This window comes from Haliotis cracherodii, unplaced genomic scaffold (assembly GCF_022045235.1).
Source record: "Haliotis cracherodii isolate W230 unplaced genomic scaffold, xgHalCrac1.p SCAF_3, whole genome shotgun sequence".
NCBI classification, from domain to species: domain Eukaryota; kingdom Metazoa; phylum Mollusca; class Gastropoda; order Lepetellida; family Haliotidae; genus Haliotis; species Haliotis cracherodii.
Window position 1 is genome coordinate 66,246,401 of NW_027266286.1, and position 72,089 is coordinate 66,318,489.

A 72,089-nucleotide genomic window follows, 5' to 3' on the forward strand; every position below is an offset into this window, starting at 1 on the left:
GGGGAGAATGATGATGTAGTATCTGCAACAAAGTTGAATACCGCTGAATGGCCAGACCTCACGAAGGGACCCCCGGGCCAACCATGTACAGTACAATCATTGAAGATTACAGAAGCAGAAACACTCCGAGATTAAATAATTTTGTCTGGGGCTGTGAAGGACGGCAGAAACAACCCCTCAGGTTTAGAGCGATACTGCCATTGAAATTCTGGCACTTGAAACTCAAGCCAATTGAAACAAGTAAACTATAAGCACATGTCAAGGATATGACCGAAGCTTTGTGAAAAAAAGTGCTATTTAATAGCTCGTAACATAGATAGGCATATGTGAAAGCTATCAACTTTCAATCTTCAACGCAATAGGAAAAAGCTTAGCATATAATTGATGTATCTTTTTCCCTGCTATAACCGTAGCGGCGCATGGGCACTGATGCCATACCAAAATACGGTTAATTCTTCTCTGCCGAGTTTGTGTAGAAATAAGCGCATTCCTACCGTATGTTTGAACACAGGTTGTTCACAAGGAACAGGGGTGTTTTATTACAAGACGTTTTAACCCAACCCCATTTAGAATTCCTCGAGTCGGAGGAATCCGGTTTTTGCAACATTTTGGCACCTCAGCAGATTGAAAATTTTTCAAAAAGTGAATAGTTGGGATATAGTTACACAACTTAAGCTATGTTTCATTGACTAGTGAAGGAATATAACTTGGCGCACTCGTTACAGTTACCTAAAACCTGTCGTAAAATCGATAAATTACTGTCCCCGTATTGCCGCTAATCCCATATATCGACTCATTTAGCCCGATTGCCCACATTATACATATCCACCGATAAGATATTGTTTAAATCTATTGATTTATCTATGTAATTATCAGGAAACAGAAAGTCTATTCGATATCCCATAAAAATATGCCTACAAAAAGTGATCAAGTTAGCTTTTGTCGAATTGGACCTTGCGTCCCACGCTAACATGACCATCCTGTCACCCTTGACTTGGGCGTGATCCACCCACGTGACTAACTGAAAATTTGAATCCGTTTCCATGACCTGTTTAGTTTTAATAAATTGCCGGGCAAACGAAATTTCAAGGTATACACTTGACAATTGGATTTGACAAAAATTTACAAATGTTACACGGCTGAAAACATTCGCCAAAACGATGCAAACTTATGGTCCAAAACAAAATTATGATACCTAAATCAGATACAATACTATCGAATAACCAATTCTTGTTTGTTTCGTTTTTAGCCACCATCAAATATGGGTGTATACTTTCGAAATGTAATTATCACATAGGATAACATTTTAGGATAAACTATTTAAAAAATAAATAAGTTGAATTTAACTAAATTTAGGTTACCATATGATAAAATAGTGAACACCTTATGTCATCAAAGTTTATGACAAAATTCTCAAAGGCATTTCACATAGAACATACTTGTTATTTTCTCCGCACCAAATATTTCAATCTTATTCAGGTCTGTTCTTGGTTCTCTCTCCCGCTACACCTAGCGGAAACTAAGATCTGATTTGAATCAGAATGCGACTATTTTAATTTTCCCTGGACCAAGGACATTTACTCGTCACACTACATCATGGAGTGCCTATGAATGCTACTTCCATGTCCTGTCCGTTATGATACGTTATATCCTATTTTGATTATTTCTCTTAAGACGTTCCCCTGAAACTGTTCCTAAAAAACCCTCCTGATTGATGGGCAGCAGCCTCAGAAGCAACCCTGCTTGCAGCATCAGCCAATCTTAATTATATTTTTTTCAGTTGGACATCCTCCTGGTGTGAGCTCTCAATTACGCCGTGTCTTCCGTCACTGTTGAGAGCTGACTTGCTTTTCGTGCATCTGAAAGGTCATAAATGCTGACTTCTTTCCGGAAAGATATATTTACGTCATCACATATGGGGCTTACATCTAGCAGAATCAGTAATATCAAAGGATTGTGCGAATTTCACTCTTACATCGAAGTATGTTTATCTGATGTGCTGATAGGTAGAGAAATGCCTACCTCTGCGTGCATTGTAGATAACGTTAAATATGACATTGGCGGGTCAATGTATACAACTCAAAAGAAGTTAAAGAACAGATAACTATGGTAATATGATAGTAATACTAATTTTGAGTAATATAACAAGCACAGTGAAACATATAGCATGTTGGCTAACAACAAACAAATCATATTTCATGAGACTGCATACAAACCAAATGGTAACCTTCAACCCTAGTTTCCTTGTCATAGCAAGACACCCTAAATATCCTGTATCACCATTTAGCCATTTTTTATTGATTCATAGAACATTTTTGCATTTAATCATAAAACCACAGTGCTTATCGACACCACAAATTATTATCATTAAACACAAAACAAAACAAACAACCATCTTGTCAAAGATGCATAAGAATAAAAACATTAATTTCATGTGACCTATGATCTTAATATTATCCCCCCGAGCTTGTTTCCCACAATGCATCTACTCGACAATCATCTTAACCTCACCATTGCATTCTTTTTTTCAGAACCATAATAATATATTATTTAGTAAAATAACAAACAAAAAACAAAGGCTCATTAAGGGACATGTGTTTCTTAATCAGAATAGTCTGTGAGAACAGAACTGCCAAGCATTATTGCGTTGATGTATTGTTGCTTCACATTCTGGGCCATCCAGCTCGCCTACAGCAGGTAACGTTCTGTGACAGCTCCACACATGCACCGTCTCGTGCAGTCTATGTGACTCTGTGTAATCACCCCCGTTCCCTGCTGCGTGATATATATGTGTTATTCAATACGGTTGTTCACAATAAATGCTTCCGTCAACTGACCCTGTTGTGTGATAAAATCACAGACTGAGATATTGTGAACACTTTCACATACTGATTCTCCTCGCTGTCCCAGTGCTTCCATATATATGCATGTGGACGTACCGGAACTAACAAATGGGTTAATTCAGACTAATGGCTAGATGATTATTATGTACAAGTCACGCACGAACCACATTTGTTTTATTACTCTTTAAATCCGGGTTCACAGCTAACGGTAAACGGACAGTTTTGAAACTATCTATATACTTGTTGAGTCTCGTACAGATATATGTAGGCCTAAGACAAATGTGTCGGACTATTTTGTGTGATAGGTGCACGACAAGGCTAATTGTCTGTGTATATTTACACGCTAAAACAATATGTGACATTCCCCTGCTTTCGGTAAACGCCGCTCCCCGCGCATCCATCAATCATCCAGAGACCCAGTTGATGGGGATGTTACACTACCGTATTCTCTCTAATAGGGTCAATAATGTTTAAGTTGGTTTGTTGTTTACGCCGCGCTCAGAAATATTACAGCTGTATGACGGCGGCCTGTAAATAATCTAAACGGGAGTAGCCAATCCAATGATTCATATTGTGAGCAACGCCCCAAGCTGTCGTGGTGCGATGACACGCAATCAACCAAGTCTCCGATTCTCTCCCCACACTCCGATCCATTATAATAAGTCGCCTAAGGTTTATGATTTTTGTTGTTCAACGCCGCACTCAGCAGTATGCCAGCTATATGACGGCGGCCTGGGTAAATAATAGAGTCTGGAACAGACAATCCAGCGATTAACATCATGAGCATCGATCTACGCAATTGGGATGGAATGACATGAATGAACCAAGTCAACGAGCATGAGTGAGTGAGTATGGTTTAACGCCGCTTTTAGCAATATTCCAGCAATATCACGGCGGGGGACACCAGAAATGGGCTTCACACATTGTACCCATGTCGGGAATCGACCCCGGGTCTTCGGCGTGACGATCGAACGCTCTAACCACTAGGCTACCCGACCGCCCCTCGACGAGCATGACCACCCGATCCCGTTAGGCACCTCTTATTACAAGCATAGTCGCTTTTTACGGTAATCATGGGTTGCTGATGACCTATTCTATCTACCCCGGATCTTCACGGGGTCCTACGGTGTATGACACAGATCAGAAATTCGATATTATCATATGATCTGTGTCCTAAGGTTTCTGACAGATAATATGATAATATCGAATTTGAGAATTTAAAATTACCAGGTGTAATTATTTTATAAAATCGCTGTGACTTTAAATTGAGAACACGTTTGAATATGAAAATGCCCCTATGCTGGGTTAGCGTGAAACTATATTGCATGCAGACAAGGCAGACTGTAAATAATGGCTGTCTGGGCTAAACAAGCCACTAGCCGGTGACATGAGCAACGATCAATGTGGACGCCCGATCCTCGTCTAAGTCAGCTGATAAACAACAAATATAAGTTGTACACTGGGGACCTATATTCTACCTCGGGCGCAGAGTCGAACCCAATACTAGCGATTCCTATCCCGGCTAAGGGACATAACTCGGCACAACGAATTGCGTCGTACATCGTAATCTCATAATAAGAGAAAACAAGAACAACAGCGCCAGTCTGTTTCGTGGAATTGCAGTTTTCAGCCGTGTCCAGTTTGTTTTGAAATGATTGTTGGGCATAAAAAACACAACCATGCCATGTAATTCATGTATGTAGAACCTGCCATAAATAAGGCGATATGAGTATGCGTGGAACGTGACAGAAACAAAAAAAAGACATGCCGAAGCCTACAAGCTGCGGTCAAAAGGTCAAGTATTTAAAGGGCACTGTGCTCCATGATCTGGAGACTCAGTATTGGCCTGAGTGAGTGAGTGAGTTAAGATTTATAGTCACATGGGCAATATGTCAGCCATATCGTGACTAAATCAAGTTGTACATTAATAATACATAAATATAGACATTAAAATCTGTCGACAAAGGACAGTAAAAACACTAGACTATCACAGATGTAGATTTAAAACTAGCATGTCATAATAAAATTCATAACAACTCATAACAGTACACAATAAAAATGGGCTATAGATCACCAATAACCAGAGGTAGGTCACCATACTAGGTACCATGGAGACTTACGATACTTCTGCTACCTACATGGTAACCCAGCAGGATTGACATCATCGCTCTGGCTACTGGTCAGTATTGGTCTAAACTATGTGGACATTGTGAGGCGTGTGACACGTAGACGGCATCTCTGGGTACAGTTGAGATGTAGATGTTGTCACGTGTGTTTCTCAGGCGTCACCTCTGGTTATAATTGAGATGTGCACATTGTGACGTGTCTCTCTTAATAAGGCGTCATCTCTGGGTATAGCTGAGATGTGGACGTTGTCACGTGTGTCTCTTAAGCGTCATCTTTTGGTATTGTTGAGATGTAGATGTGGACGTTGTCACGTGTGTCTCTTAAGCGTCATCTCTCGGTATTGTTGAGATGTAGATGTTGTGACGTGTGTTTCTCAGGCGTCACCTCTGGGTATAGCTGAGATGTGGACGTTGTCACGTGTGTCTCTTAATTAGGCGTCATCTCTGGGTATAGTTGTCATGTGGATGTTGTCACGTGTGTCTCTTAATTAGACGTCATCTCTGGGTATAGCTGAGATGTGGACGTTGTCACGTGTGTCTCTTAATTAGGCGTCATCTCTGGGTATAGTTGAGATGTGGACGTTGTCACGTGTGTCTCTTAATTAGGCGTCATCTCTGGGTATAGCTGAGATGTGGACGTTGTCACGTGTGTCTCTTAATTAGACGTCATATCTGGGTATTGTTGAGATGTTGACGTTGTCACGTGTGTCTCTTAATAAGGCGTCATCTCTGGGTATAGCTGAGATGTAGATGTGGACGTTGTCACGTGTGTCTCTTAATAAGGCGTCATCTCTGGGTATAGCTGAGATGTAGATGTGGACGTTGTCACGTGTGTCTCTTAATTAGGCGTCATCTCTGGGTATAGTTGAGATGTAGATGTGGACGTTGTCACGTGTGTCTCTTGATAAGGCGTCATCTTTGGGTGAAGCTGAGATGTGGACGTTGACGTTGTCACGTGTGTCTCTTAATTAGGCGTCATCTCTGGGTATAGTTGAGATGTAGATGTGGACGTTGTCACGTGTGTCTCTTGATAAGGCGTCATCTCTGGTTGAAGCTGAGATGTGGACGTTGTGACATGTCTCTCTTAATTAGGCGTCATCTCTGGGTATAGCTGAGATGTAGATGTCGACGTTGTCACGTGTGTCTCTTGATAAGGCGTCATCTTTGGGTGAAGCTGAGATGTGGACGTTGTCACGTGTGTCTCTTAATAAGGCGTCATCTCTGGGTATAGCTGAGATGTAGATGTGGACGTTGTCACGTGTGTCTCTTAATAAGGCGTCATCTCTGGGTGAAGCTGAGATGTGGACGTTGTGACATGTCTCTCTTAATTAGGCGTCATCTCTGGGTATAGCTGAGATGTGGACGTTGTCACGTGTCTCTCTTAATCAGGCGTCATCTCAGGGTATAGCTGAGTGTGGACGTTGTCACGTGTGTCTCTTAATAAGGCGTCATCTCTGGGTATAGCTGAGATGTAGATGTGGACGTTGTCACGTGTGTCTCTTAATTAGACGTCATCTCTGGGTGAAGCTGAGATGTGGACGTTGTGACATGTCTCTCTTAATAAGGCGTCATCTCTGGGTATAGTTGAGATGTGGACGTTGTCACGTGTGTCTCTTAATAAGGCGTCATCTCTGGGTATAGTTGAGATGTGGAAGTTGTCACGTGTGCCTCTTAATAAGGCGTCATCTCTGGGTATAGCTGAGATGTGGACGTTGTGACGTGTGTCTCTTATTTAGACGTCATCTCTGGGTATAGCTGAGATGTGGATGTTGTGACGTGTGTCTCTTAATTAGACGTCATCTCTGGGTATAGTTGAGATGTGGACGTTGTGACATGTCTCTCTTAATAAGGCGTCATCTCTTGGTATAGTTGAGATGTTGACATTTTGGGACGTTGTGACGTGTCTCTTAGACGTCATCTCTGGGTATAGATGAGGTGTGGATGTGGACGTTGTCACGTGTGTCTCTTAGACGTCATCTCTGGGTATAGTTGAGATGTAGATGTGGACGTTGACACGTGTGTCTCTTAATAAGGCGTCATCTCTGGGTATAGCTGAGATGTAGATGTAGATGTTGTGACGTATCTCTCTCAAACGTCATCTCTGGGTACAGTTGAGATGTTGATGTGGACGTTGTCACGTGTGTCTCTTAGACGTCATCTCTGGGTAAAGTTGAGATGTAGATGTGGACGTTGACACGTGTGTCTCTTAATAAGGCGTCATCTCTGGGTATAGCTGAGATGTAGATGTGCACGTTGTCGCGTGTGTCTCTTAATAAGGCGTCATCTCTGGGTATTGTTGAGATGTGGACGTTGTGAAATGTATTTTTAATAAGGCGTCATCTCTGGGTATAGCTGAGATGTAGATGTGGACGTTGTGACGTGTCTCTCTTAATAAGGCGTCATCTGTGGGTATAGCTGAGATGTGGATGTAGATGTTGTGACGTATCTCTCTTAAACGTCATCTCTGGGTACAGTTGAGATGTTGATGTGGACGTTGTCACGTGTGTCTCTTAGGCGTCATCTCTAGATATAGTAGAGATGTGGACGTTGTAACTTGTCTCTCTTAGACGTCATCTCTGGGTATAGTTGAGATGTGGATGTTGTCACGTGTGTCTCTTAGACGTCATCTCTGGGTATAGTTGAGATGTGGTTGCGGACGTTGTCACGTGTGTCCCTTAGGCGTCATCTCTGGGTACAGTTGATATGTTGATGTTGTGACAACAAGGTTTTTCCTCTGGGTATAGTTGGGATGATAGTAAACAGTTCGATTGAACAACATCATATAGCAGAGAAAGTGGTGTTGACACACTGGAACCAAATTTGATAGGCGTGCCAATTTGCCCGAGCGTAGTCCCCCTTTAATTAGACGTGTCCTTATCTTTTGTTTTTAATCATACACGATCCGTTCGTGTCTTGGTCTGGTGACGAATTTAGAAGACTAGTTTTCAGAAGGATTAAGGTTATTTTTTACACATCAAACACCACGAACATGTTAGAGCTGTCAAGCCTTTGAGCAAAATATCCAGGGTTCACGAAGAGGCTCAAAGAGACAGCTTAGGTTTGGGGAATGTTCTACCGGCAAAAAATCTTACAACAAACAAGTGGACGTCAAAGTACAAGTCAATGGGGTATTGTAGACACTCAGAAGCTGAAATAATGACTCGCTTAGCCAGAACGAGGTTGACAAAACACGTTCCCGATTTAGAACCCACTTAGAAAGTCAATTCGCTATCAACGCAGAGTTGATAATGACTTGCAAATACATGTCACTTTTTGTGACTCTTCTATAGCATTTTCTGTGATAACGTCGCGCTGAGCTCTATGTCGCTGTATGCGTTATACGAGGGTACGTTATATCACTAAGGTACGTCGCAAGGGACCAATAATTTTCATAGTATCGTGGTTGCTGTATATTACGATGAGGTGCCAATCGGTCCGTTCTATCATTTCGCACACGGTTTCTCCGAAGTTAATATAATCAATAAAATTGTATTTTTTTAAATTAATGAAATGAAGACTTTATGATACTTTATAGTATAGATTTTATGCTGTGTCCGATGCCATCTGCAGGCGCTAATGTCTCCAGCGAGGGAATACAAAACACCTCGTCGCTTTTGAGTGAATGGAGTGAGTTAATTTGGTTATCGCCGCTTTGAACAGTATTCGGTAATATCACGGCATGTCAGTCTGAGGTAGTCTTAGACGTTTACCACTTTGGTGAAAAACACGAGCTCAGTTATGGTGTTTAGAGCCCCAAGAACGCAAGACTAACACTTCGTCCCAGAAATAAAGTCATATATGTACTATATATACTAAATACAAAATAAAATCCAAATGGAGCCCAGGACATTACTTAATATCAGAGCTGATGCAATCTAGACTTGCCAAATCATTCGAGACTTGATTTGCATTCATTGTTAATTTATTCTCTTGTCCGTGAAGATTCGGGTTTGCTGTAAAAGCAACTATGCTTGTCGTAAGACATCTTCCCGAGGCAAGCGTGTCCACTAGCCTATATCAAAGCCTAGTTTCTACAACTGAACAAGACTTTGATAAAAAGGCTAGTTGACGTTGTTGCCTCGGGAAGATAGTCTTAAGAGGCGACTAACGGGATCGGGTGGTCAGGCTCGCTGACTTGGTTGATGCATGTCATCGTATCCCAATTGTGTGAATCGATGCTCATGATGTCAATCATTGGATTGTCTGGTCCAGACTCGATTATTTACAGACCGCCGTCATATAGCTTGAATATTGCTGATTGCGGCATTAAACAACAGACAAACATACAAACAAATCATAGGTTTATGCTAGCCTAAGGAGTGAGTGAGTTTGGTTTAACGCCGCTTTTAACAGTATTCCAGTTATATCACGGCGTGTCAGCTTAATGTGGGAGGAAAGCCCGAAGTGATGCAGGTCTCAGACGTTTACCACTTCGGTGAAATCCAGGAGCACGGGTATGGTGCTGACAAACCTAGAAACATAATCGGGGCGAAACCGGGATTCGAACCCACAATCATAGGTTTCTGGCATGCCCAAAGGACGCAACTCTGCACAGCGAATCGCGGCGCCTTAGACAACTGGGAAACCCCGCTAGCCTAAGGAAAGAAATTCTGCACAGAGAATTGCTGCGCCTGAGACGACTGAGACACTAGTGTCTTGTGCGTTTTGAATTCGTGCAGTAAGAGGTGGAAGGTAGTAATTCGTCTTGGGTTGTATGAATTAACATTTTAATATTCATAATCTTGCCTCATATATGACCATTTGAACTAAACAAAACCAGGGTGAAGGTTTTGTTTTGACAAGAAATGTGTTCATGTGCTACTGGAAACGCCAGGTCTTCATAAATTAAACATGTTCGATGTTTGTTTGAATTAACCTTTTAGTATTAATCAACTTGCCTAATATAACAACTGAGGTAAGCAAAGGTAAAATTTTTGTTTAGAAAGTAATAATCTAATCCAGAAGAACTGAATAAAATAAGTTGGCGTCAGGTCTTCAAATATAAAACTGTTTGATGGACGCCCTGAAAACAGTTAGGTCGTGAAATAAAAACATGCTCAGCACCTCCCTTCGGAGAAAACATGTTTGTCTAGAAGCAGTGTTCGAAAAGAAATGTCTCTCACAAAACTTCTATAGCTTCTAAATGTGTCATTAAACTATTTAATAAACTTCACACGGGACTGAATACGATTTAGCAGGAGTTGACTTTTAATTTATTTAATTTGAATTATTTGATCAATATATTTAATTTCTCATATTAATTCAAAAGTGATTACTGTAAGAATTTCTAAAGTTCTAAAGGGGGTTGGCCAGTTGTGGTTACATAGTCACTGTATCTATTTTGGCTCAGACAGTACGCATTTATAATAAACTGAGCTCTTTTCTGGCGGTTTGTGAATAAAATTTTAAGTTTAGGTAATAAAATGTTTAATGACAGTTTAATACTGGAGAAATGAATTAATTATTGTTTTAATTAAAAACTAGCAACACGGTGTAATTCCACTTGAAGGTTTACATAACTGATTCAAGTGAACATAAAATAATATATCTAAAATAAAAGGTTTTTTTACAATTTCAAGAACAAACGGCAAGGTATAATTAAACAAAAAGTACTCCACTTGTGTACTTCAATCATTGCGACAGATCGAACATATACGGGTCAGCTATAAATGTTATGTACGACTATTCAAAATAATCAGAGCTTAGAGCGACCGTTATGGTCAATCGGATCACCCCAATCCCTTACATGCCAGTGTGGGTATTGATCTGTTAGCGGAATAACATAGCCCGATTAGACCCGAGTGCCGTTATGTTTATATTCAGAGTGAACTCCCTTTGGAAACTCTTGCGCGCACCTGCTTGTTGACAATTCCCGTTGCTAGCGACGAAACGTGTATGTTGCTAGGGAAGCAACTTGAGAAAGTTTGGCAGGGTTCTCAGACTGAAATCACTGTAGACGAAGATGTATGCGAGTGGAAGTCTCTCTAGCGCCATTCAGACGGCAAAGAAAGACATCGGTGAAATTTTACAGAGCGGAAAATATTACTGCAATGAGGAGATCGCACGGGAACTGACAGCTGTCACGAATGGCCTCAATCACATGAAGTTAGATGACAGGATCCTCTCAACCTCCCAAGAGTGGCGGGGGAGGAAGGGAACCATGGCCTCAACTACGGTTCCTGGTAAGTCCTTGCTTCTCCGGTGCTCGTATTACAGTTTTCAGAATATCTTATATGTCATCAATTATTTCTGATATTTTTTCACAAATGTTGTTAAATGACAGTTGTTTTTGTTGGGGTGACGATCACTTACATGGTGACGTGTGTGTACGTGTGTGTGTGTGTGTGTGTTTGTGTTTGTGTGTGTTTGTGTGTGTGCGCTCGTGTCTGTACTAGTCCTGACAACCGCCGTCATATAGCTGGACTATTGCTGTGTGCGGACTTAAATAACAAACAAACTAGCTAGTCCTTAACTGAGGCTGAGTTTATACTAGTGCTAGGCCACTGAGATACCATATCCCATTTTTAACATGAATATCCAACTCAGACACAGTATACTTACTCGGAGCTGGCCAAATGCCAAACACCAGGCAGGGTAACAACAAGTACCATCTTCTGATGCATTTTGGCTAGGGCCCTGTTCCACAAAGCGATCTTAGTGCTAAGACTGCCGTAAGTCTATGTTAAAGTATGGGAGTTACGATCGTCTTAGTGCTACGATCGCTTTGTGGAACAGGGCCCAGGGATTGAAACCCAGACCTTCTGTTGTCCAGGCAGATGCTCTGTCCACTAGACCATGGAGACGGTCAGTTGTATTTCAACTCTTGATATCATCGACATTCATTTATTACAACTCTATAGCTCTAGGTATAAGTATTGTTTTAATAGAGGAACAGACACATGGTGGTGTCAAACATTATCTGATGTATTTATAACATACTGTATGTCAGTGGTATAACATACTGTATGTTCTGGATGTGATGTCAATGGTATAACATACTTTATGTTCTAGATGTGATGTCAGTGGTATAACATACTGTATGTTCTGGATGTGATGTCAGTGGTATAACATACTGTATGTTCTAGATGTGATGTCAGTGGTATAACATACTGTATGTTCTAGATGTGATGTCAGTGGTATAACATACTGTATTTCCTAGATGTGATGTCGTTGGTATAACATACTGTATGTTCCAGATGTGATGTCGGTGGTATAACATACTGTATTTCCTACATGTGACATCAGTGGTATAACATACTGTATTTCCTAGATGTGACATCAGTGGTATAACATACTGTATTTCCTAGATGCGACATCAGTGGTATAACACACTGTATTTCCTAGATGTGACACCAGTGGTATAACATACTGTATGTTCTGGATGTTCTGTCGGTGGTATAACATACTGTATTTCCTACATGTGACATCAGTGGTATAACATACTGTATTTCCTAGATGTGACATCAGTGGTATAACATACTGTATTTCCTAGATGCGACATCAGTGGTATAACACACTGTATTTCCTAGATGTGACACCAGTGGTATAACACACTGTATTTCCTAGATGCGACATCAGTGGTATAACATACTGTATTTCCTAGATGTGACATCAGTGGTATTACATACTGTATATTCTAGATGCGACATCGGTGGTGGGCCGAGTGTCCGGCATCCTCTACAACTACAAGAACCAGATGGAGGGCAGCAGGATGGCCGAGAGGCAGGAGAACGAGATCCGAGAGATGCATCAGTGGGCCATCACAAACCTCAGGAATTCACAAAAGGTTCGTCATACTTTTATTTCTTGTTTCAGGATATTGTTTTAAAGGAGGTTGGTAAGTTGAAAATAAGATTAAGCTAATACTAAATTTATTGACGAATCAAATTATAATTATCATTTAAATGAAAGAACATACTTTCATGTCAGTAAACACAACGTAAAACCGTAACCTACTACCTGAAGTTAACACAAAGGTATGATATGAATGAAGAGTATGGTGGTGCAATAAATCAAAGGTTACTGATGGAATTTGCAGGTCATAATACTTAATAGGTCCCTAGAACCTCATGCTTACATGACCGCCTCCGTGGTCAAGTGGTAGAGCGTCTGCCTGGAGAGCAGAAGGTCCGGGGTTTGATCTCCGGCCGTGTCATACCAAAAGACGTTTAAAGATGGTACTTGTTGTTACCCTGTCTGGCACTCGACATTAAGGGGCAAAAACAAGATCTGGTCGGCTCAGAGTCAGTATACTGTGTCTGAGTGGGGTATTCATGTTAAACTGCTAAATTTCAGTGAACTAGCACTATAAATCGACATCAGTCCAGATTATTACAAGCAGACACACACACACGTGCCTGCACATCGCTATATAAGTGCAATAATCTTTGACGCGACGTTAAACCCAATCTCACCTCACCTCATGCTTACATAATCAAAGGGAGATAACTGTACATTATAACACAAACACGAGCAGGGCCCTGTTCTACATGGGGTAACTCAGGACCTTGACATTGACTTGTGGCCATTGTAGCAAAGTGTAACATGGCTTTGAGTGCTTCAAACTGCTGGCCTAGTACAACTGACAGAGCTATTTACCAGGGTTTACAGTAAGCAGAAATGTGCATACACTACACACAAATGTCTAGAGTGAGTGAGTATGGTTTTATGAGGCTTTTAGCAATATTCCAGCAATATACCAGAAGGGGGACACCAGAAATGGGCTTCACACTTGTACCCATGTGGGTAATCGAACCCGGGCCTTCGGCGTGACGAGCAACGCTTTAACCACTAGGCTACCCCACCGCCCCCCAAAAATGTCTAGAAAAACATTGTAGTGCATCCCAAGGAACACACAGTAATATTTCTTGTATCAAATTCTTGACAAGAAATATAATGGTCCTGTATTTAAAGTAATTACCAAATCTTACAGTTCTGTACACTACACTATTTTATGATTTTCAGAGCCCTCATATTCCCTGTAAGGACCCTTGAAATTAAGTATTGGGGGTCCTCTAGACCCTTAGGTTTGTAGGTCAAGGTAAAACCATGATTGCAAATTACCCCAACATGCTCAAGTGGAAGTTGTTTCAGATGTGTCTGATATTACTGTATCCTAGTGTGTTTTGTCTGTGGGACATGTATAGCCCCATCTAAGACGCCCAAATTGCATCCCATAGTGGATTCGAATTTGTTCTTGTTTGTTATTTAATGCCACACTCAGCAATATTCCAGCTATATGACTGCAGTCTGTAAAAAATTGAGTCTGGACCAGACAATCCAGTGATTGACAACATGAGCATCAATCCACGCAATTGGAATCGATGACATGCATCAACCAAGTCAGTGAGTCTGACCAACCGATCCTGTTAATCGCCTCTTACGACAAGCATAGTCGCCTTTTGCAGCAAGCATGGGTTGTTGAAGACCTCATTGTGATTCCCGGTTTGCCCCGATTATGTGTCCAGATTTGTCAGCACCATACCCGTGCTCGTGGGTTCACCAAAGTGGTAAACGTCAGAGACCTGCATCACTTCCTCCCCCACCAAGCTGACATGCCGTGATCTACCAGTAACAGAAATACTGTTCAAAGTGGCGTTACCCTAAACACACTATTCTCTATCTGTAGGACATGATGCCATATACACTGACAGCTGCTGACAGGATCCGGCAGTTTGGTGACCACATTGGTGTCACTGACCGCTTCACCGGATACCGCAACAACCTCACCCGCACAGCCAGAGAACCCGACCCCACCATGTGGACGGGCAGGCCTGGAGGTCTCACACGATCACACACAAGTAAGTTGTCACACATTCAGGAACAGAATCAAACCTTGGTTTTTCGGCATGACAAGCCAAAGCTTCTACCGCTGCACTATCTCTCCTGCTTAAAACACACAAACCCCATATGCAATAGTTAACAAATGGCAGTTCGATTTTAGTTAACAAATCTCGATCTAAGCTAGTAAACTTGACCAAGTACCAAAACGTCCAAAAATTTAATTGAATAAATTTCACGTTTTAGAAGCCTTAACAATTGTCATTATTACCTCTCATCTGACCCTGAAAAGTTTAAGTTTAAACTGTTGTGTTGGCTCCTGTTTTTTTCAAGCAGGAGCCAGATGGCTCCTAAGGACAAAATTAACCAAGAGGGCTGCATCCAGAATACCGCTTAATTTGTTTTGACATCCAATTTAAGAACTCTTGGGTCACATCAGTGTACACAGCAGGTACAAGTAAATTAGACTGGGATTTTACATAGAATGACCATGTGCCTTCATAAAATATTTTACTGATTTGTCCCTCTTTGCAAGACAAAGAGACGAAAAATAAATTTCCACACTGAAATATTGGCATTCTGTGTACAGAACAACATCCATGGCATCCAGCGCACTGCACCGAGACATCCGGGTTACCACACAAAAGGGCTTGGCATCCAGCATACCAAAATGGGGTTGGCATTCTCTGATAAGCACACAGCAGAGAGTAATCCACATAATAAAGGCCATCACAGTTCACAGACTTCAGTGTCCTATTTTCCCTTCCAGCTATCGGTGCCCCAAGCATGGAGCAGAAGTTGAGATATGGGGAGCAGACGGCCCAGTCGTACGGTGCCATGGGGAAGAAAGTCTCGTTTGGTTCTGATTGGCCGGCTTCCTCCACTCTCAGGGGTGAGTACAAATGCCGGAGATAGTGAATGGCATGTACGCATATACCAAGACCTGACAAGGAAAGGCTTTTGTTCTAACCATAAGGAATCACATTTCCCCTCGGCTTTGTTGTGTCAACATCCATATTAATTGAATAATTAAATCCCCTAATAATTAGGAGTGAGTGAGTGAGGGAGTATGGTTTTACGCCGCTTTTAGCCATATTCCAGCAATCTCACGGCGGGGGACACCAGAAATGGGCTTCACACATTGTACCCATGTCGGGAATCGAACCTGGGTCTTCAGCGTGACGAGCAAACGCTTTAACCACTAGGCTACCCGACCACCCCTAATAATTAGGAGATGGACCTATTCTGTTTTAAATTTTTTTGGGGTTCATGGTTGATTAAACTCTGCTATATATTATATAAACCACACCTGTTGGCAACCTCAGAATGGAAAAACAGAAGAGGTTTATCTCCATTCTACTATGACTAAAATACATTTTTTATGAAAAAATGTTGGTCCAGTGATCCAGTCAGTAGTGGTTATCGCTCAATAACAATTTTAAATTTAGTAAGCTTAACCAATCAAACTAAGTCATCCTTCAATGTCATGGTAGAATCAGTACCCTCTTCACCACAAAGCTGATGTCGAATTCATATTGGTCTGCAATTTGAATGATTAACATAGTTGGAACAAAGTACAGTAATGTCATCTCCATTCTTCAAGGTTACCGCACGATTGATAGCCTCTATCCACGAGGCACCACTAATACCATCAAGGGAAACCTCAGACCCAGCACCGTGATGGCTGACGTGAAGTCAATGAACGCCCTCAATGCTCGGCTAGCCGAGGCTGGAATGCCCAGCCAGAGGGCCCAGTCAGCCACCCTCGTGTCGAAGCCCCCCAGCACCATGTCCGTACAGGAACAGGCGGGTATCAATACTCACTTCCCCGGGGACACGGAGTACATGTGCCAGTACACCAGGCCCCCGATGGATCTGCCGACCAGTCACTTCACCATCAACCCCAAGCCGGACATGTCCATCTACGGTCGACCCCTGGGCATCAAGCAGTTCTACCCCAGCTCCACCGAGTACCAGACTAGGTACATGTGGCCGGACGGGTCCAGGATTGTCAAGTTCCCCTGGCTCCGGAAGTGAAGATTAACAGCCAATCAAAGGAAGTCTCCCAGTGCTACTACACCTTTTGGACCACAGTCAATCTCATTAAAATCAGATCTTAGTTCTCCCTCTTGCTAAACAAAGATCTGAGGACATCCCATTAAGGGTCACGTCAGAACGACCTTTCATCCAATTAATCAGAGCGTCCCTTACCAGATCATGAAAGATCGGAATGTGTTTTCTAATCATGCAACCGTGAAATATTTAACATGGGAGTATTCCGAACGACAGTTACGGGTTTATAAGCCATTCCAGAATATTCTTATCCGTTTTAATTTCTTTTAATCAAGAATACGTCAAAATATGTTTCGAAGCGTAGTCACCAGTTTGAAACTAGTGTCGTAAAGCTCGAGAAAGCTGCCTTCTGATTGGCTAATGTTGATTTCTTGTCGGTCATTTCATTGATCGGTCAAAATTGCGAAAGGTCATTCTGACGTGACCCGTCATGGGATGTCCTCAGATCTTTGTTTAGCGGTAGCGAAAAGTAAGATCTGTTTTAAATGAGATTTGACCACAGTTGAACATCGAAATGCTGTGAAAATACTTGAATGTTCTCAATATGCTAAAAAAATAAATCACACCGTAATTGACATCAGGTACCCTAATTGTTCAGTGTAGAGATAAAACAATTAAGAAAAGTTTTAAAATGTTGGTTAGCATTATTTACGTTTTTTGTTGCTATGGTTACCAGTGTCATATGACCAATACACGACACTCTGGTATCATTTTGCAAATTAGTTATTTCATTCAATTTGACACAGGAAAAGAAAAGATAATCAGATGATAAAAATAGTTCTCCACTTTTGATTGGGATAATCAGTTATGTAAGATAGATTTAAATATACACTGGACATATTGTGAGAATCAGTTATGTCAGATAGATTTAAATATACACTGGACATATTGTGAGAATCTGTTATGTCAGATAGATTTAAATATACACTGGACATATTGTGAGAATCAGTTTTGTTCATCACGGAAAGACACTAACATCCCTATCAAAAGTGGAGTAGTGTGTCTCGTGAATCTACAAAAGTTTCCATTGTGTTTAAGTATACATAGGACTCATTAAAAGTGGGAATTTTTTCCCACTGCCAGAAACTGCGATGAAATCCTTTGGCATACATATTCCCGATATACTATACTAAACTATCACAGTTCTGGGAAATGGTGTATCTGTACCAACTGAAGCATGAAAGTACGCAATACTGCAGCACTCGAAGACTGCCTGGAATGTATAACCAAAATGAGTTCTCAAAGATGATTTGTGATGGGTTCTTTTGGGTGAAATGTCTCATTTATTGAACTGTCATCTGATGATGATGTTAAGTTTCAGAAACTTTATTTCTAAAAGTTGACATATCATAAGTTTTTTATTTTATTTACAAATGATGTGATTGCTACGACCTTTGAGATTTTCTTCTTCTTCTGAAGACCCTATGCCTTGTTTCTTAGCTTTAAACCCCCCAATGCATTTGAATGTACAAACCAAAGTTGGAGTGAAATTTATTTTGTTCAGCATTATTATTATAATACAGATTATGTATACAATTTATTTTAGGAATATCTGTCTATTCAGAATGCAATAATTGTATGATGAGATTAAAAATGTGTGAAAGAGTTCGTTAGCGAACTGTGGATGGTTTGGATATTTTGGAAAAACACTTATACACTGTATTGATTAGCCTCAAATTTGCTTAGTAGCCTAATGTAATGTTCAGTGAGAAACTATTCTGACACATTCAGTGGAAGTTCAAGATGGCCAAATCTGTGTACCTCCAACAGTATTATTATAATTATTATTATTTCCTGTATTATTTAGCAATATGTACAGATATATCTACACAGAAACTCTACTAGACCTGTCCTCGTATACCTTCATGTGAGTGTGCTGTCTCAAAACTTTAGTGTGCGATAACAATTTTACAACTTTTTGTAAATAAACAACATATAACTGCCTGTATGATTGTGTGATTTATTCCAAAAAAGCTCCAGACTCTTTCACAGTACATTACCAGCAAGCAGCATGTGGCTAAAGTCAGTTTGGTTTAACGCCACTCTGAACAGTATTTCAGTTATATCGGGGCATGTTAGCTTGATGTGGGAGAAAAGCTAAAGGCACAGCACAGATATGGTGCTGACAAAACTATATAATAATCAGGTCAAGTCTTGGATTCAAACCCATGAGTGTATCTTCCTGTGTAGCATGCCCAAGGGATGTTACTCTGCACAGTGAATTCCATTGGTCAAAAGAAAAAGGTCAGGTAAAGAACAATACTTTAGGCTTTAAAAAATAAAAGAATTGATTCTTTGGCAATGACTTTTGAAAATATAGTACGAGTGGGGCATTTGTTTGTTTTTTTGCTTGTTCAAACTAGAATGAAACCAAATAAACAGTGTACCATCAACCTGGGAAAGGCCCTCCCTACATAAACAAGCATACAAACTCCTATTGCCGCCATTACCACAACACAGGATGCAGAGTAAAGCAGAGGGCATCTAAAGGGAGTTAACTCTGTGCTTGTTTTTAAGTATTAGGATTTTTTTAAAAATGGAAATAAAAACAAAACGTGTAGCAGACTTACTGATGACGCGGGCAGTGCCTGAGAACTAAGACTATTATTTTTTTCAGCCTTGATTCATTGTCTGATTCCATGTACTCTGTCAATCATCCAATCAGAGTGGGTGAGTGAGTTCAAATGGATTAATGTAAACAAGAAGACAAAGTCATTGATATCCCTCACCCTTTTAGCTATGTGCGTAACATCACAAAAAGCATATCATTAATAACACAATGTTAATACAAAGTTTTTAGAGTACAAATGACATCAGAAAATGATGACTTGGCCAAATGAATCCTTCTATTCTTTAATGCTTTCAATCAATCCAAGGGTGTGAATTACTCATGGTACTTTTGACCTTTTAAGTTTCATAGCCTATGTTGCATATAATATTTTAAAACTCCATAACAAAATAGTAAGTGAGTGAGTGAGTTTGATTTTACGCCGCTTTTAGCAATATTCCAGCAATATCATAGCTGGGGACACCAGAAATGGGCTTCACACATTGTACCCATGTCAGGAATCAAACCAGGGCCTTGGTGTGACAAGCGAACAATTTAACCACTAGGCTACCGACCGCTCCCCCATAACTAGATTGCTAAAAAGAAAAGATGATGCTTTGTTTGCTTGTTTTTGAATAAACCCTGCATGAGGAACATCCCATTCTGGCAGGGTGTGACTGCACACACTCAACCAGCTCACCAAGCCAGCTCACCAGGCCAGCTCACCAAGCCAGCTCACCAAGCCAGCTCACCTGTCTCTCAAAACAACACTGGTTGCTGTGGTCCTAATTTAACCTGGGAGGAATGATGCATGATATTTGATATACAAATATACTGAATGGTTGATGAGTTATGCTCTGCGAAATGAAACCCTCATTCCAGCTTGTTATTGCCTTAGAAATGTAAAATATAAAAACTTGAAAAACACATGCATAGCAAAAGGCACCAATTTAGCATGTGCCTAATATGTGTAAACAAAGTCTCACAAAGACCTATTAACAGTGTATGAGCTATGCTCCTTAGACTCATATGAACCTATTTCAACTTTAAGCCCTGGAAATGCACAAAATATAATTAAAAAAATTCCTGAATAGCAAAAGGTACCAGTTCTATGCATGTCTGAGCATACAAAGTTTCATGGAATACATCATCAAGTTTACTTTCCATTTTATGGAAAAAGTATGTAGGTTATAAAAATGAAACATTCAGGATGTTCAAGAAAGAAACACTAACGCGGCAAAACAAAGATTTGAAGATTTCTATTCCATATACATTCAAATACCGGTATGTATATATATACATGTTACACACACACACACACAACAATGGCGCAGACAGTTTATCGTCATGTAGTATCAATTGTGGAGTCTGGCTCGCATGCCGTCACTTCCTCGGGGAATTCCAACCTCTCGAATGTTTCTGCCCTCAATGACAGGTGCTTGTTGATTTCATTGGGATCTGTGAACAGGTGCTTGCTGACCTGTGGAAACACAAGATGTGATGGCAATGAGTGAGTGAGTGAGTGGTAGGGCTTGGGTGGGTTGTTTACCACTTTGGTCAAAATCAAGAGCGCAGGTATGGTGCTGACAAACCTAGAAACACAATCGCAGCCCAATCAAAACCCATGATCATAGGATTCTTGCATACCAAAGGGACATTACTCTGTACAGCATGTTAATCAGAACATGTATGTCATTAAGAATCTCCACACTTAATGACATAATAAACATAGTCCTAACATTAAATCTGACTGTTAATTGTCAAGGGTCCTTTAACAAAAGCAATCACCCCAGTGCCCACAGGGACTGATCAAAGGGAGACAACTTGTCAAGAAACCAATGCTTAATATGAACGTACCTTTAGGTTTTCAACTTTATCATCCTTGCTTGTGAACTCTCGAAGGATGTAGTTCTGACCTCCCTGTGGACAATGACATCACATATGGAGACGGACAAACCATAGCTGTCTTCATACAAAACATCAAACACTGGCATAGAGTATTCTTGAAATGTTCGAACTAAGCATGAGTGTGTGTTTAACACCTCACTCAGTAATATTCCAGGCCGTGGCCTGTAAATATTTGGTCTGTATCAGACAATCAAGTGATTGATATTGTGGGCAACAACCCATGGCATCGGGACATGACATCCCATCAACCAAGTCACCCAACCAGATCCATTATGTCGCCTCTCATAACCAGCATAAGCTGCAGGGGCCCTGCTCTAACCCGGAATCCGGGAATATATGCTGGAATATTGCTAAAAGCTTACCTCATGGTATATCCGTGTATCATTGATCCGGATCATCACATTGTCCACTCGCATGAAGAACCGCAACAGTACGAAGAAACTGCTTGGCATGACACGCTGAAACACAAGTCACTTGGCCATGACCACTGCAATAACCTCTTGTAAAACACATCCTTTTTCTCTTTAATAACAATAATTATAGTCCCCTTGTCCATATGCAAGTTTAACAGTCACATTACATATCCTACCGGGTACCCATTCACTGCCGAGAGAACAGACGTATGTTCGAAGCTCTGCTTTATTATTACCCCGGTCAATAGATCAGTGCGCACTCAATTTTTCATCCTCCACTCACTGAGGAGTATACAGTTCAATCAGCCTGTGAGATGCGAGAAGTTTAACAGTCACATAACCATATCATCCTACCGGGTACCCATTCACTGCTAAGTGAAAAGAGACAATGAACACAACACAATTCAAAGAGTATGTTTTTCTGTTAACGAATAGTACAAATGCACTGATGCTGAACACTTTCTGTTGACATGAAACAATTCTAAAGCTGGTAATCATACTAGTATTTTCAATAACACATGCTTCAGACTTTCAAACTGAACAGAAACATATGTAAAGCATAAACGTTAAAGAGTGAGTGACTGTGGGAGGAGAATCGCACGTGTAGCTAGGGCTGGTAGGCTACATGTCGGCACAACTCCCGGCTTTTATTTAGGTGCGCTTAATAACCTGACAACAAGTCTCGTGTTGCCAAGCTGTTCCAACACCATATTCAATAGACTTCCGATACCCTGATTCATTTCAACATGTTTCAACCACTTTGTGTTTACTCTTTATTCTTATGAACATAAAATTCAAAGATACACGTTTTTATTGCAAATATTGTAATATCAATTTTTATCACAAAAGAATCACAATATTTGTCATCATAAATGATAGTCCCACAATGCAACATTTTGACAATTTGCTAATTGTAGAAGAACATATTCAGCAGCGTCACAAGACTCACATCCCATCACATACGATATTAAAGAAAACCATGGTTATCAATAATGAAACAAATAAAAAAATTCCTTGTGGTGGTAAAGCATATCTCAGACGAATAATATCTCCAGCACTTACTGCTATTTGTAACATTTACCTCCCTTGATTAAGAATAACTATGGTTACCATGGCTGAGCCTCATGACAAGATTTTCCCAAAAAGGTAAAAAGCCAATGTCCTAAGCTATCTTGGTCTTAAAAAATTGAGAAATTGAAAGTAAACATAGCAGTTTGTTAATGGCAACATACAGCAATGCCCTCTCCAGGGAACACACAGCCCTGTTGAACAGAATGACTTTCACAGCAGAAATAAGAGACTCAAACCTACAATTTTGACACTGAGAATGGAGGAGCCGTTGTCTGACAACTCATCCTCGAAGAGGAGGACATCATCGTAAAACATTATCTTCTCCCGTACTTTGAGCTTCTCCAAGTCTATTCTCTCTGATGTGGCGGTGGCCTGCAAGGACAACAGGGGAAGATCTCACACACATCCAGACAAACACAATCTCCTACCAGCAGGGTCAGTTAGCGGTAAAACAAGCCACTGGCATATTGGAGAGAAAATCCTCCCTTATTTCTAGGGTACAGGATTAACATGACAGAGAAGATGCTCAGTTTCAGGCATCACGTTGTGCCCTGTAGGCTAACCAATAGTCTGACATAAACGTGTCACCATAAATCATATAAATATGATAAATTTGCCACGTTTCATTGGTACATGAATAAAAAGCATATATCTTATAAGATCGTAAAGTCTACAATACTAAAGGCCTAGAGGTAAGGTGAGGGAAAAGGGGTTTACATCGTGTTCAAGATTTATTGCACTTATATTGGTTGTTTGGTTTGTTGTTTTACGCCGCACTCAGCAATATTCCAGCTATATGACAGCGGTCTGTAAATAATTGAGTCTGGACCAGAAAATCCAGTGTATTGACATCGTGAGCATCGATCAACGCAATTGGGATAGATGACATGCTTCAACCAAGTCAGCGAGCCTTACCACCCGATCATGTTACTCGCCCTTGTGACAAGCATAGTAGCCTTTTACAACAGGCATGGGTTGCTGAAGATCTATTCTACCCCGGATCTTCACAGGTCCTATATCGTGAAGTGTGCATGTGTGTTTGCTTGTTCTAGTCTGGACTAGTAGGTTTCATAGTCAAACCCATGGAGATACCATGTGGCAGTTTAACATGGATGCCCCACTCACACACGGTATACATACTCTGAACCTACCAGTCTTTGTTCTATCCCCTCAATGTCAAGCACCAGGAAAGGTAACAGTGAGTACCATCTTACAACATCTCTTGGTATGAGGTGAGGTGAAATGGGGTTTAACGTCGCATTCAAGATTATTGCACTTTTATAATGACGTACATGCACATGTGTGTGTGTCTGCTTGTACCAGTCCAGACTAATGCCAGTTTTATAGTGCAAGCCCACTGAGATACCATGCCGCAGTTTAACATGAATACCTAACTCAGACACAGTTTACTAACTCTGAGCCGACCAGTTCTTATTTTAGTCCCTTAATGCCTAGCGCCAGACAGGGTAACAACAAGAATCATCTTTTAACGTTATGACGTGGCCGTGGATCACGGAGGCTGTCTCTTTGGTATGACAGAGCTGAGGATCAAACGTCTCACCTTTCAAGACAGGCACTCTATCCACAATACCATGGACATAGTCTTTACAGGCCTAGTGGGGGCTACAACTGACTACTAATTTTCTGAGCAATATTCCCCGACACAGTGAGTGAGTTGGGTTTAATGCCGCTTTTAACAGTATTACAGTTATATCGCGGCATGTCAGCTTAATGTGGGAGGAAAGCCCGAAGTGATGCAGGTCTCAGACATTTACCACTTCGGTGAAACCCACAAGCACGGTATAGTGCTGACAAACCTAGAAACGTAATCGGGGCGAACCGGGATTCGAACCCACAATCATAGGTTTCAGACATGCCCAAGGGGCACAACTCTGCACAGCGATTCGCTGCGCCTTAGACGACTGGGCCACCCGTGCCCCCCTTCCCGACACAGTGAACAGGGAAGTGAGACATGCTGCATGCCGACACCTTCTACCAACTACTGTCAGCAGGGATAGACCCGGACATTAGCCCCAGACAAGAGACATCCGGATGAACTAGTTGCTTCATCCACAAACATAGGTAGTCTGTGGACTAGATGCATTAAACTCATGGTGTCTAAACATGGTAAACACCTGAGCATTTCACCTCCTGAACACTGGACACACATAATTAGACAGGTAGTAGTGTACCCTTTGTATTTTCAGTCACATTGTTTCAACAACACCTGAATGTAGTTAGGTGATGACCCGTTCTCTCCACTGTCTTCACAACACATACACGACTTATTTCTAGCAAAAGCTATTGTCCACAACTTTGACAGACTGTCAGTGGCAGGAAATGATTGAAGCACTAGTAAAATGTCGAGTGCTGTTGAGTAAATTAGAGTTACCGCCCCTGGTTGCTGTTGACAAACATGGCAGGCTTCACCATTTTTGGGATGGGAAAGTTTCTAAAAGAAACCTGTATAAGAGCAATAAGGCAATTCGATGCCTTTTTCAACCTGACATGCATCGTATCTAGTTGCTAAGCATGCTAAGTGCTGACTGGGCACCTATCTGAAAGCAGTGAATTCCTGACAGCTTCCAACGCTATTCCGGATTCAAGAACTGAGACTGTGAAACATTCTGGACATTTATGAGTGCACTGTAGGGCTGGGACGAGTCCAAATTTACTACCCGGGTACCCAACCCCCTATTACTCGACCCTACCCAGGTACCCACTGTAGGTCTCAAGAGATACAAAATGTCCGATTGGGAATTGTTTTACCACAGCACTTGCAAAATGTATTTAGATACATGTATTAAACGATCTGGTCATGCATACACTGAAGTTCACTTAAGTTATATCTTTATTCAACCATCTGAAAAGTGAGAAGGAATGGGTGCATAGTCAGAAAGAAATGCGAACATTAGTGACTTGTAGTGTAACCATAGAGTTCTAGGTAATTTTTGTCATTTAACAATGTATCACATGACTAACCGTGAGTCCTGGTAGTCCTGTGGGGACCCAGGTCCAACTCAGTACCCACCCGACCCGGGTGCCCGAGTTACCCGTCCCAGCCTTAGTGCACTGACACATATTGCAGGGCCTGCTACTAAGTGATCCACTTATTTGTCCCATTAGACAGCCTTTTGTGACAGTAAACCTAATCCTGGTTAATTATTCATTGATCCTGTGTGGTAATTTAATGATTTCATAATTTGGTTCAGTTCACACTGATTTCTAGGTTAACCTTTTTGAAATCACCCCCTAACACTGACCTTGAGAGATGGCTTGTTGTCCACGGCAACCAGCTCCCCCTTGTAGCCCGTGGTGTAGGTCCAGTCGAACGGCTTCACTACATTCTTGATATGCTCACATTCTGATCTTTTGGAAGTAAACAAAAAATTCCCAATGTCAGTGAGTGAGTGACTTTGGTTTTACGCCGCTTTTAACAATATTCCAGCAATGTCGCTGCAGGGGACACCAGAAATGGGCCTCACACATTGTACCCATGTCGGAAATCGAATCCGGGGCTTCGGTGTGGCGAACTAACGCTTTAACCACTAGGCTACCTGACCGCCCATGCGGTCAGTAGTGAACAGTGCTGGTCTCTTCCACACATACATGATATACAGACAAACTTTTACCATCAGTGCTGAAGAATGAATGGTGATTAACATGGCTAAGCAAGACAACTTGTCGTCTTCATGTGGGAAGAATATAATTATGTTGCTAGCAGACCAAAGTTCTCCAGAGTATTTAGTAGGTTTACTTTAGTGAATTGAAATAATTATGAAATTCACAAATTAGCAACTGATACCTGTGTTTCAAAAGGCGAAACTATTCGTGACCAGCTTTCCGGATATAATGTGCATATTACGCATGCGCTGTGACCACAGCAACTTTCAACAAAACGGTGGGTTATTTTATTTCAGGATCATAAATGTCAGGTGAAAGAATGCATGCAATATAGTCTGGTATGTATCGCAATATTTGAATCATTATTGCAGTTAATTGCAATAGGAAGGTCAGGCCCAATACCCAAAACTAATATTTAGTAATAGTATCATATCTCCAGTTTCTGGCACAAGGAATTTAAAGTTAAAGTACTTATGAACAGCATATCTTGCTTAATGTGAAGTTGTATAGAATTCCACCCACCGTGCGTTCTGCCACTCTGCCGCAGCTGCCACCTTCAGGGGGTCTCGGTGTGCGTCCACTAGCTTGAGGGCCCCCAGGGCCGTGAAAGCAAGTCCAAACCCTTCCTGATGCTGGAGGTGGAGCGTGTTGTCTGCAAATACCATCTCTGGCAACTGTGGCAGCTCCAACTGGCTCTCAAACCTGGAAACAAATTTGCAATTGTCAGTTAAACATTGACAAGAAACTAGCACAACGAAAGAAGTGGAAAGGAAATGAGGACAGAGTAAGTACAGCAATAGAAACTGGTACTTATCCTTGCCAAACTGCCTCATAGGTAAGGCATCAAAAAGACTTGTAGAAATTTGCCATTTTCAAGGGTTTTGTTTATATAAAGACTAGTGGACAAAACATGTTAGTTTCTATGATTATAGTTTTACACCACTTCTAGCTATATTCCAGCAATATCATGGCAGGGGACACCAGAAGTGGGCTTGACACACAGTGTACCCACGTCAGGAATTGAACCCGGGTCTTCGGCGTGATGAGCGAACGTTTTTAACTACTAGGCTACCCCACCCTCACTGTGTAAAAGGAAGTCATGATGCTCAACAGTCCATGGTGGGTACAGGTGGAGATGTGGAGATTCAGATCAAGTGGTTGACAAACGTCTCAGTGTCAGAAGTTATTAGGCTTACACACACTTACAGACAAAGATGTCATTACCATGATTGATGAACATAGGGAAAAAATGAAGACGTTTTTAATTGCACAACTTCAAGTAACAATATTTCGAAAATTATATTTAAAGATTGACTGTTAATTCATTTGGGGGAATTATTTAGTTTAGAATTTAAAACATAAGTGTAAACAATATGAATTCAAGATAAAAAAAAACTAAACAATTGCAACATGCTTTGGCGATTATAACATTTTTTCCTTAAGCACATGTTAAGCATGGCTGAGGAAACTTTGTGTGTCTCTGCCAGTTTTCAATACAAAAAGTATTTTAAAATATAACCACAATTGGTTCCACCTACTTCTCTCTCTCAGGTCCCTCCGACTCCAGTATGTGGCTTTTTGTGCTTGTCAGTGTCCATGGGCCAAACTGGTACTGCTGGGACACAGGTTGTCTCCCCTTGGGGACAGGACGTGCTGTCATACTGGCACGCTGTATGCTCTGACTGCTTATTCTAAGATGGCCCTTTCAAATTCCCTAGATTATGAAAACCATATACATGACAATGTACGTTATCACCTTATCATAATTATTGATTCATGAGGCGAGGTGATCGAAATTGGATTTGCAACATTCCAGTAATAATCAGCAATATGGCCGTGGACACTGGGCCCAATTGCACAAAGCGATCTTAGCGCTAAGATGATCTTAACTCCCATACTTTAGCATAGGCTTACAATAGTCATAGCGCTAAGATCGCTTTGTGCAAGTGGGCCCAGTAATGGTATTCATTGCCTAACAGTTCCAATGCTGGAAACTGAACCTGTGTCTTGAGCATGTTGAGTGTGATGATGGTATGTGCCTTAAGGGGATACTATCACATGTAATTCATCATCATTTATTCACGAAGTATAGGCCGATTATGTAATAAGTGCTCGTGATTGTGATTAGCATCCGATCCAAATGTAACGATCAGTGATCATGTACATGTATTTTTTGTGAAACTCAAGACATCATCTAAAATGTGTATATACCCAGCAGTAGAAACCAGCATTTTTAGTCCACTAGTCCTTACAATGATAACATATAGTAAACCCGTTAAAAATGAAATATTTCTAGGTCTACAAGTCCTTATGATGCCTCAACTATTGAGCAGTAGCCAGTTTGCAAGCTCTGCATGACTCGTGCCAATTTCTAACGTTGATTTACCCAGGTCTTTTTATCCTTCAAAGGTTGTATTGTCGACAACCATAATGTTGATCAATTACATCCATTAAGGTAAAGGTGTGAAAATAATTATATCATTGTCTCATGACCTACTTTTCCGAAATTATAGTTAATTTGATTTCAGATTTCAGGGTGAGCGAAAACTGGGGGCATATATATCATTATCCTTTCCTAATTGTGGATAAATGTTACCGTCAATAACTTCTATAGGCTACTTCAACAAGAAGCAATGCTGGAACAAGACTTGTCTGCAATAAATGCGGGTAACCTGACGAAGTCAACGCCGCCTCAGTCTCTGTCATTGTGTTCACCAGTCGCACTGTTTGTCTGGTCCGCCATGGCTTCAACAAGAATCGTGAGAGTTACCTCCCCTTTGATTTGGTTTTCTTTTTTTGTGCTATATTATACGACCGTTTCAATCGGTTTATACACGTTTTTCTTTGTTTTGTTTGTTTGTTGTTAACGCCGCACTCAGCAATATTCCAGCTATATGACGGTGGTCTGTAAATAATCGATTTTGGACCAGACAATCCAGTGATCGACATGAGCATCGATCCACGCAATTGTGATACGATGACATGCATCAACCAAGTCAGCAAGCTTGACCCCCTGATCCCGTTAGTTGCCTACGGCAAGCATGGCTGGGTTGCTGAAGACATATTCTACCCCGGATCTTCACAGGTCACACTTTTTTAACCTTTCAAATTACTCTCACGTTTTTTCTGAACAATTTGACTGGTTGTTTTGGAAAGATTGGAATGTGCTGGTAAACATTCAGTTCTATCTTCTATCTGCAGCTTATTGTTTTGAGTGAGTGAGTTAAAATTTAACGTCACATCGGCAATATTTCAGCCATATCGTGACGAGAATATTCATAATGCTTAAATTTAGACGAATTTAAAAATCTGTCATCGACAGACAGTATAATAACTAGTATATCACAGTTTATAAGTAAAACTAGTTTAGAACAATTAAAAGAATAACCTATTATTGAACAATACATTATAAAAACGGGCTATAGATCGCCAGCAACCAAAGTTAGGCCACCTTACTGGGGACCGTGGGAACTTACAATACTTCTGCTACCTGCACGGCTCCCCAGCAGGATATTGTTTTGAGAAATGGAAATGAATATTAAAGGGTCACACTGGGAAAAAACAATAACAAAGGCAACAACCAGTCCCGGGGAATTGCTTTAGATCAGTGCCCCTTTAATAGAATGAGGAACAGTGTAGTCAAAAAGTTAGCTTGAAAAGGCTTATATAAGATTGCCACATGGGGAAAGCGTATTAAAAATTGTGACATTTATTACTCTGTACTGTGAGATGGAAACAGTGGGAAATCCACTTATAAAACGCAATTAATGTCTCGCATAACCTCAGTCAAAAGACAAAATGTTTCAAATTATTTTTTGGGACGTTGAATATATTACCCGAACATTATGCAGCACAAATAGAACCATATGCTGCAGCAGCCTGTTGAAGAAAGGTATTATTCAGCACGTGTCATGCTTGTTACATTTGTTTCGCATTGGCTGAAAGTTCCAGCAAGTATATTTCATTTTTACATTTTACATTTTACATTTTTACATTCCAATACGTGGAATGTATTCTGTTTGTTTGTAGTGGTGGTTTGTTTAAATAATTAACCACGCACAAATATAACAGTTGCTTGTAGTGAGTGAGTGAGTGAGTTGGGTTTAACGCCGCTTTTAACAGTATTCCAGTTATATCGCGGCGTGTCAGCTTAATGTGGGAGGAAAGCCCGAAGTGATGCAGGTCCCAGACGTTTACCACTTCGGTGAAACCCACGAGCACGGGTATGGTGCTGACAAACCTAGAAACATAATCTGGGCGAACCGGGATTCGAACCCACAATCATAGGTTTCTGGCGTGCCCAAGGGACGCAACTCTGCACAGCAGTGGCTTGTAAATAATCGGGTGTTAACCAGACAATCCTGTGACTGACGTTGCGAGCAATGTCCTCAGGATACGATGACACCCAATCACCAAGTCACCGACCTTGACAACTCCATATCTTGGTGCATTGTACTCACAAGCTAAATATCATCAGATAATCGAAACTATATCTTATATAACTCTATAACTTTAGTAATGTCAGAGGTCACCATTCTGGTTGCCTAAATGCCGGTCATGGCATGTGTGTGTATTTCCCTTCCCCTAAATTATCCAAAACAAACACATAGGTATAACGAATATGTCTAATCAACACTGTATGTTGATTTACATGGAATTGGTACGGGCAAAGTAATAATTCAAGAATCTGAAATTTCGTGCCGGGTTTGACTAGAATTATTGTAAAAGACGAATCACAGAAACGAAGTTGCATGCGACACGTAGTATTTTCGGTGGCGATTAAATGTCTCGTTGTAATGACAATGCATTATTGCAGACACCATGCCATCTGTGCCTTTTAGATCAGACAAGATTTAATTCTTGATGTTATGTGTGAAACATTTCATTTTCGATTATAAGAAAATATGTATTTCGTTTCATCATTATGGATTCCGAAATTGTGTACTAACCCTAAGGACGGCCCGACTTTTATGTAACCACATCATTCCGCATATTTCGTTCTGGGGTTGTGTAAGTGGATGCGGTAGAGCGCTTATATAAGGTGAGCTTTGTCTTATACTATATGTGCACTTCGTGGATACTGTTGAATCCTCAAAACTGTAACGGTTGTTGGGAAGTTTATCCTACTAGAAAGAAGTTCACATGATAATGTCAAGATGTAGATTTTAGTGTGATCCACAAGTTCGCGGCGAGGTCAGTGTCGTGTCACCTTCCCCTTGGTGATGACGACTGTGTCACTCGTTGTCTGTCTGTTAGGGTGAGGTGTGCGTGTGCGTGCGTGTGTGCGTGCGTGCGTGCGTATTTGTGTCGTCAAAGCTCCGGTATCCGCAAACGTGAATCAAGCGAAAGAACGACCAGTTCTTGTGAAAAGGAAGAAGCTGTAAAATCCTCAAAATTATTTAATTTTAGAGGTGAACCACAAATTTAGCATTTTTATATATACTACTCAAAAGATGTAAAGGATCACCCGATTCTTTCATATTGGTAATGTTAATCTGTCATGGCATGAGAGATTAACTATTGTAATATGGTAGAATCAGGTGATCCTTAACTTCTTTTGAGTAGTATATTTGGCGTTTATCTTGGGACCACAATAAATATATCACAGCTTTAGCGTTTAGTTCACACTGAAATAACACGGAAAGTAATATTTAGATAACAAATAGTTGATATAGGAACATGTAAGTTTTATAACTGCCCAAACACAAACTGGTTTCAGATGTCTGAGTACCTTCGTCCAGCGTTTGCTATAGTACTTCCAAATCTTGGTGGTATAGCTGGAGGTTTCTTGACGAGGAAGGCAATCCCAGACTGGTATGAGGTAAGCAGATGAGGTGTATTAATATGTGATATAATGCTAAATACAAATGTATCACCATTTAAGAGTATGATTCTTATCAACTTATGTCATGGTCTGCTTGAATGTCATCGGTAGACAACATCTTCACCCAAGATTTCACTGGCTAATGAAACTGATGAAACTTCAGTTTGTACAGAAAATTCCAGTCAAATTCATACAAGGGCAGTTGTTTTGATAAATGCTTCTATATATTTAATTGACATCACATTTCTTGAGCCTTGATCTTTTTTGTCAAGCCAGTTTGTGTGTGTGATACTGATAGTGACCTAGACTGCTTACTGACTGAATTAGGTAATCTTAACTTCGGGAAATGGTATTAGGTCTCGTAATAATGTGTCTAATAAAGTAGACACAATTTATGTGTATTAACGTACTTCTGTATAACAATCTGTATGAACGTCGGAGATTGCCCACACTCCATGAAGTTTCACATTCATTTATTTCTGATGTAAATGGCCTTTGTCACATTTTTTATTTTGAAAGAAAGAGGAGTATATTTCAATCCTTTAACCCCACTCATATTCATACCTGCTTGAGTGCGAACAGAGGGGAAGGCTTGGACGATCAAGTGTGTAACTTTGGAGGTAATTTCCTCAAACAAGACCATATATGGAGCCTCTGTATATAAAGGCTCCACCGCTGTATTTTCGTTTCAACCTTTGAAATTAATAGACAGGACAAAAGTGCAAATAAAGCTACTTTACGTGCCATTTTTATGGTTTTGAATGCGATATTTGCATTTACGATGTTACAGTCTATCCTAATCTGCAAAGTTGTATACCCTCATGAGACTTGCACTTGATTGAGTTCATCGTAGGCAGATGGGATGTAATGACCTTGATCTCTGTTGACTTCCTCCAGGGATTATTCTAGGTTCGGGCTTTGTGCTTTTAGCCCCTAAATTTAAAAAAAGGCCCATATTTTCAAATACAATGGGGCTTTTTAACATTGTGGTGTATGGGCAAGTGTGGGTGTACCTCTGAAAATTTCCACATAAAGAGCTCATATCAGAAAATTCCTAGAGTTAACCCTGCTTCCTTACATTACTGACATTAGGGGATATTTTAACACTGCATTCAATGATCATCTTCATTGCTCCTGTTATCCGCGAAATATAAGTCAGCTCTACAAAGCAAGAACATTGGTTATTATAAGTTGTAACTTTAGAATTTGTACTGACATTGACTGCAGACTTCCAGCTGAATATGGGTCTCAGAACACGATAGATAAATCCATGAGTTTGGATTAATTTGGTGAATGTGTTTCATGTTGTATTTGCAGCACTTGAGGAGGCCCTCATGGAGACCCCCAAACTATGTATTTGGTCCCGTGTGGACATACCTGTATTCTTCCATGGGCTACGCCTCGTACCTTGTGTGGCGAGATGGTGGGGGATTTAGCGGTGATGCCGCACTGCCTCTTGCCTGTTTCGGAACACAGCTTGCCCTCAACTGGGCCTGGACGCCGATATTCTTTGGTGCCAAAAAGATGGGTCTGGTGAGTGTATTTGCATCGTCAGTACTGCACGGTAACTTCTTTGATAAGCCATCAACATCAAAAGACTCCAGCCATCAACCAACCGTGACCAAGGCTATTACATACCCCTGGTGTACCATCAACTCATCAAAGACCCCAATCAGCCATAATCCAGTTGTTTATATTACTGACTTCATCCTTTGTTAATGTCACTGACTTCACCGATGATTGTCGTCACTACCCTTGTGTGTACATAACAGGCTTCTCTACTCCAGCATAACAATATCTACTCTACTGTATAAACATTGCCTCCTACTTGTATATATACTTGCCAACAACACTCTGTATATTCGGTGCGAAATACGCTACAGTCGGAAAGCGCACGTTAAATCTCCTATATCAGTCAGTCAGACTCTGTATATCACTGGCTTGATAATGGTGTTAGAACCTACACTGGGGGGCACGGGTGGCCCAGTCGTCTAAGGCGTCGCGATTCGCTTTGCAGAGTTGCGTCCCTTGGGCACGCCAGAAACCTATGATTGTTGGTTCGAATCCCGGTTCGCCCTGATTATGTTTCTAGGTTTGTCAGCACCATACCTGTGCTCGTGGGTTTCACGGAAGTGGTAAACGTCTGAGACCTGCATCACTTCGGGTTTCCTCCCACATTAAGCTGAAACGTCGCTCTTATTTGTAATATAGAAGTTATTTCTCCATAAATTCTTATCCTCACTTAGTACTGCACAGGCTTGAAAACACTATGTAGTGTAGACATGGCAACATTATAGTAGCTAAGTTTATTGGAGAAGAAGGTATATATATATCAGTGTTCAGTTTTGTGCTTGTTAGCTAGGGCACTCTGCACGTTTAAGACTGAATAAGATAGCAGTTTGAATTGAGTCAAACTCACAGTTTACTATTTATCAGGTTAATTTCTTTGAAACATTCCTAAACATTGGTAAAATGATTGATTAGATCACATTGCTTAGAGTACTTCGACCAAAGTCATCAGTTCCCCAGTGTATCATTAACTTCAATCCATATAATGGTGATTCCGGGGTAGAATAAGTCTTCAGCAACCCATGCTTGCCGTAAAAGGTGACTATGCTTGTCAACTTAGGTGATGCATGTCATGGATCCCAATTGGGTAGATCGATGCTCATGATGTTAATCACTGGATTGTCTGGTCCAGACTCGATTATTTACATACTGCCGTGATATAGCTGGAATATTGCTGAGTGCGGCGTTAAGCAACAAACCAACCAACCAACCAACCTTATAATGGTGATGGGGCCGGGGGCCAGTGTTCAGGGAATTCACCAATGTTTGGATGCATAGCGAACTTTCAGAATATGATACGAAACATGATACGTCTACCCGTCTATTGATCCATGTGTGGATCCATTATCCATTCTCAACAAGTAATACATGTATAGTTTTGCAAAGACCTGTCCTGATACATTTTCTGGCCTGTGTTACCATACCAATAATCATGAAACAATGGGTCTATATTATATAGCAACATCATGTCAGCAGGGCCATAAAGAACATGGATAATTTCACAAAAATACAGCACAAGTTAGGAATTGTGATAAATATAGATTAGCACCCTCCTTAAGGTGTGATATGGACTTTCAACACCCGATGTGCGCTAACCGACTTATACCATGTGGACTACAAACGCGACTTGACCAGTGAAGATCTGGGGTGGAATAGGTCTTCAGCATCCTATGCTTGCAATAAGAGGCAACTAATGCCTAAAGGGGATATGGTGGTCAGACTCGGTCTTGGTTGATATGTCATTGTATCCCAATTGCATAACATGAGCCCTCAATGACTTTTTCAAGTAAAGAATGTTTTACTGTGAATGTGTACATGAATAATGATGAATGATCATTGCTTTTCGTTTTGTCTTCACTTGTCAAACATTTTGTATTCTGTATTATCCGGACCTCACCGTAAATCAGACTTTTTTACCAGTCCAAACTGAGTCCAAATTGGACAGATTCCTCTGTATAAGGATTGATACATGAGGTTGTTGTATCATAACACCCCAAGGGTTGTAATTATAGCAGCTTGTTATGTATTGTCATACATCTTTTACAGGCCACAATCGAGATTGGTGCTCTGTGGGGTGGAATTGTGGCAACAATTATCACCTTCCATCCCGTCAACCGGACGGCCTCGTACCTCCTCATCCCCTACCTGGCATGGGTTTCCCTGGCCAGCTGCCTCACGTACAACATCTGGCGCAACAATAAGGACCGCACCGACTGAACAGTGAGGTCTGCCCTTGCTGGAAGTGTCAGCATGACGAGAGGAACCACAGCTCTTGCTGGAAAATGTCTTGAGAGATACTCGTCTTTCCAGCGCTTTTACACTGTATTAGATGTAGATGTATTGTAATCTAACAACAAATGCCCTTTTAAGGAGAGCTCACTTTACTGCCTTATATTACACTGTTCTCTTTCTGAAAATACGGGGCAGTTGGGTAGCCCAGTGGTTAAAGTGTTCACTCATTCGAAGACCCGGGTTCAATTCCCAACATGGGTAGAATGTGTGAAACCTTTTTCTGGTGTCCTCCGCCGTGATATTGCTGGAATATTGCTAAAAGCAGGATAAAACCATACTCACCCACCCACTATTTAAAGTGCAGGTCACTATTAACAGTGATAGTTATGAATGAATGTCCCCATTAAAGAAATCCCTGTGGTACATGGGGGCGCTTCAGTAACCCATGCTTGTCGTAAAACGTGACTATGCTTGTCATAAGAGGCGACTACCAGGATCGGGTCGTCACGTTCACTGTCTTATTTGATGCATTTCATCGCTCCCAATTGATGCTCATGATGTCAGTCACTGGATGGGTCTCGTCCTGACTGGTATATTTACTGACCGTCATATGAGGGGAATATCGCTGAGTGCAGCATTACAGACGAATACATGAGATAAGCACTAATGCTGTGTTTGTTGTATGTGCTGACTGGAAGTTCCGAATGTTTCGGGAGAAATTCACTTAAGACATGATAGAGCAAAAGGATCTGCCAGTGTTGCAAAATGTCTTTGGTTGTGGAATATTTTAATCTCCATCAACTCTACTAGAATAGGTCTTCAGCACCCCATGCTTGCTGTAAAAGGCGACCATGCTTGTTGTAAGAGGCGACTAACGGGATCGGGTGGTTGATGCATGTCATCGTATCCTAATTGCGTGGATGGATGCTCATGATGTCAATCACTGGATTGTCTGGTCCAGACTCGATTATTTACAGACCGTCGTCATATAGCTGGAATATTGCTGAGTGCGGCGTTAAGCAACAAACCAACAAACCAACCTCCTCCACTACCCCAGACCAGTGGTAGCCATGGTCTGAGAGACAGTGTGTGAGGACAAGCTGAGGGGAGATTACCAGCAGTCAGAAGTTGGGAGCAACCTAGCCATTTCTCCTACTCAACTCACCTCCTACATGTCCATGTGCCAAGAACCCAATATTTTCTGTCCAAGAATGTGATAACACATGAAGGCATTGCTAACTGTAACTCTAGTCACACCAAGTCCTTATTCTATTGGCTAATGATCAATACTGCTTGTCAGCAACACAGAACAACATGATCCTCAAAAATACCCTAAGCTAAATCTGTTGATAATTTATTTAATCTTAAAATAATCATTTTTCAGTTATAACCCAATATTAACATGATGTGGGCTTGTGTTTCTATGACATAATGTATGTATCTTACGGTCTTATGCAACATTGTCTTACATTTCTCACTTCCTTCTTACCTTCTCCTCCGCCCCCCCCCCCCCCCCCCCCCCCCCCCCCATTATGTGGATACACCAATTTCAAGTTTCATTTTATTTATAAGTCAATTCAGGGACACTATCCCATAAAACACTAAATGTCAGTTTTCATGAAAAGGGAGAAAAAACAGTTATATCCTGGCGCTTAAAACTATTATTTCTTTTTGATGTGGAGAGTTCAGAAAATGCTTATGATATGAATCACTATATCTCCAAGTAATTGGTCAATCCAAGGCTGGCTTGTATATATATGTACGTTGAGATCAATTTAAGAAACAATTTTAACTTCATATTCATCATAGTGTTTAATGTGATTTTGTCCCTGTGAGCTGCAAATACTCCTGTGTTTAGTGACATAGTGTTACGATTGAGCATGTAGATTGTTGTTTTTTATTGATATATTGGTAACCAAGACATTATTTATATGAAACTAATTATTATTTTTTGTAGATTTATTTTATAACTGCTTACACACAGCAATACCTATTGCCATTCATGTACTCAACAAGTTCATTATAGCAAAATAGAAAGTTTTGTTTTGAAGTATTTGTTTTACTGGCATGTTGTGATCAGTAATAGTATTATAACTGTTGACCTTCTAGAGCCTCACAGGCAGTTTGGGTTGTATACTCCCCAGGGAGTAGATAAATCTACAAAGTCTACACACTGATCCATTAACTGGTAATAATGCACCGCTTTGAGCATGCATGGAGTGGAAATATAGAGCAATATAAATGGCGGCATTATTATTATTATTATTATTCCACTGCCACAAATGTTACACATAAGAATGTGCCTTAATCTCATTTTGTGAGGGGTAGTAATAAGTTACTACTGGATACTTAAAGTCAGTCAAAAGTATGTACTGGAGCTTGTTTTATGTTTGTTGGTCAGATAGGAATAAAATATTTTATGTATTGTATGTTATGTAATTATGTGTGTATTTATACAGACCTTGGTGAGATGTTGCGGTCATCGCATGCTCAGGATGAAGACCTGAGTTGGCATCTCATCACTCACCCTGTGGAGGGAAAGACGCCATGACTTAACTGCTCTACAGATCAAAGTGGAGGTGGACAAGTGTATGGTGTCACATGACTAGACTTAGGTCACCAATGTGCTGACCCATTAAGATCCTGGGTAGACTAGGTCTTCAGCAACCCATGCTTGCCATAAAAGGTGACTATGCTTGTTGTAAAAGGCAACTAAGGGGATCGTGTGGTCAGGCTCGCTGACTTGGTTGATGCATGTCATCGTATCCCAGTTGCGTGGATCAGTGCTCATGATGTCAGTCATTGTGGTGTCAATCACTGTTCAATATGGGTATCGGGTGGTCGGGTAGCCTAGTGGTTTAAGCGTTCGCTCGTCACGCCTAAGACCCGGGTTCGATTCCCGACATTGGTACAATGTGTGAAGCCCATTTCTGGTGTCCCCTGCCGTGATATTGCTGGAATATTGCTAAAAGTGGCGTAAAACCATACTCACTCAAGATCGGTATCGCAGTGAGACAGTTTGATGGAAACTAAGCTGGTCCATGTATCTGTAGGTCATGTTAGGTGTGGGTGTGGAAGGATATTGTCTGTCTGTAAGCAACACTGATGGGACTAGTCACAACACAATCTATACCATTTCTTTAGCCAACTGACCGTCTCCTTGGTCTAGTGGTTGATCACCCGCCCGAGAGAGGAAGTTCCAGGGTTTTGGTTTACCGCATGATACCAAAAGACGTTAAAAGTTGGTACTTGTTGTTACCCTGTTTGGCACTCTGCATTAAGTGGCTCTGAGTCAGTATACTGTGTCTGAGTGGGGTATTCATGTTAAACTGCAGCATGGTATCTCAGTGGACAAGCACTATTAATTGGCATCAATCCAGAGTACGACAAGCAGCAAAACACACACACACGCACACACACACACGCATGCACATCGCTATATAAGTGCAATAATCTTCGACCCGACATTAAACCCAATTTCACCTGCCCACACCTTTCAGTCAACTCTGTACATGTGTGGAACTTCAGAAGCATGTATGCATGTCTCAGGTAATTACTGTATCTGTCTCCCTTTTTACTCAATTCCCAATTAAAGAAACAAAAAAAGTTACCCACGCAAACGTAATATGCAGCTGTGTATTTGACATGCCAAACCCGGAGAGCGGAAGTTGAGTGGTTCAATACCCAGCTTCCCCATACAAACTAATGGTGCTTGAATTTGGCTCTGATTCAGTATATTGTGTCTGACTGAGGTGCCCACCCATGTTAAACTGTGGCATGGTATCACGGTGGGCAAGCACTTGAAAACCAGCATTAGTCTGGAATAGCTTAAGCACAGGCACACGCACGTACACACAAACACGTACACACGCACGCACACACAAACACACATACACCCACACAAACGCGTGCATGCACCTTGCTAGATATTAAAGTGCAATAATCTATAACTCAACTTTAAACCCAGTTTCATCTGACCCACCTCCGATCAGCCAAATGTACAATGTTCATTCAACACAGCCAAATGTACAATGTTCATTCAACAGCCAATTGTACAACGCTCATTAAACACAGCCAAATGTACAACGTTCATTCAACACAGCCTAATGTACTACGTTCATTCAACACAGCCAAATGTACAACGTTCATTCAACACAGCCAAATGTACAACGTTCATTCAACACAGCCAAATGTACAATGTTCATTCAACACAGCCAAATGTACAACGTTCATTCAACACAGCCAAATGTACAATGTTCATTCAACACAGCCAAATGTACAACGTTCATTCAACACAGCCAAATGTACTACGTTCATTCAACACAGCCTAATGTACAATGTTCATTCAACACAGCCAAATGTACAACGTTCATGCAACACCCCAATGTACAATGTTCATTCAACATAGCCAAATGTACAAGGTTCATTCAACAGCCCAATGTACAACGTTCATTCAACAGTCTTATGTACAATGTTCATTCAACAGAGCCAAATGAACAACGTTCATTCAATACAGCCCAATGTACAATGTTCAATGAACACATACAGATGTACAACGTTCATTCAACACAGCCCAATGTACAATGTTCATTCAATACAGCCCAATGGACAATGTTCATTCAACACAGCCTAATGTACAACGTTCATTCAACAGTCTTATGTACAATGTTCATTCAACAGAGCCAAATGAACAACGTTCATTCAATACAGCCTAATGTACAATGTTCAATGAACACATACAGATATACAACGTTCATTCAACACAGCCCAATGTACAATGTTCAACACATACAGACGTACGACGTTCATTCAACACAGCCAAATGTACAATGTTCAATGAACACATACAGATGTACAACGTTCATACAACACAGCCAAAATACTTTTGGACACGTTTATGCTACAATTCAAATATGTAATACACATCCCTACGGTGTTTGTGTCAATGTTAATAAGTATATTATATTGAAATAGATTCTTTGTTATTAACACGATGCCCTCTCGATATGCTTATTCTGATAACACTAGCTCGATTAGTTTGATATATACGTTTGTTCTGATGGCAATAGGTTTGGCATGTGGATAATAATCGTCATGTCTCAGCTGTTGCTACTGTGAGAGACAATGACACAACAGCTGTTAATCGTGAAGTTTATCCTTGCTTCTTGTCATTCCCATTCATAAATAAAGTCATAACATCACACGATACAACACGTAGATTGTAAAGGTTCACAATAGAGCTATATCTAACCAGCTAAAACACGCTTAATACATTCAGCCTATTGAATTGTCAGTCCTTATACTTGGCGACGGCTTGCACCTGCAATTTTTAATACACTACAAATATATGTATGTGAATCCCTTTTCCAATGTTATTCGGGCGGTCGGCTAGCCTAGTGGTTAAAGCGTTCGCTTGTCACGCCGAAGACCCGGGTTCGATTCCAGGCATGGGTACAATGTGTGAAGCCCATTTCTGGTGTCCGTTTTATAGCTCAAATATTGCTAAAAGCGGTGTACTACCACACTCACTCACTCCAATGTGATTCAATTCTTGAAACGATAAGCGTACATGTGCAGTGAGTGAGTGAGTTAATATTGTACATCCCACCGGCAGTATTGCAGCCATAATAGCGATGAGAACAAGGTAGTTACTATAATTAAAGATCTGTCGAATAAGGACAGTAAAACAGTTAGGTAAATATCACAGTTTAGATATAAAACAAACCTAAGCAATTATAAAACAAAGAAGTTTTAGTAGATTAGTTCCTATAAATTAAAACCAGGCAACCAAAGCTGGACCACCTCACTGGGGATCATGGGGACTTACAGTGCTTTTGCTTCCTGCATGATTCCCGGCAGGATTTATGCCAACACTTTTGTCCCCAGTGGTTGTGTATAATACTGACCAATATTAAAAATAGAAGCACAATTAATACATTAAAACACTAGTTGATATTGATCACTTCAACATAGATGCACTCACGTGCCACTGTCAGGAAGACAATAATTTTACACAACGTTAACCCCGTGAGTGGCACAGCCTTCAATAGTTTCAGTTGTAAATAACATCACACTATTTTAAAACGTTCAAAATTCAAAGTTTATCAAATGGTTCTATTTCTTTAAAAAAAAAGAAGAGAATTAAACGAGCATTGATATTTATGAAAAGATCCTTTAAAGAAGTTGAATTATAATAGGTATCCCTTGTGAGAGAAAAGTCTATACAGTCAAGCAAAATATGCTTGACTGTAATTCTCTCATCACAAGGGACACAAAACGGAGGATCCTCACCTTTTAAGAGAGAGATTGAGTATGGCTTTACGCCGCTTTTAGCAATATTCCAGCAATATCACGTCTTCACACATTGTACCCATGTCGGGAATGGAACCCGGGTCTTCGACGTGACTATCGAACGCTTTAACCACTGGGCTACCCGACCGCCCGTCACCTTTTAAGAGATATCCATGTGTGTAACGACTATGAAGAACCTCGTCATGACTGGAACTCCAAGTAGGTGTAACCTAACTGGGGTTTAAATTCATGACGTTTATTTGTACCTACTTGGGTGTCCCATCTTTTCTGCATCAAACTACGAATATATTCCTTGATGCCATGTTTAAAATCACTGTAGGGAATGGTAAGATGAGACATTGGTTTATCAAGAGCTCTGGCTGCAGCGTCAGCTCGCGTGTTTTCAGCAATACCAACATGACTAGGCAACCAACAAAGGACGATGTCGTATTGGCCAGTAGCAAGATTATTATAAAGTTCTAAAATATCAAGTATTAACGGATGATTCGAGTTGACAGTCTCAAGTGCCTGTAGGCATGATAAAGAATCAGACAAAATGTTATGTGTTTACATGCAGTTTGTTTCTGAATATACGTGTACTTCTCGTCACGATATGGCTGAAATACTGCCGATGTGACGTTAAATCTTAACTCACTCACTCTGAATATACGTGTATGTCAATGCGGTTTGAATGGCTTTAGCTTCAGCAGTAAATATTGAGCTGTTATCTGGTAATCTAGAAGAAATAGTTTTTGAACCAATGATGGTGGCACTGGCAATTTTGCCACCAACCTTAGATCCATCTGTGAAGATGGAGCGGTGAGAATTGTATTTAGAGCGAAACTGGACATATTCTTGTTGAAATATTTGCTGGTTTGTATCAGATTTTTTAAAATTAGTAAGTGTAAGATCTACTTCTGGTTTGACCATTGGCCAAGGAGGCGTGGACAGTAATCGGTAGGGTGCAATAATATCAAGGTCAATATGAGCTGCTGTTATATGCAGTTGTAATCTGATCCCCAGAGGTGGCACCAGCTTCGGTTTAGTGTGGAATAATTCCTCGTAGAGAGGATTAAAAATGCAATCATATGCTGGATTTGATGGATTTGATTTTAATTGTGTGATATATTGTAGCGCAGGTTTTAAACGACGTTGCTTCAACCGAGGCTCATCAGCCTCAACATACAAACTATCAACAGGAGAGGTCCTGAAAGCTCCAAGACAGAGCCTCAGACCCTGGCGATGAATTGAATCTAGTTTGTAAGTTACTTTTACAGGCTCGCCAATAAATGATGGAACCGTAGTCCAATTTTGAGCGGATCAAAGATCTGTACTAATGAAGGAGGGTTGGGGCGCAAACGGGCATATCTAAAAGAATTGTCAACTGGCTGCGTAATGGTTCACGAATATATTCCCCATATATATTCCAAATGCAGTTGGAAATCACATCGGGACTTATTCTTATACAGTATAATTGAACAGATTTAGCTGTATGTTTGGTATATTTTTGCAATACATATGTAAAATCAAATTTATTTCTGAGGGATTCTTTGACCGTAGTACTTTAAGTCATATACGCATTCTGGTTGGTTTGTTGTATTTTCGCACCATAACATTCATCGATGGGGGGACGAGTCTTCTTGCAGGTTACGGAAAGAGGCGAGTGGTGACGAATGCCTTCTCTGTTGCCTGACCCGTATCACATACCTTTATTACATTAATAAGAGAACTAAATACATTTGTTTCAGGTTCTTTGTAAACTTAGATTCCTCCGAAAACGGCCACAGCTCTATGGTGGATCGCATACCACAAATTATGTACGCACATACATGAAAGGATTTCGAAATTTATAAAAGTAAATTCAACACCAGCATATATTACAATATATATGTGTCGATATTGTAATGACCTAAGTGTATACTGAAACACTTCGAAAGCGTATGTTTCAAGTTGAGTAATATTTGGCGTAAAGCAAAAACAAAAATGAAATGAAGTTGTTCAGTGAATGGGATAATCAGACAACAACGTCGCCACACAACAATCTGGGATGGTATAATGACACGCAATCAACCAAGTCGCCGTGCCCGACAAACTGATCCATCGTCACCACTCACTACAAGCAAAGGTTACAGGAGCTCGAGTTAAACTCTGAATCCCCTCGGGGTTTGAATATTACATTGTGGAAATCATTTTAAAACCAAAAACCACCTTCTTATTGTCATTTTTATCTGCATCTAATTTTACAATCTTAATTTCAAGCACAACATAAGAGTAAATGAGTTGATTGATAAATGTGCTCTTAAACAAAATACATGTTTTTGTACATATTCTTAAACAATAATCCCTCAAAATTACAAGACGCTGGTAGAATAGAGTTATCGTTCTTGTTTGAAGCAGCATCTGGTGTTGATGCCACTCCATCCCCTCGAGGGTCACCAGTCTCCACGGTTTTGCCACGAATAAGTCAGACGGCATTCAACATTGATTGTGTCCGCCATTTGCGTTACCTCTCACACATCATGTAACACATTTTAAACCTCGTGTTTCTGTTTCTATAAAAGCCCGTTGTTTTTTATTCGTGTTCCGTGTATAATGTTCTGCTGATACCAATTTGGGGGAAAGAAATTGGTCATTAATATTGACTGTTTGGTTGATACATGTCATCGTATACCAATTACGTGGATTGATGCTCATGATGTCAACCACTGGACTGTCTGGTCCAGACTCGATTATTTACAGACCGCCGTCATGTAGCTTCATGGAATATTGCCGAGTGTGGCGTTAAACAACAAACAAACAAGAAAAACGCTCTCCGTTGTAGTCATTGATGTTGGAGGAAAGCCTGAAATAATGCAGGTCGGACACGTTTTGCACTGGTGAAACCAGTCAGAAAGCGCGTGGTGCTTATAATTTGGGATCTGGGATTGAAACCCAAGATCGGGGATCTAGGCACGACAAAGGGAAGTGACAGCAAATTGCGGCGGCACCAGGTAACAACTTGACAACATAGCTAATTTTAAAACTTTATTAAAAACGAATGTACAATAACATGATGGAAATCACCCGGTTATCACACATTTAAATCAGACATTGTGGCATGTTAACAATCGAACCTAACCCTGCAAACACTTCAACCAAGATGCCGGAATGTCACCTTAAGGTAAAACGTTTATACTTATAGAATGTTTAGCTATAGATATGAAATATTTATCGTCATTAATGTCACTGGAATTTGCAATGATAAGGGTAAAATGTGACCCACATCAACGTTGTGACTCGTTGGTACAATTGACTTATGGTTTGAAACCCCTGTTTGTACTCACTTTGAATACTAGTAATATATTTGCTTGTTTAAAAGGTGTCAAATGAATACATCCAGAGCAGCATGGCTCAACCACATCTGTATATATCCATTCTCATGACAGGCCGAAAGAGTTTCAAAATTAATGACAAATGACAATTTGAAGCATGGCAGAAACCTATGTGTATTCTCAACTGTCAACTCTTAACCTATGAATTCCCCGACTGTCAACATATTAACGTTTGATCTGTGCCTATTTATATTCAGATGTATATATCCAGGGCAGCATGGCTCAACTACGCCTGTATATATCCATCCTCCTGATAGAGACCAAAAGACATTTCATGTGACGGTTTTGGAGTAAGTGGTAATAGCACATGGACGTAAGGATTACAGCTGACTTTGGAAGACAATTATACCTGATCAAAGAGAGGGGATTTGAATTGAAGACAGACTTAGTTAACTATATGAACTGATACCCATGTAGTTAGCATCCTTTGTAACAATGATTATACAGATTGTAGTGTTGTAGTCTTCAGTGTGACAAACACAGATGTGGGAGCAGCATTGCTATTGGGACACTCCAGTCCCTGAGAGTTCATATACTTCGTGGAGGATAGAAGCTTGGTCCACACTAGTCCATTGGTATTGGGAGGAAATGCCTGTTGGAGAGAGAGAGTCGTTTTATGTGAAAGTACATGGTGGTTAAACATGCATGTATATATGCATATGTCTATTATCTACATCGACACATTTACTATAATGTTGGAGCAAGACTGAACAATCTACTGGCAGCTCGGAGTGACGGATTATTTGTCCCGAGGAAATTATTTTGTCCTGAGCCTTGACAAGGGAGTTCAACTTCTTTTCACTAAGGACATATACTGCGTCATTCCGAGTAGCGAATTGGGTATTCTATTTATTATATAAAGGCTGAGTTTCCTGAAGTTGAGAAAAGTGATATTTTCATTGCAGTGAGCATAACACTCTGACGGAAGTACTGTCATAAGAGTTACTTCCCCTTAAATTGTCTCCCTTGTCGTTAAGTGACAAGACCGTATACAATTGTTGATGTTCTTTTTACGTTAGTTTCTGGTTGACAAGGCAAAATAATGACGGATGGTCATTTATGGAGTTATATCACTTCTAGCCGTTCATTCTTCTCTCGAGAATTGTTTGGTTATAAACTGTTAATCTCTCATTTAACTCGTCGATCGAAACTTCGTTTCGCAAAGCGCCATTTTTGTTACTTAACCAGCGTGTATTTTCTTTCGCTTCTCTCAACGGTCTCCTCTTATTGACCCTAAATATTTTTGATACTTTTGTTTATATTTTTTAAAGATACACACGAAACTACTTTTAAAGTTGCAAATACACGGGGTGGTGAACTGCCCCCCGTGTGTTAGGTAGGGAGAATTTACGTTTCAAGGTTTTACATTTGTAATCAACTAGTTAAATTTTCCGATGACAACTACACAAAACGTATATTATAAATAGGATATTCCATGTATCTCGCCACTCCCATGTTCAGTGAGAATTACTGAAAATAAGTGCACCAGTACCCTTGCCCTTATGGATAATATGCTATACTACTATTTGGTATCATTATTTGCCTAATGATCTATGACAGGGCTGTAGTTTGGTTGTTGTATGTTATTTAATGCCGCACTCAGCAATATTCCAGCTTTATGGCGGCGGTCTTTTAATAATTGAGTCTGGACCAGACAATCCAGTGATTGGCATCATGAGCATCGATCCTCGCAGTTGGGATATGATGATATGCATCAACCATGTCACTGAGCCTGACCACCCGATCCCGTTTGTTGCCTCATACTACAAGCATTGTCTGCTATCGAATGATTGGACTATTTTACAACCTTAATAATGAGAGGTGATTACAAAATGTTCTCCCAACTACAAACAACTAAAGGTCATTCCTCACACTATAAGCCGAGTTAAATTTATCAACCATAACATGATTGAAGCAGAAGAAATTACTCGGATGTTGATCGTCATGATTTCTCCATTACAGAAAGTAGGTGTATGAGGTAAAACGAGAATTTTCCAAACTATAAAAAATATTACAAACCCGTCATCATCCAATGAAGCACTGAAGGTACAATTTTGCAGTATCTGTTTTTATTTTAGTGCTGATAGTTTGACAATTTGATCTGAGTATGTTCTATTATGTGGAAAAGGCCAAATGAAAATAAACATGCTGCCAAACATTTAATTAACAGTACTTAGGTAATCAGCTACACATAAACGTTGGTATACACTTGTGTCAAATTTCGAAAGACAAAAATCACTGAGTAACGATACGTATATATAATATATAATATTCCATACGTAGATGAAAGTATTCTCTATACATAGCTGAAAGTGTAATGGTAATGTTTGGAGACTGGCACTAACAGGCTTCCTTACTGTGGTGAGCCACGGTGACTGCTACAACTGGTATACAATCAATACTACCGACATATAAACTGGAGCGACCGAGCGTTCTTACACTCACCATAGGTTAGAGCGGTGACGGTTGCAGTAGACGGGTGTAGTAGACGGGTCCGGTACACGGATGTGGTAGACGGATGTGGTAGACGGATGTGGTAGACGGGTCAGGTAGACGGTGTACAGCTGGGGCAAGGATGCCTGTAGGATACCACTTGTGAGGATAAGTCATTTTAGTTCTTTTATGAGAGCTTCATTTAAGTTCTCTACTTTTTTGGTTTGTCCTGGTTAATCATCCGGGTTATGGTCAGTGCATGGACAAGCACGTGGACGTAAGCAGAATGACATGAACTTGTGTAGGGTGTAAATGGCCCATAAAATTTGTAAGTATTAACAATATATATAAGGAACAACATGTAAATCATATCTAGCAATGCTATAACAAATGTAAATGGTGTTAAAAGGGTAATTGCATGTTGAAAAGGTTGAAGTGTGTATCACAGATGTTTTGTATAAAATCCGGAAAATAATGTTGAAAATAACATGTACATGTACTTACTACCTTAGTTACAAGTTGTAATATTTCCCATTTGTTTTTATTATAGCTTGTACCTGTCAACAATAGGCCTTACAATTAAAGGGCCAGTAAAGGAAAGACATAATACAAAATATCTGTCAATCATTCAAGACTGAATCAAAAATGTATTCATCAATCTATGCTGAAGTTATAAAATAAACCATTCAAGACAGTGTACTGGATTATGTGTCAATGGCCAAAGCGTATCACCTACATAAAAGTACAAGAAATTTTTATACATAACAAAGAATGTTATCATCAGACATTAGAAGTGACACAGACAGCTGGATTGCTAGTGACAGAATGTCTAATGTAACAATAAATAAAGATGAAGTTCAGAGTGAAAGGATAATTCAACTGAATAAAGAAAGAGCGGGTATCCAATCTGCATTCACCAGAACTGAAAATCAGATAAATGGTCTCATTGTAAATAAGAATGCTAGTCCTACAGACATTGAACATGTTGAAGGATCAGTGAAATCAATTGAGAAAATCTTTGACAGTTTGACACAGAAAGTAAATCAGCTGAAGGAGATAGTGCGAGATGATGCAGAAGAGATTAGTAAACTGGAAATGTACATGAATAAGATGTCAGATAGACTGAAAACAGTGATATCTAGTGTACAGATGTGGCATCATGATACAGTAAAACCAAGTGATTCAGCGAGTCAGGTAGGAAGCCATGCAAGTAGTGGAAGCACGAGATCGAAGATTGCAGCAAGGAGAGCTGCACTGAAAGTCAAACAATCTGCTCTGAAGAAGAGTCAGGAACTGAAGTTAAAGAAATTTGAACTTGAATTACAAGAAGAGACTCTTCAAATGGAGACTGAGCTTGCAGCCGCTGAAGCTGAAATAAAGGCAATCAATGAAATCGATGGACCCCCTTCTGTTAAAGATGATGGTATAATGGGCACAAATCCCAAAACAGTGCATTTAGTGTCAAGTAACCCAATACCCACAGATAGAGTGAGTGATCAGCATCTCAATCCAAATGCAGTGTCTTGGACAAGCCATAATGATACTATTCAACCACCACAGCCAGATAATACGCAGTATGAAATGTTACATTTGCTTCAGTTGCCAAAAGTTGAAATCATGAAATTTGATGGAAATCCTCTGCAATACTGGGCATTCATCAGGTCTTTTGACATTAGTATAGGGGAAACATCAATCAGCAATAGTGCTAAACTGAATAGGCTTTTACAGTACTGCACTGGGCATGCTCAAGAGGTTATAGAGTGCTGTGTAATCATGAATCCAAGAGATTGGTTACTTTCAAGCCAGAAAGTTACTGTTGGAGAGATTTGGCAATCAATATGTCATCGCTAAAGCATGGGTGGATAAGGTGACAGAAGTCCCCAACTTGAAACCTAATGACAGTGCTGGACTGAGAAGATATGCGGATTCTGTTAGAAGCTGTGTGGTTTCACTTACAGCAATGAGCAGGCTGGGCGAAATCGACAATCAATTGAGGATGAGAAAGATTGTTGAGAAGCTTCCCTTCTTCATTCAAGGTAGATGGAGAAAAGAAGCTGTAAATGTTTTAAAGCGCAATGGTCAGTATCCAGGAATTGGGCATCTTGCTGAATTTATAGAAATTGTTGCTGAAGAACTGGATGACCCGGTGTTTGGAATCAATGTAAAGGATTCTACAGAGAAACCACCTCCACAAAGGATAAGCTTCAAGTGTAAGTCAGCTTCCAATTTTATTGCACAAGGGAACATTACTCAGGAAAACAGAAACCTTCATGAACAGCCACAGAGAGCTTGTAAATGTTGTACTGGCAGTCATCCTCTTTACCAGTGTCCTACTTTCAAGAAGATGAATTTACAGAAGAGACTGGAGTTTACAATAAGACAGAAGTTGTGCTTTAATTGTTTCTCATCAAGGCATTTGTCATCACGATGTATGAAGGACAGCATGTGTGACAATAGCAGTTGTAAACAACATAACCGGAAGCATTCCAGTTTGCTCCATGACAGTTCAAGGACATCTTTGAAATCTGTTAAAGAGCCGATGCCAGACAGCCAGGATATGAATCCCATGTTACGATCTTCAAGTTGCAGTGAGCATGCAGAGAACAAGATTCAGTCAAGTTCAGTGTATGGAGTCAATGGGGCCGGAGGAACAAGAATAGCTCTCCCCATAGTTCCTGTCTGTGTGAAAGGATGTAGTGAACATGAAGTAATTAAGACTTATGCTTTGTTAGACCCAGGAAGCACAAATACCTTTTGTTCCAAAGACTTGGCAAATACTTTGAAGTTGGATGGCAGTGGTGCTATGCTTTCTTTAAATACTCTTACTGACAAAGGCTATGAGTCTCAGACAGAGGTTGTCTCCCTTAGCTTAACAGACATCAATGGAAGACATGCTACAAACATGTCAAATGTATTTGTGCTCTCTCAGATGCCTGTGTTGGAAGGCAGCGCTGTATCACGGTGTGATGTTGACAAATGGAAACACTTTCAAGGGATTGATCTACCCATGGTTGAAGGCAAATTTGCCAAAGTGACAGTGCTGATAGGTCAAGACAATCCGTTAGTTTTAACCCCACTTGATGTGCGATCAGGGAAAGCTGATGAGCCCTATGCCACAAAAACAATATTTGGATGGGCCATCAATGGACCTTTACACAGAGGCATTCAGCAAGACATGACGTCCAACTTTGTGCAAGTTGAAGCTAACTTAGAATCACAAGTCGAGAAGTTCTGGCATCTGGACAATGTGAGTGATGGAAGATCACAACTTTCATTCCATGACAAGCAGGTCATTCAATTATGGGACAATACTGTTGAGAGGGAGAAGAGGCATTACAAGTTACCTATACCTTTCAAAGTAAATCCCCCTAATTTGCCTAACAATTTCTGCATGGCTGAAACCCGCTTAGTATCATTAGCCAAGAAGCTGTCTAGGAATGATGATATGTATGAGCATTACGAAGCAGGTATTGATGACATGGTGTACAAAGGCTATGCAGAGAAGGTTCCTGATGATGAAGTATGTATTGATGATGGATCAGTCTGGTACCTCCCTCATCATGTAGTCACCAGTGACAAGAAACCAGGGAAATTCAGAATTGTGTTTGACTGTTCAGCTAAGTTTGGTGGAATCAGCTTAAATGAATCAGTTCATCAAGGTCCAGATTTAACCAATACTTTGATGGGTGTACTGTTGCGCTTCCGTGAGAAAAGGATTGCCATCGCCGGTGATATTGAATCAATGTATCACAGAGTAAAGGTTGCTGATCAACATCGCAATGCTTTGAGGTTCCTTTGGTGGAAGAATGGTGAACTAGGTGGAGATATAGAGGTCTATAGGATGACATCACATCTATTTGGTGGCATATGGAGCTCCAGTTGTGCCAATTATGCACTGAGGAAAACTGCAGCAGACAATGTGGATGATTTTGATAAAGATACAATCCAGACTGTTACTGACAATTTTTATGTAGATGATTGTCTGAAATCTGTTGATTCCAAGGAGAAAGGTATCAAGTTGGTTCAGAATGTGTGTGATCTCCTACAGAGAGGAGGTTTTAGACTCACAAAATGGACCAGTAATAGTAGAACAGTACTCCAGAGTATCCCAGTTGAGGAAAGAGCCAAAGAGTTGAAAGACATCAATCTGTGCGATGATGAGCTCCCTCAAGAGAAGGCTCTTGGCGTGAAATGGGACACTGAAACTGATCAGCTTGGTTTCAAATTCCAACCAAAGAATAGGCCTGCAACCAAGAGAGGTCTCCTCAGTATACTTACCTCTGTCTATGATCCAATAGGATTCTTGTCACCACTGATCTTAAAGGCAAAGATGATATTTCAGGATGAATGTCGTCTCCGAAAAGGATGGGACACCGCTTTGGAATCAATCAGCCATGAAAGGTGGTCAAACTGGCTGTCTAAGCTGTGTCATATTGAAGACTTCACTGTCCCAAGATGTGTGATTCCAAATGACTTTTGTGAAATGATGTCTGCTGAATTACACCATTTTGCGGATGCTTCTATAGCAGGATATGGTGCTGTATCGTACGTCAGGATCGTTGATTCATGTGGAAGAATCCATTGCTCCTTTCTGATGGCGAAGTCGAGATTAGCGCCAATCAAAAGTATCACAATACCAAGGCTTGAACTCTGTGCGGCTGTGCTGAGTGTAAAACTTGATGAAATGTTACGCAAAGAACTGCGAATGGAAACCGAACAATCTACATTTTGGACAGACAGCATGATACTACTACACTATATCAAAAATGACTTTCAAAGATACCAAACGTTTGTCGCCAACAGAGTGACACAAATTCGTGAAGGTTCTTCACCACAAAGTTGGAGATATGTCCAATCATCACTCAATCCTGCTGATGACGCATCTCGTGGACTTGATGCTGATGAACTACTTGCAAAGGAAAACTGGTTGCAGGGACCGAGCTTCCTGTGGGAGAATAAAGATACTTGGCAAAAAACACCAACAGTACTTCCTGTGTCAGGAGAGGATTTGGAAGTTAAGAAAGTGAAGGTCAACTTTGCAAGTTCTGATAAGGTTGAACCATCCACTACAGATCGACTCCTTAGCCGATATTCCTCTTGGTACCACCTCAAGAAAATGGTTGCTTGGATACTGAGACTAAAGCACTGCTTGTTAAGACGTGTCCGAGAGGGAAATTCTGAAGAAAGGATTTCCATGGAACCTCTTGTTGTTTCCGAGATGAAACAAGCTGAAACTGAAATTGTTAGGTACACTCAGAATCTTGCATTTCGGCTTGAAGTGGAATATCTTCTGAATGACCGCTCCATACCAAAATCAAGCCCAATTTACTTACTTGAACCGTTCTTGAATCAAGATGGAATACTATGTGTAGGAGGGCGTTTGAATAATGCTCCAATATCTGAAGAATCTAAACATCAGATGATCCTACCAAAAGGACATGATATTGTCACGTTGATTGTTCGTTGTTATCATGAACAATTAGGTCATTCAGGGACTGAGCATGTTCTGTCACATGTAAGACAAAGGTTCTGGGTCATCAGTGCTCGCAGAACAATCAGAAAAGTACTGAAAGACTGTGTCAAATGCAAACGATTACAAGGAAAACGCTCCCATCAGAAAATGGCAAATCTACCAGAAGACCGAGTCACACCTGGAAAACCACCATTTGCTCACACAGGTGTGGATTGTTTTGGACCGTTTCTGATCAAACGTGGGAGAAGCGAAGTTAAGCGTTATGGTTGTATCTTTACCTGTTTAACAACAAGAGCTATTCACCTTGAGAAGCTAGACAGCATGGACACGGATTCCTTCATAAATGCTTTGAGACGGTTTGAAGCACGAAGAGGCGTCCCAGATATAGTACGTTCTGATAATGGAACCAACTTTCGAGGAGCTCAGAAGGAATTAAGAGAAGCAATTCGTGCATGGAATCACCATGAAATCCAGGAACACATGCTACAGAAAGAAATTCAGTGGATGTTTAATCCCCCATCTGCCTCTCACATGGGAGGAGTTTGGGAGAGACAGATTAGGACCGTGAGGAAAGTACTGAATGCATTATTGTATCAACAGTATGGCCTGCATGATGAAGGATTGTCAACATTGTTCTGTGAAGTGGAGGCAATTGTCAACAGTAGGCCAATAACCATTGTATCTGACAGTCCCAGTGATATGGAGCCACTTACACCAAATCATATCTTGTTGCTGAGATCAGGAAATTCCTTACCTCCAGGAAGGTTTTCAGTACATGACACTTACCGCAGGCGCTGGAAGCATGTTCAGTTCCTTGCGGACCAGTTCTGGAAACGATGGCTCAAGGAATACTTACCAGGCTTACAGCTCCGTCAAAAGTGGCTACAATCTACAGTGAATCTCAAAGTGGGAGACATAGTGCTACTGGTGAATGAAAATTCTCCAAGATGTGTGTGGCCTCTCGCGAGAATCACAAATGTGTTTCCGGGCAACGATGGTCTAGTGCGATCGATTGAGGTGAAAACTAAAGACTCTGTGTTAATAAGGCCAATAAGCAAAGTGTGTCTACTTGAATCAGTTTATGATGCATGAAAGTGATGAAACAAAAGACCACGATGTGAGATGGAAATGAAAACCTGAGCAGTTGAACATTGAATGTGAAGGACTGATATGACCTTAATATGGAGTTATAATGTTAAATGTTTCACATTTAAGGGGCCGGGAATGTAGGATACCACTTGTGAGGATAAGTCATTTTAGTTCTTTTATGAGAGCTTCATTTAAGTTCTCTACTTTTTTGGTTTGTCCTGGTTAATCATCCGGGTTATGGTCAGTGCATGGACAAGCACGTGGACGTAAGCAGAATGACATGAACTTGTGTAGGGTGTAAATGGCCCATAAAATTTGTAAGTATTAACAATATATATAAGGAACAACATGTAAATCATATCTAGCAATGCTATAACAAATGTAAATGGTGTTAAAAGGGTAATTGCATGTTGAAAAGGTTGAAGTGTGTATCACAGATGTTTTGTATAAAATCCGGAAAATAATGTTGAAAATAACATGTACATGTACTTACTACCTTAGTTACAAGTTGTAATATTTCCCATTTGTTTTTATTATAGCTTGTACCTGTCAACAATAGGCCTTACAATTAAAGGGCCAGTAAAGGAAAGACATAATACAAAATATCTGTCAATCATTCAAGACTGAATCAAAAATGTATTCATCAATCTATGCTGAAGTTATAAAATAAACCATTCAAGACAGTGTACTGGATTATGTGTCAATGGCCAAAGCGTATCACCTACAATGCCTGTGCAAGTATAAATTGTGATCAGATGTCATTTCTCACGCAGAGGAACACGAACCTAGAACTGGACTGACCAAAGGAGTGTTCTGTAAAGGAAAAGATAGGTAGGAAGTTTTGTACTTCTTAAGAAAGTTGGTAGGAACAGTCTGTCAATAAGAGAATCTTGTAATTTTTAAGCATCAAATAAACGTAGTTTGAAACTTACCTTGTCACTTATTTCTGTCCATCATCCATCCACGTCAGTGGTAGACTGATACTGCCAACATCCTACCATAGCACCGCACATGATTAGGAATACCCTTTAACTTATAGCATCATGAATGTTAACTGAATATTTTGTTGACGTGACGCTTTAACCAGACGCAATTTGATACGTTCTCGGAAAGATATCAGCGATTAGAATATTTCTCAACAATACCCTGACTAAAGACGTTGACCAAATACAATTACCCTAGAAAATGCCTGTGAATACAGCCGAGTGATCGTTCAACCAGAAGGTGTTAGCGGGTGTTTCAGGTAGAAATGTGAGCCATGAAACATGAAACACCCCTCAACACCTCAGAGCTGCCGAGTCATCAGGAGGTACACATGGACACCATCAGGGACTTGTAAGTTGACGATCGTGTCAAAAGCAGGACGTCGTACCAAGTTTTAAACAAAATATACAGATCCTGATAATTCCAACATGTGACGTTGCATCTTTGGACCACGCCGATTGTCAAGATTGATGAAATGCTTTGAATAGTTTAGTGATAAGATGCATTGATATCGAGTGTATCAGAGGGTGTCAATTCCTGCACATGAAGCGGTGTCATTGGCGGAGAAGGTAGCCTGTCAACACACCTGAAGAAGAAACAAAGTTTCGTTAATTTCTCAATTATTCTATCCCTTTTATAAACTAACATGACGACCAATTCAAATACGCGTGGCCGTTTTTAAAGTTTTGTTTGATAGTGGATGGACAGATAATGTCGGAAATGCATGCATGACAACTGTTCAAGGGAAATATACAGTAGGAATTCAATCTTTATACATTTAGAATTAATTCCTACAGTATAAACGTACAGTTTTACTTACTGCATATGAGACATTGACGTTTTACGTGAAGGAGGACTGTTGACGGCGAGACCAATGGCAGCTAGTGGATGAGGTTGAGGCTGGTGGGAACTGGATAGACGGCAACTTCGCCTGGCAACTGTTAAGGTGACTGAGGCTGCGTTCTGGTCCCCCGGAACGGCACCTGAAGTGATAAGGAGATTTTCGTTAACATACATGAAAGAGACAATGAACAAACACGGGGATAGGAACAGCTACTACTTGCCAACGTCCACAGTTATCTACGAACACCAACTTTAGAAACTATAACTTTGTTTACGATGAGACCATGGACAGCTGGATATGTTTACTGTTTTGGTGAGTCCGGATTAGTTAGGTAGCAGAGTCTGATAAATTTAGGCAAAGTGTTTGTCGGGTGAGTTACCTGAGGCAGGTGGAGGTTGAAGCAGGTGTCAACTAAGGCAAGTCGCAACTGAGGCAGGCGGTTGGTGGCAACGGAGGTAGGTGGCAACGGAGGCAGGTCGCAACTGAGGCAGGCGGCAAGTGAGGCTGGAGGATGGAAACAACTGCGGCTGGTGTCAACTGAGGCAGGCGGCAACCAAGGCTAGCGGCAACCAAGGCTAGCGGCAACTGAGGCAGGCGGAAGGCAGCAACCGAGGCAGAGGGCAAGCGAGGCAAGTGGAAAGCGAGGCAACTGAGGCTGGTGGCAACTGAGGCTGGTGGCAACTGAGGCTGGTGGCAACTGAGGCTGGTGGCAACTGAGGCTGGTGGCAACTGAGGCTGGACATTACCTTCAGAAATAAAATTATGTTTGAAAACCTTGTTTTTAATTCAAAGAAATATTTAGAAGGACTGCTAGACTCGTTTGTTATTTCAGCATATGCCAGACAAACAAGCTACTCAATGAATTCCCTTACCACACTATTTGACAAGAGTGGCCATCCTCCATTGTATGTCAACAATTGTTATTGGAAGATTTCTATATAAAAAGATGTCTATTGTAAAGATGGTCTAATATAATAAACTTGACGAGGCGTATGGAATTGGAGTTTCTGGGACATCTAAGGGAGGTAGAGTTACCATTGCATGTTGAAGATGAGTGGGGTGAATGTTGTAGAACGCCGCAGTCCGCAATATTACACCTAACATTTGACTGACAAGCGAACAAGTCGATGGGATGGTAGAATGATCAACGTGAGTACAATCACACATGTGTTTATTTGTTTGTTGTTTAACGCCGCACTCAGCAATATTCCAGCTATATGACGGCGGTCTGTAAATAATCGAGTCTGGACCAGACAACCCAATGATTGACATCATGACCATCGATCCACGCAATTGGGATCGATGACATGCATCAACAAGTCAGCGAGCCTGACCACCCGATCCCGTTAGTCGCCTTTTACGACAAGCATATGTTTTTGAAGACCTATTCTACCCCGGATCTTCACGGGCCATGTCACACATGTGACTGGCCCTAGTTGTATTCAACAACCATAAGGTACTGGGTTACCTATTCTGCATATAGAAGAACCCCATTAATTGTCGCTGAGTGTGTGAGGCCAATGCTGGCTAAATGCAATGTCTCTTCCCAAAACAGACATTTATTATCCACAAATACACTCGCGTGATAACGTCTCTTTTTACTATGTGGATATTATCATTTGTCAACTGGTGTCTTAGGCTGTAGCTGCATTAGAGTGGCATCTCTTGACGTTTACAGTCTTCATTGTGTATATAAAGTATCCAGTTAAATTGCAGGGATCTAGCCTTCATATACTCACCATAGACTAGAGCTGAGGTGTGGTAGACGGGCGTGGTAGACGGTGTCGTGTACAGCTGGGGAAGCGTGCCTGTGCAAGGACAGATTGTGATCAGATGTAAATTCTCACAAACAGGACACAAACTTAGAACTGAATTGACCAAAGGCGTGTGGAGTAAAGGAAAAGAGGTTGGAAGTTTTGTATGAAGAGTGTCTATAGAATTTAGAATTTAACTTATGGACGCGGTGTTCTATAAGTCTGGGAGCTCTGAATGTCTTAAAACAGTTGTTTGGAACAGCCAGTCTATAAAATATGTTGCACCTTTATCCATTAAATAAGCGCAGATTGAAACTTACCTTGTCATTTAGTTATGTTCAACAAACATCCATCTTCGTTTTCGACTGATACTGCCAACATCCTACCATAGCACCGCACATGATTAGGAACTGACGCCTTCAAGTCATAGTATCAAGAATACAAACTGAAATATTTTGTTGATATGACGCTTTAACCATTTGTAATTTGATACGTTGTCGGACATACAAGTAAGATCTGATACGATCATTGCCTTGCGCGTATTAAACTTTTTCACAACAGTCCCCTTACTGAAAACGTTGACCAAATACAATTACCCTAGAAAATGCCTGTGAATACAGCCGACTCATCGTTCAACTAGAAGGTGTTAGTGGGTGTTTCAGGTAGAAATGTGAGCCATGAAACGTGAAACACCCATCGACACCTCAGAGCTGCCGAGTCATCAGGAGGTACACATGGACACCATCAGGGACTTGTAAGTGGACGATCGTGTCAATAGCAGGACGTTGTACCAAGTTTTAAACAAAATATACAGATCCTGATAATTCCAACATGTTACGTTGCATCTTTGGACCATGCCGGTTGTCAAGATTGATGAAATGCTTTGTATAGTTTAGTGATAAGATGCATTGATATCGAGTGTATCAGAGGGTGTCAATTCCTGCACATGAAGCGGTGTCATTGGCGGAGAAGGTAGCCTGTCAGCACACCTGAAGAAGAAACAATATTTTGTTAATTTCAGAATTATTCAATCACTTATATAAACAAACATGACGATCAGATCAGGTTTGTGTTGTCCTTCGTGAAGTTGTTTATAGTGGACAGTCGAGTATCGGGATTACGCATTAACATAACCACTGCCAAAGTGTGATATAAAGCAGAAAATGAATATTGATTCAAAACGACGGGACAATGTTTGCCCGATAAAATTAATACCTGGAGTTTAACTTTAGTTTTACTTACGGCATTTGAAGATGTAACGCCAGGTAAATGTTGTCGCCAATGGCAGCTTGTGGTCATCGAGGCTGGTCACCTATCGCTGCTTTTTTCTGTTGAACGCAGCCTTGTCGCTGGTTTCGATGTCTGAAGTGGAGAGGAGATTTTCATTAATATATGTAGAAACATACCAATTAAACACAAGGTGCTGATAAACCTAGAAACAATCATGTCAAATCCGGTTGGTTGGTTTGTTGTTTAACGCCACACTCGGCAATATTCCAGCTATATGGCAGCGATCTATAAATAATCGAGTCTGGACCAGACAATCCAGTGATAAATATCATGAGCATCGATCCTCGGAATTGGGATCGATGACATGTCAAATCAGGATTTGAACACGAGATCACAGGTATCTGGGATGTCTGTGGTAGGTAGAGTCACTATTGCATGTGGAAAGGTGAGGGGGTGAATGTTGCATAACGCCGCATGCAGCAATATAATATTTAATATTTACTGACAAGCGAACAGATGTACAAGTACACTTGTGACTGGCACTAATTGTATTCAACAACCATATTGTGCTTGGTTCCCTGTTCGCCCCAGGGTCACCCGGAGAGCATAGAGAACATAAGAACCTTGTCAAATGTTGGTGTTTGAATGAGGCCAATGCTCGCTAAATGCAATGTCCGTTCCCAAAATGAGGGCAAAATGTTTGCTCTAAAGAATTAATTCCTGGAGAATAACTGATTCGTTCATAACCATAGTTTTACTTACCGCCTTTGGGGATGTAACACCAGATTAACCTGGGCGCCAGTTGTAGCTCGTGTCCTACGATGCTGGTCGCTTATTGCCGTCTCTTCCTGATAAATGCAGCTTGGTCGTCTGGAACTATTTCTGAAGTGGAAAGGAGATTTTCGTGAACATATGTAGAAATATACTATTTAAACACCAGGATGGAAACTCCTATTCTTTTACCAAGATACACACTAATCTACTTCTACAAGCATCTACCAAAAACAATTTCAAAAACAGATCAATCTTATCTGTAAATCCTCAAAATTTAAAGAGAGTTTGCCTCAGTGCAGAAGAGTACTTAAGCTAATTCATGTAAACATATATCGAGGTATATTCATGGTGGACAAAACAGCTTGATGTTGGAGTGAGTGAGTATGGTTTTACGCCGCTTTTAGCAATATTCCAGCAATATCACGGCGGGGGACACCAGAAATGGGCTTCACACATTGAACCCATGTCGGGAATCGAACCCGGGTCTTAGGCGTGACGAGCGAACGCTTTAACCACTGGGCTACCCAACCGCCCCCTTGATGTGGGAGGAAAGCCAGCATTAATGAAGGCCTCAGACCTAACCACTTTGGTGAACAGGGGTATGGTGCTGATAAACCTAGAAACAATCATGTCGAACTAGGATTCGAACACGAAATCATACGCATCAGGGAGGTCTGTGGGAGGTCGAGTCACTATTGTATGTGGAAAGGTGAGGGGGTGAATGTTGCATAACGCCGCAGGCAGCAATACTACAGCTAATATTTACCGTCAAGCGAACAGTGGTCGATTGGATGGTAGAATGATCAACGTGAGTGCAATCACACATTGAGGCCTGTCCATACATGTACTCGAGAACAGGAAGCGGGTACTGGGTAATCTGTTCTGTCCAGGGTCACCCGGAGAACATATAGAAGTAGTAGTGGTGGTAGTGGCAGTAGTGGTAGCAGTAGTAGCGAATGAAGGCGAATTGTTTGTTGGTAAACGCCATAATCAGCAATATTCCAGCTTTATGGTGGCGGTCTGTAAATAATTGAGTCTGGACGAGACAATCCAGTGACTGACATGAGCATCGATCTGCGCTAGTTAAATACAATGACATGCATCAACTAATCACGAGCCTGACCACCCGATCCGGTTAGATGCCTGTAACAAGTATGGGTTGGTGAAGGCCACGTCTGACCCTGATCTTCACGGGGCTAATCGTGGGTGAGTGAGTGCGTGCCTGTATATCATTATTCCACCAATATCAGGGCGGATAAGAAGAATAGGCTAAACACAAGGGATAACATAACGTAAGTTTGTGTGTGTGACAAGCCAGCGGTCTAGACACTAAAACACGTATAATTGGTCAATGTGTTGATTACCTCCCTTTGTAAACACTACATCTCGACACATCGGGTCAACTCACTTGTCATGCCTCCTCCCAAGGTCATCTGAACAACACCAGCAGGTTTTCGGACGCGTCCTCGTCTCTGAAATGGAAAAGACAATACTTAGAGCTTTACTCAGCCACTGGGTGCAGTCCTACTAACCAGGAATATATATAAAAACGATATAAATCATAAATCATGTTCCTATTGTGGAGGGTGTCTGTCGGTTTGTAATATAATGCCGCGCTCAGCAATGTTATAGCTATATGACGGCGGTCTGTAAATAATCGAGTCTGGAACAGACAATCAAGTGATTGATATCATGAGCATCGATCCACGCAACTAGGATACGATGACGTGCATCAACCAAGTCAGCAAGCCTGACCACCCGATCCCGTTAGTCGCCTCTTACGACAAGCACAGTCGCCTTTTATGGCAAGCATGGGTTGCTGAAGACCTACCCTATAATAGATGGTCACGGGTTTGTGGACAGTGAGTTTGGGTTTATTGTCGCAGTATATCAGCGTTATAGTGAAGTATCGGCTTAAAGTGAGACCAGGTTTTAGTTTAAAAGGGACCAGTCACCGTTACACTTAACATAGTAATAATAACGATTTTAATCATGTATCGACGGGGTTCCTATTGTAGAAAGTGAGTGAGTTGGGGACGATTGTTCAAGTATATTAATACAACATTTGAGTGAGTGAGTTGGGTTTAACGCCGCTTGTAACAGTATTCCAGATATATCACGGCGTGTCAGCTTAATGTGGGAGGAAAGCCCGAAGTGATGCAGGTCTCAGACGTTTACCACTTCGGTGAAACCCACTAGCACGGGGATGGTGCTGATAAACCTAGAAACATAATCGGGGCGAACCGGGATTCGAACCCACAATCAGGTTTCTGGCGTACCCAAGGGACGCAACTCTGCACAGTGAATCGCGGCGCCTTAGATGACTGGGCCAGCCATGCCCCCGAATGTGACAATGAAACACCCTAACGCATTATTTATTGTCCTCTGTCGGATTGTTTCATGAACTGATGACAGTGCATTAGGAGGGTTTGTTGTAGTAGCATTAAGGAGGTACGGCAAAATGTAAGTCGGTGCTTGACAACCAGTACTTCTACAATCGTTGGGTATTGAAGTCAGTCTCATAATATCACAGTTAAGAGAAGTAACGAAATCTCACCGAAGTCCTCTGAGCCTCATCTAAAATACGCATCAGGGTCTGGTATGGTTGTTGCTGCTGTTGCTGTTGCCGTTGCTGTTCACGAGCGATCCTCAGCTGCTCCTCTCGCCTTTGTTGTTGCCTTTGTTGTTGCTGCTGCTGTTGCTGTTGTCTAACCATGGTGACGGTCCTCTGCCTATGTCTCTGGTCGCGCATCCTGTTATTGACGACCTGATTCTGAGAGAAAAAATACCCATTGATAAATATAATATATCATATCATATCATATCATATATCATAATAGTATCTTATAAAGATGAAATAACTGTTTGTTGTAATTATACACACACACACACATATATATATATATATATATATATATATATATATATATATATATATATATATAAATTACTGAATAAACTGTCTGTACTATATATTGCAACTATGTAACGGCGATCTGTAAATAATCGAGGATTGACAGTGCAGTGATGGACATCATGAGCATCGATCTACGCAATTGGGATAGAATGACATGCATTAACCAAGTCAGCGAGCCACCCGATCCAGTTAGTCGCCTTTCGATTATTTACAGACCGTCATGTGGCTGGAGTGAGTGAGTGGCTTAATATTTAACGTCACATCGGCAGGATCTCAGCGATATCGTGATGAGAAGTAATACATTATTAATACATATAATCAGACTATATAAAAACCTGACATCGATGGACAGTATGATAACTTGAATATCACAGTAATATATAAAACTAGCATGGAACCATAAAAAGATATCAATATATGTAACAATACATTATGAAAAGGGGCTATACATCGACAACAAGTGATGGTAGATCGCCATGCGAGCGTCTCATGTGGCTGCCGAGTGTGACCTCTTACGACCAGCATATGTTGCTGTGAGCCATTGTATCCCGGAATCACAAAGAAATGTTTTGTTTGTGGAACAGTGTGTTATGTACTGGAGTGTTGAATACGTGGTTTAATTGAAATGCTGAGGGGAGGAAGAAAAACCGATGGTGAAGGCAAACCCTAAAATAAGTTCACTTTGACAATGTCAAGGACGACTAATTCAGGCATCTTAGGCTACATGGCAAAGGAGTGATTCAAAATAGATGAATCTTACACTGTCAATGAGAATTAACCACATAGTATACTCACAATTGGAACCGCCTGTGTTGCCAAAGTGCCGAGAGTCACTGCCGTCAACGGTGCCCCTGATGTTGACGGTGCCGCTGATGTCGACGCTGTTGCTGACGTCGACGCTGTCGCTGACGTCGACCCTGCCGCAGAAGTCGACGCTGCCGCTGATGTCGTCGTTGCTGTCGCTGTTGTCGCCGTTGTCGTCGGTGCTGTCGCCGTTGCTGTTGCTGCTGATGTTGCAGTCGACGGGACACCCTAAGAAAGAATGTAAGAGTTGACATTATGTATGCGTGTGAACACACAGACAGTGCACGTGTTCCTTATGCATATTGTGAAGCGTGCCTGGACAAACTCCAGGTGGCCCAAACAAATGTTTCCCAATAAGCATGCCTGTTACCGACCCTAAGACATACCTTGTTTCTTCAAGGAGATTTATATTTAATAATTTATGACTACAATAACTAGCTATAACCCTGACAATAAAAACAACGCTTACTCATCAATGTGAGTTATGAACTGAATGTCAAACTCTTCATATTGCCTTAGCCCATTTCCTAAGGACCTGTTCCTAGTATCTAGTAGTTATATAAATAGTCGAAGAGAATATCTGATCAGAGACTCGATTACGTCATTGTGCAGACGGAAGACGTATGACCAACACTGTATGTAGCCTGTGTCAACATCAAGGTGTCGCGCTACCACAAGACGTATGCTGTTCACATTGGTATAAAACATAAATCATTCTGTATCTGACTTACATGTGCCTTTAGCCTCCTGTTTTCCTCCTTCAGTAGGCGGTTCTCCTCGTTGAGACGGCGGTTTTCCTCATGGACTCTCCTGTTCTCCTCGCGGAGCTGGAGGAGTTCAGCCTCGACAAGCTGCCAAAAACAAATGTAAGATGTCAGCCTATTGCAGTTATAATGCTTCACTTACATAGTCAAGGTGTATGTACATGTACTGAATCAATAGGCAGCAAGGTGTTCCCCTAATACGCTGATTGATGTTCGACTCTACACATTCATATATTCTGCCCGCCGCGCGAAAATTGGCTTAAAACCCTTCTCAGCCACACAATATTGAAATAAACACAACACGCGACACATGGGAATAAGTCAGAGTAGGCATGTACACGGAACTAGTAGACGTGTATAGATCTAGAAGAACGGGTTGAAGCAGTTAATTAAACCAAAACTATTGGTTTACTCACATTCAAAGGCGCTGCCCCCCGATGACGTGCCACTGTTGTCCGCCTCGTCGGTGCCGGTGTGGTCGTCATCGGGGTGGCAAAGGGCGTCGAGGAAGTAGAAGCCCTTGACGTCGACGGTGTCTGATCAGATGCCTGCTGCTGGGTCGACTGGGTAGACTGGGGTGCCCGGGTAGACTGGGGTCCCTGCTGCTGGGTCGACTGGGTAGAATGGGGTGTCTGCTGCTGGGTCGACTGGGTAGACTGAGTCGCCTGCTGTTGGGTCGCTGCGGGTGCCTGTGGGGCTAAACCAAGTGATCTGAGAAAACTGTACATGTTTCCTAGAAATCTTGAAATAATCGCTATAAATACTATTGACAATGGAAATTCGCAGAGATCGTTAAACGAGATGCGGGATGCGACTGTGGAAGTAACCATGTTTTATAGTCCAACCTTCAGGAGCAACCATTTTAATGTCAAGGGGGTGGGGTTCGGGGTCGGGGTCAGGGGTTGTGAGCTTGATTTCAGTTTGAGCTTCGATCACTTTAAACAGACATTTGACTCTTCGATAATACAAAATCCACTTTCTGTAAGAAAAGGGCACATAATTGTTTTCTGTATAACACGGCCTGTAGTCTTATTTTAGAAAATATCGCTACCCCTCCCCCCTAAAAAAAATCAGATGGTTGCTCCCTTAGTCCTAGTCAAACCAGCAAGCACGTGCACGGGGACTATTAGGGTGTTCAGTAACAAGCAACTGAAAGTGTGTACATTGATTTAGTCTCGTGAAGCTCAAGCATATAGCCAAGTCACCAGCGTCTTGAAACAATGGGGAGACGTCACCAACCTCCCGCCCTATCTGACAATGTTATGCAACGACGTTCTTGGTGGACATGACGAACGTGCTCTACTCTAGGAACAAGCATTGCACCTTTCATGGGACATCTGCCGGACAATGGTATCAACATCGTGTAAAAACATCGGACACACACACTGTTTTACCAATGACATCATTTGCAGTTGATCGTTCTTGATCATTATCAATGTTTCAACGTCCACTGTCCACAAGCTATCGCTGTAAAATTCAGTCAGTATTGTTAGAATGCCTGTACTTTTCATGATTTTCCTAACTGACGTGCATATCATATTAGTTAACTTGATTATCAGTGTTACGGATTTAATTAAAGCACATTTTCAGAAAAAAAAACTGATTGATACAACCTTTTTTACTTAGTTTGACGGGGATGCCTACAAGAAAGTACTTTAACTTACAGGGGGACGAAGGGGTAGCCTAAGGGATAAAGCTTTCGCTCGGCAAGCCGAAGACCGGTTCGATTCCCCTTATTGATGGACCACCTCTGCGGTCTAGTGGTCGGTTGGTTGGTTGGTTTGTTGTTTAACGCCGCACTCAGCAATATTCCAGCTATATGACGGCGGTCTGTAAATAATCGAGTCTGAACCAGACAATCCAGTGATTGACATCATGAGCATGGATCCACGCAATTGGGATCGATGAAATGCATCAACCAAGTCAGCGATCCTGACCACCCGATCCCTCTCACGACAAGCATAATCGCCGTCTCTCACGACAAGCATAATCGCCGTTTACGGCAAGCATGGGTTGCTGAAAACCAACATGTATTCTACCCTGGATCATCACGGGTCGCGATCTCCGGCGGCGTCATACCAAAAATATGGTACTTGTTGTTACCATGGCGCTCGGCATTAAGGGGCTGAAACAGTGGGCTAGCACTATACAATCGGCATTAGTTCGGACTAGTACAAACAGCCACACACACACACTAAAAAACACATGCATGCACGTCGCTTTATGAGTGCAATAATCTTGAACAGGACGTTAAACCCCTTTTCACCTCATCTCCTCTTTATTTGATTCATTTTTAACACAATAACTTTTTTAAATATCGTTTTTTGAGCATAAAGCCTGATCTTGTGAGATTTATTGAGAGATATACCGCGTGGATGTCAACATAAACTGTTAACAATCAAATGTTACAGACATTGGTTTTAAATGTAAATTTGTGTTCTTTTGGGACGTTTACCGTTATATAATCCAGTTTGTGGCGTAGACGGTGTTATCCTGATTAATTTGTGAAAACATTTCATACATTTCTTTGGTTAGTAAATTTTGAGGTAAGTCTCCCCCTTTCATTGTGAGGCGGTCGGGTAGCCTAGTGGTTCAAGCGTACGCTCGTCACGCCGAAGACCCGGTTTCGATTCCCGACATGGGTACAGTGTGTGAAGCCCATTTCCCCCGTCGTGATATTGCTGGAATATTGCTAAAAGCGGGGGCGTAATACCATACCCACTCACTCACTCACTATTCCATTAGCACTAAGCACGTTGGGTTTCGTAGGTCCGTGTTCAATAGTTTAATTAGCAATATTGGTGCAAATTATAATATGTATTGGCCGTAGTCTGCCGGTCAGCCTTTTGGGTGTCATGCACATTCATTAATTGTCGTTTTATTCCTGTTAGATATGATACATTGGTGCATATTCATCAATGAAATATGAAATATTGGATATATTTTATCAGCGGAGATTCAGACAAGCATGACAGGCGGACAAGAATACGTTTATACGTGATCTGGGTATATGTAGATTTCCGTGTATCGGAATGCCGGGGTGAGGCAATATTCATGTATTGACATCTGTGGTAAACATGGTTATATACCTGTCCATACGAGGCAACACAGAGACGGTCCTATCACTTGTGACTGCATTTTAATGGGCGATCGCAGTCAGCCCGCGTTAAGCTACTGGAGTTACTTCCCTTAGTGCGTCGTCTGCTCGACTAGCTTTCCTGTGACAACGTCTTTCAAACAGGGTGAAAATGTATTGCACTCTCTTGTGAATAGATACAATTCACATTTTGATATTACGGTGTATGATAAAAAGGTTATTATACGGCAGATTTCATAATTATCATACCCCTCGGGCTGATAAGGGATGTGAAATGAAAACTGACATACCTTTGACATATACATACAAGTCTTTGTACTGCCAAAATGTTTAACAAGTTACGGAAACTCGGGAAACTTGTTCTTTGAAGTGAAATCAACTCGGATTCATACACGTCAAATGTAAAATTGTATAAGGAATATTTACTCACTTTGAATACATTCGTGTCACGTGACCAAGGTAGGGATTTGAGCCCTGTGGTATAAACGTGTCAAGCTGGATCTCTGGTAACAGATCCGATCTATCCTTCGAGTGAGTGAGTGAGTGAGTTGGGTTTAACGCCGCTTTTAAAATATTCCAGTTATATCGCGGCGTGTCAGCAATGTGGGAGGAAAGCCCGAAGTGATGCAGGTCTCAGACGTTTACCACTTCGGTGAAACCTACAAGCACGGGTATGGTGCTGACAAACCTAGAAACATAATCGGGGCGAACCGGGATTCGAACCCACAATCATAGGTGTCTGGCGTGCCCAAGGGACGCAACTCTGCACAGCGAATCGCGGCGCCTTAGACGACTGGGCCACCCGTGCCCCCCTATCCTTCGAGCGGACAGCAGGGAACATTGACCATTAGTATTATTCGGGTGTGGTGCCTTTGTCGCCAGATCTAACTAAAATTAAGGTAAGAGTTTTTTGTTTGTTTGTTGTTTGGCGCCGCACTCAGGAATATTCCAGCTTTATGACGGCGGTCTGTAAATAATCGAGTCTGGACCAGACAATCCGGTGATTGACATCAAGAGCATCGATTCACGCAATTGAGATACGATGACATACATCAACCAAGTCAGCGAGCCTGGACACATAGGTTACGTTGTCTGAGCACTACTACCATTCACTTTTGCTAAAAAAGCAACAAAACCCTTTCCAAAGAAGTCCATTGTACAATTGTATCATAACTATATGCTTATCAAATTGCGATGTGTATTTCAAAAGATAAGCAAATCCTGCCCCACCGGCGGCAGCTGTCATGAAGGGAATTATTTATTTTTTGGTTTCATGTATAACACCTTATTTGATGTTGAGCCTATACATTTCTGCCGTACCACTTCATTTTGATGATAGATAACCTGTGTCATCTGTCTGTGTGTCTTCAGCGCAGTTATACCAATCGCACTTCCGCAGATATCCTTTGGTTAATGAATCAGACTGAAAACATCATGTTCAATATTCGTTTACAACCTCAAATGAATTACTGTAAATTGCCGTACAGACCCACTAGGTTTCAAAATGTCCGAGTGATCATACCCACACTTTTTGGCATTAAGGTTTCCGAGAACTTAAGCGAATCTCCTTCCCAACGTGAAAGCATGGTGAGCGAAAGTCAAGGTCACACACAAACCTCTACAAATCATGTGTGTTTGTCGTCTGTTCAATGACACTAAGAGTGATAGTGAAATATTTTCAAGCCATCGGCTAATGTAAACATGTTTTGAAGAGTATTAATATTAGTATAATGGCGGAATATTGCAACAAGTAAAGGGGCCTTATTCTATTATGTCGTTTGAACGTCGACAGTTATATTGATCCTTTTGTTGCTTTTCTTGTTCCAGAGCGTCGCCTGTATGTGCACATTGTAAGGGTCGGTGGCACGGAACCACATTCATGACATTATGTACGGGTCTTGGTACAGCCAGAACTTTTATATATCTATCCATGTCTATATCTATATCTATCTATGTATATAATACTGTCGAATACTACAATGCTGATGTTACTATAGAGTGAGTGAGTATGGTTTTACGTCGCTTTTAGCATTATTCCAGCAATATCACGGCGGGGGACACCAGAAATGGGCTTCACACATTGTACCCATGTCGGGAATCGAACCCGGGTCTTCGGCGTGACGAGCGAACGCTTTAACCACTAGGCTACCCAACCGCCCCCTTCAGAGAGTGCGTTACATACTGTATATAAAACATTTCAAAGTACACATTTAAAAACATAAATGGCAAAGCATGCTTTTTGAGAACCACTATAAACTTGGTAAATGGTAAGTACAGAATCTTGTAAGCTGTTTTCAAATGCCTGACAAACAGTACTTTTTCGTTACAAAGCTTGTCAATGTTTAACGTTCAATAATACCATGTACTGAGGTAAGGCTTATACCATGAACATTGTACATGCCGGTCATCAATCAGGCGTGTTCATATCTGTATATATTGTTTCATTATAATCTTATTCTCTAAATAGTCCAGATGCTTGTCATTTTAATATATGGTCTTATTGTGGCGAGAGGTTTTGACGACTAGATAACCGTCTGTGCCATCAATCTGACAGCCTTCGCCCAGCCTACTGATCCTGTGGACGGTGTTACAATAGAACCAACCCTATATATACATCATGCTCAAAAACAAGGACATCACGCATTGACTGAACAGTCTGAACAGAGTTGTCTCCCCTTGTTGGATGCGTCTCGAATGAACTCGTTTCCCAGTGCGATATAAAATTTCGCATCCTTATAGCACTTTTGGGTTTACGAAAGCCTGTATCAAATTTATTTAATTAGGAACACCCAGTAAAACAGATTTTGCATTCTTCTTCTATTCAATATACATGTAAACTTATAACAGCCCCTGTGTATTTTGTTGAAGCTGAGGGAAAGTGTCACCAACTCTTTCTTCTGTAGCAATATTTTTTAGATACTATAGTACATGAATAAATATGACAATGTCTGAGTTGTAGACTGATTTGTGATAAATTCTGGGTGTTTCGTTTTATTAAAGGACAAGAACATATGAATTGCGATTCAAACAAATTTTGTCTCAAAATGTCATGTCCTTAAAAAACGTTTATAGAGAAAATCAATAATTCAAATACCTGGAAATATTAGTATAAAATTAGCTTCTTTTATGAACATCAATTGTGCTAATTCATTTTCCAGAAATAACTCAGTTGTCACGTGCCAACGACACATGTTGAATTTGTCACCATGGTAACAAATTCGAAATCACCTCGTCAATTATTAATATAAGTCATAACTCGACAGTTCTGTTCTATTTGCAGTAGGCAATGTAGCAGGTGATCAGGCAGTCTGGCACTATCATCCCCAAATATGTCTTTGGAGAATCGATCGAGTGTAAAACAGAAGTAGTTTTCAGGCACGGCTTCAACACAAGCACTTATAGTTTCTCTGAAGGGAAGAACTCAAAAGTTTTATTTTTCACAACATTTCGACCCTCATCATGCGGGTACATTATAAACTGCGGACAAAAGAAAGTATTTAATTGAAAATTGGATAAAAAATATACAAACGCTGGTAGTCTGAAAACAGTTGCCTGTTGTGAGTGGGTTAGTGAGTATGGTTTTACGCCGCTTTTAGCAATATTCCAGCAATATCACGGCTGGGGACACCAGAAATATTTGTTTGTTTGATTGTTTTTTTAACGCCGCACTAAGAAATAGCTATGTGACGGCGGTCTGTAAATAATCGAGTCTGGACCAGACAATCCTGTGATTGTCATCATGAGCATCGATCCACGAAATTGGAATCGATGACATGCTAGCCTGACCACCAGATCCCGTTAGTCGCCTCTTACGACAAGCATAGTCGCCTTTTAGGCAAGCATGGGCTGCTGAAGACCTATTCTACCCCTTTTTTCATGTCTTGCCACCATCAAACATAGGTGTATACTTTCCTACGAGTCCTTTCACAACATTAAGATAATAAACAAATGCCCATTACACTGTATTTACAAACACGAAAATATATTGTTCACGTTGGGATCAAACTCACAATTTGCGCTTTGACTGAAATATCAATTCCCAGTCATTGAAAGATACGATGGCGTGACATTGCTATGTCAATATTAACAAGCATTTAATATTAAAACAAATGAGATAAGGTGTACTCTTGAGCCTGTTTCTTTTTCCAGGCATCACTATTCGTGAACAGGTGGTATACAAATACTTTATGTTCAATAATTTTAATTAATAATATATTCTGATATGAGTGAGTGAGAGTGAGTTGGGTTTAACG

At 40.9% G+C, this 72,089-nt stretch overlaps 3 protein-coding genes across 3 annotated transcripts; 2 read left to right on the forward strand and 1 right to left on the reverse strand.

Moving 5' to 3' along the window:
- Positions 1-10,857: 10,857 nt before the first annotated feature.
- On the forward strand, positions 10,858-18,760 carry LOC139474062 (uncharacterized). The gene is made up of 5 exons (XM_071256921.1): positions 10,858-11,151; positions 12,610-12,755; positions 14,598-14,769; positions 15,519-15,641; positions 16,353-18,760. The coding sequence occupies exons 1-5, from the start codon at positions 10,932-10,934 to the stop codon at positions 16,784-16,786; spliced, it is 1,095 nt and encodes a 364-aa protein (XP_071113022.1). The 5' UTR covers positions 10,858-10,931; the 3' UTR covers positions 16,787-18,760.
- A 1,752-nt stretch (positions 18,761-20,512) lies between these two features.
- LOC139474063 (TIP41-like protein) lies at positions 20,513-29,125 on the reverse strand. Its single transcript, XM_071256923.1, has 8 exons — positions 28,983-29,125; positions 27,925-28,100; positions 26,909-27,088; positions 26,026-26,131; positions 23,003-23,134; positions 21,641-21,736; positions 21,228-21,290; positions 20,513-20,850 (listed from the first exon to the last, which is right to left on the reverse strand). Exons 2-8 carry the CDS (start codon positions 28,044-28,046, stop codon positions 20,716-20,718), a joined length of 834 nt encoding a protein of 277 aa, XP_071113024.1. The 5' UTR covers positions 28,047-28,100; positions 28,983-29,125; the 3' UTR covers positions 20,513-20,715.
- A 2,200-nt stretch (positions 29,126-31,325) lies between these two features.
- On the forward strand, positions 31,326-38,435 carry LOC139474738 (translocator protein-like). Its single transcript, XM_071257853.1, has 4 exons — positions 31,326-31,427; positions 32,106-32,207; positions 33,528-33,743; positions 35,826-38,435. Exons 2-4 carry the CDS (start codon positions 32,106-32,108, stop codon positions 35,994-35,996), a joined length of 489 nt encoding a protein of 162 aa, XP_071113954.1. The 5' UTR covers positions 31,326-31,427; the 3' UTR covers positions 35,997-38,435.
- The last annotated feature ends 33,654 nt before the right edge of the window (positions 38,436-72,089 follow it).

Excerpts from the sequence above, each read along its gene's own strand:
- LOC139474062 (XM_071256921.1), top strand. The coding sequence starts at position 10,932 with ATGTATGCGAGTGGAAGTCTCTCTAGCGCCATTCAGACGGCAAAGAAA. Across the intron at positions 11,152-12,609 it reads GGCCTCAACTACGGTTCCTG|ATGCGACATCGGTGGTGGGC; the intron begins GTAAGTCCTTGC and ends TGTATATTCTAG. Across the intron at positions 15,642-16,352 it reads GGCTTCCTCCACTCTCAGGG|GTTACCGCACGATTGATAGC; the intron begins GTGAGTACAAAT and ends CCATTCTTCAAG.
- LOC139474063 (XM_071256923.1), bottom strand. The coding sequence starts at position 28,046 with ATGACAGCACGTCCTGTCCCCAAGGGGAGACAACCTGTGTCCCAGCAG. Across the intron at positions 23,135-26,025 it reads ACAACAAGCCATCTCTCAAG|GCCACCGCCACATCAGAGAG; the intron begins GTCAGTGTTAGG and ends TTGTCCTTGCAG. Across the intron at positions 21,737-23,002 it reads CCATTCTCAGTGTCAAAATT|CGTGTCATGCCAAGCAGTTT; the intron begins GTAGGTTTGAGT and ends CTTGTGTTTCAG.
- LOC139474738 (XM_071257853.1), top strand. The coding sequence starts at position 32,106 with ATGTCTGAGTACCTTCGTCCAGCGTTTGCTATAGTACTTCCAAATCTT. Across the intron at positions 32,208-33,527 it reads CAATCCCAGACTGGTATGAG|CACTTGAGGAGGCCCTCATG; the intron begins GTAAGCAGATGA and ends TTGTATTTGCAG. Across the intron at positions 33,744-35,825 it reads GTGCCAAAAAGATGGGTCTG|GCCACAATCGAGATTGGTGC; the intron begins GTGAGTGTATTT and ends CATCTTTTACAG.